The sequence below is a fragment of the Pithys albifrons genome, chromosome 8 (genome assembly GCF_047495875.1).
Source record: "Pithys albifrons albifrons isolate INPA30051 chromosome 8, PitAlb_v1, whole genome shotgun sequence".
NCBI lineage: Eukaryota > Metazoa > Chordata > Aves > Passeriformes > Thamnophilidae > Pithys > Pithys albifrons.
The window spans coordinates 36,207,123-36,270,792 of NC_092465.1; the positions used below are offsets into that span (position 1 = coordinate 36,207,123).

At 51.1% G+C, this 63,670-nt stretch overlaps 1 long non-coding RNA gene and 2 gene segments (V, D, J or C); 2 read left to right on the forward strand and 1 right to left on the reverse strand.

Moving 5' to 3' along the window:
- Window positions 1–20,467: 20,467 nt before the first annotated feature.
- Window positions 20,468–34,444, reverse strand: LOC139675313 (uncharacterized). Of its 2 annotated transcripts, none has more exons than XR_011698469.1 (4): window positions 34,356–34,444; window positions 32,596–32,705; window positions 31,388–31,484; window positions 20,468–22,887 (listed from the first exon to the last, which is right to left on the reverse strand). It is a non-coding gene; the product is annotated as an uncharacterized lncRNA (long non-coding RNA). The 2 variants fall into 2 exon arrangements; XR_011698470.1 differs by lacking the exon at window positions 34,356–34,444 and adding an exon at window positions 32,799–32,866.
- On the forward strand, window positions 29,622–60,066 carry LOC139675311 (M1-specific T cell receptor alpha chain-like). The segment is given in 7 exon segments: window positions 29,622–29,715; window positions 30,489–30,786; window positions 48,723–48,769; window positions 55,777–56,040; window positions 56,486–56,533; window positions 57,558–57,664; window positions 58,116–60,066. Coding segments are annotated over 7 exon segments (822 nt in total).
- LOC139675312 (T cell receptor alpha variable 4-like) lies at window positions 35,851–37,651 on the forward strand. The segment is given in 2 exon segments: window positions 35,851–35,968; window positions 36,425–37,651. Coding segments are annotated over 2 exon segments (573 nt in total).
- Window positions 60,067–63,670: the final 3,604 nt, after the last annotated feature.

A 63,670-nucleotide genomic window follows, 5' to 3' on the forward strand; every position in this document is an offset into this window, starting at 1 on the left:
GCCCAGGGAAAAGGCGGCAGCCTTTGGCTCTCAGGTGCCAATGATGGGGCCCTATTGACCCTAGAAAAGGAGCAATCGCTTTCTGCCCTGGCCCTTTTTTCCTGGCAGCAATCTTCGTCCGTCCGGAATTCTGGGCTGAAAAATGGCACTTTCCCGGACCTGCACGTGGCCCGCGCCGTCGAGCTTTGCGCCCAGGGAAAAGGCGGCAGCCTTTGGCTCTCAGGTGCCAATGATGGGGCCCTATTGACCCTAGAAAAGGAGCAATGGCTTTCTGTCCTGGCCCTTTTTTCCTGGCAGCAATCTTCGTCCGTCCGGAATTCTGGGCTGAAAAATGGCACTTTCCCGGACCTGCACGTGGCCCGCGCCGTCGAGCTTTGCGCCCAGGGAAAAGGCGGCAGCCTTTGGCTCTCAGGTGCCAATGATGGGGCCCTATTGACCCTAGAAAAGGAGCAATCGCTTTCTGTCCTGGCCCGTTTTTCCTGGCAGGAATCTTCGTCCGTCCGGAATTCTGGGCTGAAAAATGGCACTTTCCCGGACCTGCACGTGGCCCGCGCCGTCGAGCTTTGCGCCCAGGGAAAAGGCGGCAGCCTTTGGCTCTCAGGTGCCAATGATGGGGCCCTATTGACCCTAGAAAAGGAGCAATGGCTTTCTGTCCTGGCCCTTTTTTCCTGGCAGCAATCTTCGTCCGTCCGGAATTCTGGGCTGAAAAATGGCACTTTCCCGGACCTGCACGTGGCCCGCGCCGTCGAGCTTTGCGCCCAGGGAAAAGGCGGCAGCCTTTGGCTCTCAGGTGCCAATGATGGGGCCCTATTGACCCTAGAAAAGGAGCAATGGCTTTCCGTCCTGGCCCTTTTTTCCTGGCAGCAATCTTCGTCCGTCCGGAATTCTGGGCTGAAAAATGGCACTTTCCCGGACCTGCACGTGGCCCGCGCCGTCGAGCTTTGCGCCCAGGGAAAAGGCGGCAGCCTTTGGCTCTCAGGTGCCAATGATGGGGCCCTATTGACCCTAGAAAAGGAGCAATGGCTTTCTGTCCTGGCCCTTTTTTCCTGGCAGCAATCTTCGTCCGTCCGGAATTCTGGGCTGAAAAATGGCACTTTCCCGGACCTGCACGTGGCCCGCGCCGTCGAGCTTTGCGCCCAGGGAAAAGGCGGCAGCCTTTGGCTCTCAGGTGCCAATGATGGGGCCCTATTGACCCTAGAAAAGGAGCAATGGCTTTCTGTCCTGGCCCTTTTTTCCTGGCAGCAATCTTCGTCCGTCCGGAATTCTGGGCTGAAAAATGGCACTTTCCCGGACCTGCACGTGGCCCGCGCCGTCGAGCTTTGCGCCCAGGGAAAAGGCGGCAGCCTTTGGCTCTCAGGTGCCAATGATGGGGCCCTATTGACCCTAGAAAAGGAGCAATCGCTTTCTGTCCTGGCCCTTTTTTCCTGGCAGCAATCTTCGTCCGTCCGGAATTCTGGGCTGAAAAATGGCACTTTCCCGGACCTGCACGTGGCCCGCGCCGTCGAGCTTTGCGCCCAGGGAAAAGGCGGCAGCCTTTGGCTCTCAGGTGCCAGTGATGGGGCCCTATTGACCCTAGAAAAGGAGCAATGGCTTTCTGTCCTGGCCCTTTTTTCCTGGCAGCAATCTTCGTCCGTCCGGAATTCTGGGCTGAAAAATGGCACTCTCCCGGACCTTCACGTGGCCCGCGCCGTCGAGCTTTGCGCCCAGGGAAAAGGCGGCAGCCTTTGGCTCTCAGGTGCCAATGATGGGGCCCTATTGACCCTAGAAAAGGAGCAATCGCTTTCTGTCCTGGCCCTTTTTTCCTGGCAGCAATCTTCGTCCGTCCGGAATTCTGGGCTGAAAAATGGCACTTTCCCGGACCTGCACGTGGCCCGCGCCGTCGAGCTTTGCGCCCAGGGAAAAGGCGGCAGCCTTTGGCTCTCGGGTGCCAATGATGGGGCCCTATTGACCCTAGAAAAGGAGCAATCGCTTTCTGCCCTGGCCCGTTTTTCCTGGCAGGAATCTTCGTCCGTCCGGAATTCTGGGCTGAAAAATGGCACTTTCCCGGACCTGCACGTGGCCCGCGCCGTCGAGCTTTGCGCCCAGGGAAAAGGCGGCAGCCTTTGGCTCTCAGGTGCCAATGATGGGGCCCTATTGACCCTAGAAAAGGAGCAATGGCTTTCCGTCCTGGCCCTTTTTTCCTGGCAGCAATCTTCGTCCGTCCGGAATTCTGGGCTGAAAAATGGCACTTTCCCGGACCTGCACGTGGCCCGCGCCGTCGAGCTTTGCGCCCAGGGAAAAGGCGGCAGCCTTTGGCTCTCAGGTGCCAATGATGGGGCCCTATTGACCCTAGAAAAGGAGCAATCGCTTTCTGTCCTGGCCCGTTTTTCCTGGCAGGAATCTTCGTCCGTCCGGAATTCTGGGCTGAAAAATGGCACTTTCCCGGACCTGCACGTGGCCCGCGCCGTCGAGCTTTGCGCCCAGGGAAAAGGCGGCAGCCTTTGGCTCTCAGGTGCCAATGATGGGGCCCTATTGACCCTAGAAAAGGAGCAATGGCTTTCTGTCCTGGCCCTTTTTTCCTGGCAGCAATCTTCGTCCGTCCGGAATTCTGGGCTGAAAAATGGCACTTTCCCGGACCTGCACGTGGCCCGTGCCGTCGAGCTTTGCGCCCAGGGAAAAGGCGGCAGCCTTTGGCTCTCAGGTGCCAATGATGGGGCCCTATTGACCCTAGAAAAGGAGCAATGGCTTTCTGTCCTGGCCCTTTTTTCCTGGCAGCAATCTTCGTCCGTCCGGAATTCTGGGCTGAAAAATGGCACTTTCCCGGACCTGCACGTGGCCCGCGCCGTCGAGCTTTGCGCCCAGGGAAAAGGCGGCAGCCTTTGGCTCTCAGGTGCCAGTGATGGGGCCCTATTGACCCTAGAAAAGGAGCAATGGCTTTCTGTCCTGGCCCTTTTTTCCTGGCAGCAATCTTCGTCCGTCCGGAATTCTGGGCTGAAAAATGGCACTCTCCCGGACCTGCACGTGGCCCGCGTCGTCGAGCTTTGCGCCCAGGGAAAAGGCGGCAGCCTTTGGCTCTCAGGTGCCAATGATGGGGCCCTATTGACCCTAGAAAAGGAGCAATGGCTTTCTGTCCTGGCCCTTTTTTCCTGGCAGCAATCTTCGTCCGTCCGGAATTCTGGGCTGAAAAATGGCACTTTCCCGGACCTGCACGTGGCCCGCGCCGTCGAGCTTTGCGCCCAGGGAAAAGGCGGCAGCCTTTGGCTCTCAGGTGCCAATGATGGGGCCCTATTGACCCTAGAAAAGGAGCAATGGCTTTCCGTCCTGGCCCTTTTTTCCTGGCAGCAATCTTCGTCCGTCCGGAATTCTGGGCTGAAAAATGGCACTTTCCCGGACCTGCACGTGGCCCGCGCCGTCGAGCTTTGCGCCCAGGGAAAAGGCGGCAGCCTTTGGCTCTCAGGTGCCAATGATGGGGCCCTATTGACCCTAGAAAAGGAGCAATGGCTTTCTGTCCTGGCCCTTTTTTCCTGGCAGCAATCTTCGTCCGTCCGGAATTCTGGGCTGAAAAATGGCACTTTCCCGGACCTGCACGTGGCCCGCGCCGTCGAGCTTTGCGCCCAGGGAAAAGGCGGCAGCCTTTGGCTCTCAGGTGCCAATGATGGGGCCCTATTGACCCTAGAAAAGGAGCAAAGGCTCTCTGTCCTGGCCCTTTTTTCCTGGCAGCAATCTTCGTCCGACCGGAATTCTGGGCTGAAAAATGGCACTTTCCCGGACCTGCACGTGGCCCGCGCCGTCGAGCTTTGCGCCCAGGGAAAAGGCGGCAGCCTTTGGCTCTCAGGAGCCAATGATGGGGCCCTATTGACCCTAGAAAAGGAGCAATCGCTTTCTGTCCTGGCCCTTTTTTCCTGGCAGCAATCTTCGTCCGTCCGGAATTCTGGGCTGAAAAATGGCACTTTCCCGGACCTGCACGTGGCCCGCGCCGTCGAGCTTTGCGCCCAGGGAAAAGGCGGCAGCCTTTGGCTCTCAGGTGCCAATGATGGGGCCCTATTGACCCTAGAAAAGGAGCAATCGCTTTCTGCCCTGGCCCTTTTTTCCTGGCAGCAATCTTCGTCCGTCCGGAATTCTGGGCTGAAAAATGGCACTTTCCCGGACCTGCACGTGGCCCGCGCCGTCGAGCTTTGCGCCCAGGGAAAAGGCGGCAGCCTTTGGCTCTCGGGTGCCAATGATGGGGCCCTATTGACCCTAGAAAAGGAGCAATCGCTTTCTGTCCTGGCCCTTTTTTCCTGGCAGCAGTCTTCGTCCGTCCGGAATTCTAAGCTGAAAAATGGCACTCTCCCGGACCTGCACGTGGCCCGCGCCGTCGAGCTTTGCGCCCAGGGAAAAGGCGGCAGCCTTTGGCTCTCAGGTGCCAATGATGGGGCCCTATTGACCCTAGAAAAGGAGCAATGGCTTTCTGTCCTGGCCCTTTTTTCCTGGCAGCAATCTTCGTCCGTCCGGAATTCTGGGCTGAAAAATGGCACTCTCCCGGACCTGCACGTGGCCCGCGCCGTCGAGCTTTGCGCCCAGGGAAAAGGCGGCAGCCTTTGGCTCTCAGGTGCCAATGATGGGGCCCTATTGACCCTAGAAAAGGAGCAATCGCTTTCCGTCCTGGCCCTTTTTTCCTGGCAGCAATCTTCGTCCGTCCGGAATTCTGGGCTGAAAAATGGCACTTTCCCGGACCTGCACGTGGCCCGCGCCGTCGAGCTTTGCGCCCAGGGAAAAGGCGGCAGCCTTTGGCTCTCAGGTGCCAATGATGGGGCCCTATTGACCCTAGAAAAGGAGCAATGGCTTTCTGTCCTGGCCCTTTTTTCCTGGCAGCAATCTTCGTCCGTCCGGAATTCTGGGCTGAAAAATGGCACTTTCCCGGACCTGCACGTGGCCCGCGCCGTCGAGCTTTGCGCCCAGGGAAAAGGCGGCAGCCTTTGGCTCTCAGGTGCCAATGATGGGGCCCTATTGACCCTAGAAAAGGAGCAATCGCTTTCTGCCCTGGCCCTTTTTTCCTGGCAGCAATCTTCGTCCGTCCGGAATTCTGGGCTGAAAAATGGCACTTTCCCGGACCTGCACGTGGCCCGCGCCGTCGAGCTTTGCGCCCAGGGAAAAGGCGGCAGCCTTTGGCTCTCGGGTGCCAATGATGGGGCCCTATTGACCCTAGAAAAGGAGCAATCGCTTTCTGTCCTGGCCCTTTTTTCCTGGCAGCAGTCTTCGTCCGTCCGGAATTCTAAGCTGAAAAACGGCACTCTCCCGGACCTGCACGTGGCCCGCGCCGTCGAGCTTTGCGCCCAGGGAAAAGGCGGCAGCCTTTGGCTCTCAGGTGCCAATGATGGGGCCCTATTGACCCTAGAAAAGGAGCAATGGCTTTCTGTCCTGGCCCTTTTTTCCTGGCAGCAATCTTCGTCCGTCCGGAATTCTGGGCTGAAAAATGGCACTTTCCCGGACCTGCACGTGGCCCGCGCCGTCGAGCTTTGCGCCCAGGGAAAAGGCGGCAGCCTTTGGCTCTCAGGTGCCAATGATGGGGCCCTATTGACCCTAGAAAAGGAGCAATGGCTTTCTGTCCTGGCCCTTTTTTCCTGGCAGCAATCTTCGTCCGTCCGGAATTCTGGGCTGAAAAATGGCACTTTCCCGGACCTGCACGTGGCCCGCGCCGTCGAGCTTTGCGCCCAGGGAAAAGGCGGCAGCCTTTGGCTCTCGGGTGCCAATGATGGGGCCCTATTGACCCTAGAAAAGGAGCAATCGCTTTCTGTCCAGGCCCTTTTTTCCTGGCAGCAGTCTTCGTCCGTCCGGAATTCTAAGCTGAAAAATGGCACTCTCCCGGACCTGCACGTGGCCCGCGCCGTCGAGCTTTGCGCCCAGGGAAAAGGCGGCAGCCTTTGGCTCTCAGGTGCCAATGATGGGGCCCTATTGACCCTAGAAAAGGAGCAATCGCTTTCTGTCCTGGCCCTTTTTTCCTGGCAGCAATCTTCGTCCGTCCGGAATTCTGGGCTGAAAAATGGCACTTTCCCGGACCTGCACGTGGCCCGCGCCGTCGAGCTTTGCGCCCAGGGAAAAGGCGGCAGCCTTTGGCTCTCAGGTGCCAATGATGGGGCCCTATTGACCCTAGAAAAGGAGCAATGGCTTTCTGTCCTGGCCCTTTTTTCCTGGCAGCAATCTTCGTCCGTCCGGAATTCTGGGCTGAAAAATGGCACTTTCCCGGACCTGCACGTGGCCCGCGCCGTCGAGCTTTGCGCCCAGGGAAAAGGCGGCAGCCTTTGGCTCTCAGGTGCCAATGATGGGGCCCTATTGACCCTAGAAAAGGAGCAATCGCTTTCTGTCCTGGCCATTTTTCCTGGCAGGAATCCTCGTCCGTCCGGAATTCTGGGCTGAAAAATGGCACTCTCCCGGACCTGCACGTGGCCCGCGCCGTCGAGCTTTGCGCCCAGGGAAAAGGCGGCAGCCTTTGGCTCTCAGGTGCCAATGATGGGGCCCTATTGACCCTAGAAAAGGAGCAATGGCTTTCTGTCCTGGCCCTTTTTTCCTGGCAGCAATCTTCGTCCGTCCGGAATTCTGGGCTGAAAAATGGCACTCTCCCGGACCTGCACGTGGCCCGCGCCGTCGAGCTTTGCGCCCAGGGAAAAGGCGGCAGCCTTTGGCTCTCAGGTGCCAATGATGGGGCCCTATTGACCCTAGAAAAGGAGCAATCGCTTTCCGTCCTGGCCCTTTTTTCCTGGCAGCAATCTTCGTCCGTCCGGAATTCTGGGCTGAAAAATGGCACTTTCCCGGACCTGCACGTGGCCCGCGCCGTCGAGCTTTGCGCCCAGGGAAAAGGCGGCAGCCTTTGGCTCTCAGGTGCCAATGATGGGGCCCTATTGACCCTAGAAAAGGAGCAATGGCTTTCTGTCCTGGCCCTTTTTTCCTGGCAGCAATCTTCGTCCGTCCGGAATTCTGGGCTGAAAAATGGCACTTTCCCGGACCTGCACGTGGCCCGCGCCGTCGAGCTTTGCGCCCAGGGAAAAGGCGGCAGCCTTTGGCTCTCAGGTGCCAATGATGGGGCCCTATTGACCCTAGAAAAGGAGCAATCGCTTTCTGCCCTGGCCCTTTTTTCCTGGCAGCAATCTTCGTCCGTCCGGAATTCTGGGCTGAAAAATGGCACTTTCCCGGACCTGCACGTGACCCGCGCCGTCGAGCTTTGCGCCCAGGGAAAAGACGGCAGCCTTTGGCTCTCAGGTGCCAATGATGGGGCCCTATTGACCCTAGAAAAGGAGCAATGGCTTTCTGTCCTGGCCCTTTTTTCCTGGCAGCAATCTTCGTCCGTCCGGAATACTGGGCTGAAAAATGGCACTTTCCCGGACCTGCACGTGGCCCGCGCCGTCGAGCTTTGCGCCCAGGGAAAAGGCGGCAGCCTTTGGCTCTCAGGTGCCAATGATGGGGCCCTATTGACCCTAGAAAAGGAGCAATGGCTTTCTGTCCTGGCCCTTTTTTCCTGGCAGCAATCTTCGTCCGTCCGGAATTCTGGGCTGAAAAATGGCACTTTCCCGGACCTGCACGTGGCCCGCGCCGTCGAGCGTTGCGCCCAGGGAAAAGGCGGCAGCCTTTGGCTCTCAGGTGCCAATGATGGGGCCCTATTGACCCTAGAAAAGGAGCAATGGCTTTCTGTCCTGGCCCTTTTTTCCTGGCAGCAATCTTCGTCCGTCCGGAATTCTGGGCTGAAAAATGGCACTTTCCCGGACCTGCACGTGGCCCGCGCCGTCGAGCTTTGCGCCCAGGGAAAAGGCGGCAGCCTTTGGCTCTCAGGTGCCAATGATGGGGCCCTATTGACCCTAGAAAAGGAGCAATCGCTTTCTGCCCTGGCCCTTTTTTCCTGGCAGCAATCTTCGTCCGTCCGGAACTCTGGCCTGAAAAATGGCACTTTCCCGGACCTGCACGTGGCCCGCGCCGTCGAGCTTTGCGCCCAGGGAAAAGGCGGCAGCCTTTGGCTCTCAGGTGCCAATGATGGGGCCCTATTGACCCTAGAAAAGGAGCAATCGCTTTCTGTCCTGGCCCTTTTTTCCTGGCAGCAATCTTCGTCCGTCCGGAATTCTGGGCTGAAAAATGGCACTCTCCCGGACCTGCACGTGGCCCGCGCCGTCGAGCGTTGCGCCCAGGGAAAAGGCGGCAACCTTTGGCTCTCAGGTGCCAATGATGGGGCCCTATTGACCCTAGAAAAGGAGCAATGGCTTTCTGTCCTGGCCCTTTTTTCCTGGCAGCAATCTTCATCCGTCCGGAATTCTGGGCTGAAAAATGGCACTTTCCCGGACCTGCACGTGGCCCGCGCCGTCGAGCTTTGCGCCCAGGGAAAAGGCGGCAGCCTTTGGCTCTCAGGTGCCAATGATGGGGCCCTATTGACCCTAGAAAAGGAGCAATCGCTTTCTGTCCTGGCCCTTTTTTCCTGGCAGGAATCTTCGTCCGTCCGGAATTCTGGGCTGAAAAATGGCACTTTCCCAGACCTGCACGTGGCCCGCGCCGTCGAGCGTTGCGCCCAGGGAAAAGGCGGCAGCCTTTGGCTCTCAGGTGCCAATGATGGGGCCCTATTGACCCTAGAAAAGGAGCAATCGCTTTCTGCCCTGGCCCTTTTTTCCTGGCAGCAATCTTCGTCCGTCCGGAACTCTGGCCTGAAAAATGGCACTTTCCCGGACCTGCACGTGGCCCGCGCCGTCGAGCTTTGCGCCCAGGGAAAAGGCGGCAGCCTTTGGCTCTCAGGTGCCAATGATGGGGCCCTATTGACCCTAGAAAAGGAGCAATGGCTTTCTGTCCTGGCCCTTTTTTCCTGGCAGCAATCTTCGTCCGTCCGGAATTCTGGGCTGAAAAATGGCACTTTCCCGGACCTGCACGTGGCCCGCGCCGTCGAGCTTTGCGCCCAGGGAAAAGGCGGCAGCCTTTGGCTCTCAGGTGCCAATGATGGGGCCCTATTGACCCTAGAAAAGGAGCAATGGCTTTCTGTCCTGGCCCTTTTTTCCTGGCAGCAATCTTCGTCCGTCCGGAATTCTGGGCTGAAAAATGGCACTCTCCCGGACCTGCACGTGGCCCGCGCCGTCGAGCGTTGCGCCCAGGGAAAAGGCGGCAACCTTTGGCTCTCAGGTGCCAATGATGGGGCCCTATTGACCCTAGAAAAGGAGCAATGGCTTTCTGTCCTGGCCCTTTTTTCCTGGCAGCAATCTTCATCCGTCCGGAATTCTGGGCTGAAAAATGGCACTTTCCCGGACCTGCACGTGGCCCGCGCCGTCGAGCTTTGCGCCCAGGGAAAAGGCGGCAGCCTTTGGCTCTCAGGTGCCAATGATGGGGCCCTATTGACCCTAGAAAAGGAGCAATGGCTTTCTGTCCTGGCCCTTTTTTCCTGGCAGCAATCTTCATCCGTCCGGAATTCTGGGCTGAAAAATGGCACTTTCCCGGACCTGCACGTGGCCCGCGCCGTCGAGCTTTGCGCCCAGGGAAAAGGCGGCAGCCTTTGGCTCTCAGGTGCCAATGATGGGGCCCTATTGACCCTAGAAAAGGAGCAATCGCTTTCTGCCCTGGCCCGTTTTTCCTGGCAGCAATCTTCGTCCGTCCGGAATTCTGGGCTGAAAAATGGCACTTTCCCGGACCTGCACGTGGCCCGCGCCGTCGAGCTTTGCGCCCAGGGAAAAGGCGGCAGCCTTTGGCTCTCAGGTGCCAATGATGGGGCCCTATTGACCCTAGAAAAGGAGCAATCGCTTTCTCTCCTGGCCCTTTTTTCCTGGCAGCAATCTTCGTCCGTCCGGAATTCTGGGCTGAAAAATGGCACTTTCCCGGACCTGCACGTGGCCCGCGCCGTCGAGCTTTGCGCCCAGGGAAAAGGCGGCAGCCTTTGGCTCTCAGGTGCCAATGATGGGGCCCTATTGACCCTAGAAAAGGAGCAATGGCTTTCTGTCCTGGCCCTTTTTTCCTGGCAGCAATCTTCGTCCGTCCGGAACTCTGGGCTGAAAAATGGCACTTTCCCGGACCTGCACGTGGCCCGCGCCGTCGAGCTTTGCGCCCAGGGGAAAGGCGGCAGCCTTTGGCTCTCAGGTGCCAATGATGGGGCCCTATTGACCCTAGAAAAGGAGCAATGGCTTTCTGTCCTGGCCCTTTTTTCCTGGCGGCAATCTTCGTCCGTCCGGAATTCTGGGCTGAAAAATGGCACTTTCCCGGACCTGCATGTGGCCCGCGCCATCGAGCTTTGCGCCCAGGGAAAAGGCGGCAGCCTTTGGCTCTCAGGTGCCAATGATGGGGCCCTATTGACCCTAGAAAAGGAGCAATCGCTTTCTGTCCTGGCCCTTTTTTCCTGGCAGCAATCTTCGTCCGTCCGGAACTCTGGGCTGAAAAATGGCACTTTCCCGGACCTGCACGTGGCCCGCGCCGTCGAGCTTTGCGCCCAGGGAAAAGGCGGCAGCCTTTGGCTCTCAGGTGCCAATGATGGGGCCCTATTGACCCTAGAAAAGGAGCAATGGCTTTCTGTCCTGGCCCTTTTTTCCTGGCAGCAATCTTCGTCCGTCCGGAATTCTGGGCTGAAAAATGGCACTTTCCCGGACCTGCACGTGGCCCGCGCCGTCGAGCTTTGCGCCCAGGGAAAAGGCGGCAGCCTTTGGCTCTCAGGTGCCAATGATGGGGCCCTATTGACCCTAGAAAAGGAGCAATGGCTTTCTGTCCTGGCCCTTTTTTCCTGGCAGCAATCTTCGTCCGTCCGGAATTCTGGGCTGAAAAATGGCACTCTCCCGGACCTGCACGTGGCCCGCGCCGTCGAGCTTTGCGCCCACGGAAAAGGCGGCAGCCTTTGGCTCTCAGGTGCCAATGATGGGGCCCTATTGACCCTAGAAAAGGAGCAATGGCTTTCTGTCCTGGCCCTTTTTTCCTGGCAGCAATCTTCGTCCGTCCGGAATTCTGGGCTGAAAAATGGCACTTTCCCGGACCTGCACGTGGCCCGCGCCGTCGAGCTTTGCGCCCAGGGAAAAGGCGGCAGCCTTTGGCTCTCAGGTGCCAATGATGGGGCCCTATTGACCCTAGAAAAGGAGCAATGGCTTTCTGTCCTGGCCCTTTTTTCCTGGCAGCAATCTTCGTCCGTCCGGAATTCTGGGCTGAAAAATGGCACTTTCCCGGACCTGCACGTGGCCCGCGCCGTCGAGCTTTGCGCCCAGGGAAAAGGCGGCAGCCTTTGGCTCTCAGGTGCCAATGATGGGGCCCTATTGACCCTAGAAAAGGAGCAATCGCTTTCTGTCCTGGCCCGTTTTTCCTGGCAGGAATCTTCGTCCGTCCGGAATTCTGGGCTGAAAAATGGCACTTTCCCGGACCTGCACGTGGCCCGCGCCGTCGAGCTTTGCGCCCAGGGAAAAGGCGGCAGCCTTTGGCTCTCAGGTGCCAATGATGGGGCCCTATTGACCCTAGAAAAGGAGCAATGGCTTTCTGTCCTGGCCCTTTTTTCCTGGCAGCAATCTTCGTCCGTCCGGAATTCTGGGCTGAAAAATGGCACTTTCCCGGACCTGCACGTGGCCCGTGCCGTCGAGCTTTACGCCCAGGGAAAAGGCGGCAGCCTTTGGCTCTCAGGTGCCAATGATGGGGCCCTATTGACCCTAGAAAAGGAGCAATGGCTTTCTGTCCTGGCCCTTTTTTCCTGGCAGCAATCTTCGTCCGTCCGGAATTCTGGGCTGAAAAATGGCACTTTCCCGGACCTGCACGTGGCCCGCGCCGTCGAGCTTTGCGCCCAGGGAAAAGGCGGCAGCCTTTGGCTCTCAGGTGCCAATGATGGGGCCCTATTGACCCTAGAAAAGGAGCAATGGCTTTCCGTCCTGGCCCTTTTTTCCTGGCAGCAATCTTCGTCCGTCCGGAATTCTGGGCTGAAAAATGGCACTTTCCCGGACCTGCACGTGGCCCGCGCCGTCGAGCTTTGCGCCCAGGGAAAAGGCGGCAGCCTTTGGCTCTCAGGTGCCAATGATGGGGCCCTATTGACCCTAGAAAAGGAGCAATGGCTTTCTGTCCTGGCCCTTTTTTCCTGGCAGCAATCTTCGTCCGTCCGGAATTCTGGGCTGAAAAATGGCACTTTCCCGGACCTGCACGTGGCCCGCGCCGTCGAGCTTTGCGCCCAGGGAAAAGGCGGCAGCCTTTGGCTCTCAGGAGCCAATGATGGGGCCCTATTGACCCTAGAAAAGGAGCAATCGCTTTCTGTCCTGGCCCTTTTTTCCTGGCAGCAATCTTCGTCCGTCCGGAATTCTGGGCTGAAAAATGGCACTTTCCCGGACCTGCACGTGGCCCGCGCCGTCGAGCTTTGCGCCCAGGGAAAAGGCGGCAGCCTTTGGCTCTCAGGTGCCAATGATGGGGCCCTATTGACCCTAGAAGAGGAGCAATCGCTTTCTGCCCTGGCCCTTTTTTCCTGGCAGCAATCTTCGTCCGTCCGGAATTCTGGGCTGAAAAATGGCACTTTCCCGGACCTGCACGTGGCCCGCGCCGTCGAGCTTTGCGCCCAGGGAAAAGGCGGCAGCCTTTGGCTCTCGGGTGCCAATGATGGGGCCCTATTGACCCTAGAAAAGGAGCAATCGCTTTCTGCCCTGGCCCGTTTTTCCTGGCAGCAGTCTTCGTCCGTCCGGAATTCTAAGCTGAAAAATGGCACTCTCCCGGACCTGCACGTGGCCCGCGCCGTCGAGCTTTGCGCCCAGGGAAAAGGCGACAGCCTTTGGCTCTCAGGTGCCAATGATGGGGCCCTATTGACCCTAGAAAAGGAGCAATGGCTTTCTGTCCTGGCCCTTTTTTCCTGGCAGCAATCTTCGTCCGTCCGGAATTCTGGGCTGAAAAATGGCACTTTCCCGGACCTGCACGTGGCCCGCGCCGTCGAGCTTTGCGCCCAGGGAAAAGGCGGCAGCCTTTGGCTCTCAGGTGCCAATGATGGGGCCCTATTGACCCTAGAAAAGGAGCAATCGCTTTCTGTCCTGGACCTTTTTTCCTGGCAGCAATCTTCGTCCGTCCGGAATTCTGGGCTGAAAAATGGCACTTTCCCGGACCTGCACGTGGCCCGCGCCGTCGAGCTTTGCGCCCAGGGAAAAGGCGGCAGCCTTTGGCTCTCAGGTGCCAATGATGGGGCCCTATTGACCCTAGAAAAGGAGCAATGGCTTTCTGTCCTGGCCCTTTTTTCCTGGCAGCAATCTTCGTCCGTCCGGAATTCTGGGCTGAAAAATGGCACTCTCCCGGACCTGCACGTGGCCCGCGCCGTCGAGCTTTGCGCCCAGGGAAAAGGCGGCAGCCTTTGGCTCTCAGGTGCCAATGATGGGGCCCTATTGACCCTAGAAAAGGAGCAATGGCTTTCTGTCCTGGCCCTTTTTTCCTGGCAGCAATCTTCATCCGTCCGGAATTCTGGGCTGAAAAATGGCACTTTCCCGGACCTGCACGTGGCCCGCGCCGTCGAGCTTTGCGCCCAGGGAAAAGGCGGCAGCCTTTGGCTCTCAGGTGCCAATGATGGGGCCCTATTGACCCTAGAAAAGGAGCAATGGCTTTCTGTCCTGGCCCTTTTTTCCTGGCAGCAATCTTCGTCCGTCCGGAATTCTGGGCTGAAAAATGGCACTTTCCCGGACCTGCACGTGGCCCGCGCCGTCGAGCTTTGCGCCCAGGGAAAAGGCGGCAGCCTTTGGCTCTCAGGTGCCAATGATGGGGCCCTATTGACCCTAGAAAAGGAGCAATCGCTTTCTCTCCTGGCCCTTTTTTCCTGGCAGCAATCTTCGTCCGTCCGGAATTCTGGGCTGAAAAATGGCACTTTCCCGGACCTGCACGTGGCCCGCGCCGTCGAGCTTTGCGCCCAGGGAAAAGGCGGCAGCCTTTGGCTCTCAGGTGCCAATGATGGGGCCCTATTGACCCTAGAAAAGGAGCAATGGCTTTCTGTCCTGGCCCTTTTTTCCTGGCAGCAATCTTCGTCCGTCCGGAACTCTGGGCTGAAAAATGGCACTTTCCCGGACCTGCACGTGGCCCGCGCCGTCGAGCTTTGCGCCCAGGGGAAAGGCGGCAGCCTTTGGCTCTCAGGTGCCAATGATGGGGCCCTATTGACCCTAGAAAAGGAGCAATGGCTTTCTGTCCTGGCCCTTTTTTCCTGGCGGCAATCTTCGTCCGTCCGGAATTCTGGGCTGAAAAATGGCACTTTCCCGGACCTGCATGTGGCCCGCGCCATCGAGCTTTGCGCCCAGGGAAAAGGCGGCAGCCTTTGGCTCTCAGGTGCCAATGATGGGGCCCTATTGACCCTAGAAAAGGAGCAATGGCTTTCTGTCCTGGCCCTTTTTTCCTGGCAGCAATCTTCGTCCGTCCGGAACTCTGGGCTGAAAAATGGCACTTTCCCGGACCTGCACGTGGCCCGCGCCGTCGAGCTTTGCGCCCAGGGGAAAGGCGGCAGCCTTTGGCTCTCAGGTGCCAATGATGGGGCCCTATTGACCCTAGAAAAGGAGCAATGGCTTTCTGTCCTGGCCCTTTTTTCCTGGCGGCAATCTTCGTCCGTCCGGAATTCTGGGCTGAAAAATGGCACTTTCCCGGACCTGCATGTGGCCCGCGCCATCGAGCTTTGCGCCCAGGGAAAAGGCGGCAGCCTTTGGCTCTCAGGTGCCAATGATGGGGCCCTATTGACCCTAGAAAAGGAGCAATCGCTTTCTGTCCTGGCCCTTTTTTCCTGGCAGCAATCTTCGTCCGTCCGGAACTCTGGGCTGAAAAATGGCACTTTCCCGGACCTGCACGTGGCCCGCGCCGTCGAGCTTTGCGCCCAGGGAAAAGGCGGCAGCCTTTGGCTCTCAGGTGCCAATGATGGGGCCCTATTGACCCTAGAAAAGGAGCAATGGCTTTCTGTCCTGGCCCTTTTTTCCTGGCAGCAATCTTCGTCCGTCCGGAATTCTGGGCTGAAAAATGGCACTTTCCCGGACCTGCACGTGGCCCGCGCCGTCGAGCTTTGCGCCCAGGGAAAAGGCGGCAGCCTTTGGCTCTCAGGTGCCAATGATGGGGCCCTATTGACCCTAGAAAAGGAGCAATGGCTTTCTGTCCTGGCCCTTTTTTCCTGGCAGCAATCTTCGTCCGTCCGGAATTCTGGGCTGAAAAATGGCACTCTCCCGGACCTGCACGTGGCCCGCGCCGTCGAGCTTTGCGCCCACGGAAAAGGCGGCAGCCTTTGGCTCTCAGGTGCCAATGATGGGGCCCTATTGACCCTAGAAAAGGAGCAATGGCTTTCTGTCCTGGCCCTTTTTTCCTGGCAGCAATCTTCGTCCGTCCGGAATTCTGGGCTGAAAAATGGCACTTTCCCGGAACTGCACGTGGCCCGCGCCGTCGAGCTTTGCGCCCAGGGAAAAGGCGGCAGCCTTTGGCTCTCAGGTGCCAATGATGGGGCCCTATTGACCCTAGAAAAGGAGCAATGGCTTTCTGTCCTGGCCCTTTTTTCCTGGCAGCAATCTTCGTCCGTCCGGAATTCTGGGCTGAAAAATGGCACTTTCCCGGACCTGCACGTGGCCCGCGCCGTCGAGCTTTGCGCCCAGGGAAAAGGCGGCAGCCTTTGGCTCTCAGGTGCCAATGATGGGGCCCTATTGACCCTAGAAAAGGAGCAATCGCTTTCTGCCCTGGCCCTTTTTTCCTGGCAGCAATCTTCGTCCGTCTGGAATTCTGGGCTGAAAAATGGCACTTTCCCGGACCTGCACGTGGCCCGCGCCGTCGAGCTTTGCGCCCAGGGAAAAGGCGGCAGCCTTTGGCTCTCAGGTGCCAATGATGGGGCCCTATTGACCCTAGAAAAGGAGCAATCGCTTTCTGTCCTGGCCCTTTTTTCCTGGCAGCAATCTTCGTCCGTCCGGAACTCTGGGCTGAAAAATGGCACTTTCCCGGACCTGCACGTGGCCCGCGCCGTCGAGCTTTGCGCCCAGGGAAAAGGCGGCAGCCTTTGGCTCTCAGGTGCCAATGATGGGGCCCTATTGACCCTAGAAAAGGAGCAATCGCTTTCTGTCCTGGCCCTTTTTTCCTGGCAGCAATCTTCGTCCGTCCGGAATTCTGGGCTGAAAAATGGCACTTTCCCAGACCTGCACGTGGCCCGCGCCGTCGAGCTTTGCGCCCAGGGAAAAGGCGGCAGCCTTTGGCTCTCAGGTGCCAATGATGGGGCCCTATTGACCCTAGAAAAGGAGCAATGGCTTCTGTCCTGGCCCTCTTTTCCTTGCAGGAATCTTGGTCCGTCCGGAATTCTGGGCTGAAAAAGGGCACTTTCCCGGACCTGCACGTGGCCCGCGCCGTCGAGCTTTGCGCCCAGGGAAAAGGCGGCAGCCTTTGGCTCTCGGGTGCCAATGATGGGGCCCTATTGACCCTAGAAAAGGAGCAATGGCTTTCTGTCCTGGCCCTTTTTTCCTGGCAGCAATCTTCGTCCGTCTGGAATTCTGGGCTGAAAAATGGCACTTTCCCGGACCTGCACGTGGCCCGCACCGTCGAGCTTTGCGCCCAGGGAAAAGGTGGCAGCCTTTGGCTCTCAGGTGCCAATGATGGGGCCCTATTGACCCTAGAAAAGGAGCAATGGCTTTCTGTCCTGGCCCTTTTTTCCTGGCAGCAATCTTCGTCCGTCCGGAATTCTGGGCTGAAAAATGGCACTTTCCCGGACCTGCACGTGGCCCGCGCCGTCGAGCTTTGCGCCCAGGGAAAAGGCGGCAACCTTTGGCTCTCAGGTGCCAATGATGGGGCCCTATTGACCCTAGAAAAGGAGCAATCGCTTTCTGTCCTGGCCCTTTTTTCCTGGCAGCAATCTTCGTCCGTCCGGAATTCTGGGCTGAAAAATGGCACTTTTTCGGACCTGCACGTGGCCCGCGCCGTCGAGCTTTGCGCCCAGGGAAAAGGCGGCAGCCTTTGGCTCTCAGGTGCCAATGATGGGGCCCTATTGACCCTAGAAAAGGAGCAATGGCTTTCTGTCCTGGCCCTTTTTTCCTGGCAGCAATCTTCGTCCGTCCGGAATTCTGGGCTGAAAAATGGCACTTTCCCGGAACTGCACGTGGCCTGCGCCGTCGAGCTTTGCGCCCAGGGAAAAGTCGGCAGCCTTTGGCTCTCAGGTGCCAATGATAGGGCCCTATTGACCCTAGAAAAGGAGCAATCGCTTTCTGCCCTGGCCCGTTTTTCCTGGCAGCAATCTTCGTCCGTCCGGAATTCTGGGCTGAAAAATGGCACTTTCCCGGACCTGCACGTGGCCCGCGCCGTCGAGCTTTGCGCCCAGGGAAAAGGCGGCAGCCTTTGGCTCTCAGGTGCCAATGATGGGGCCCTATTGACCCTAGAAAAGGAGCAATTGCTTTCTGTTCTGGCACTTTTTCCCTGGCAGGAATCTTCGTCCGTCTGGAATTCTGGGCTGAAAAATGTCTCTTTCCCGGACCTGCACGTGGTACGCCCCATCGAGCTTTGCGCCCAGGGAAAAGGTGTGGTTGCCCAATGGCGACACCTCGGGCGCCGGGCTGTCCCCACGGGAGGTTCCCGAGGGATGACATTTCGGGCACCCAGGGGGTCCCAACGGGGAGTTCCCGAGGGACGACCTTTTGGGCACTGGGGGGGGCCCAAGGGGGGTTGTGTGAGGGACGACATTTCGTTCACCTGGTGTCCCTATGGGGTTCTCTGGGGTGTCTCTGAGGGGTCTCTGGTCGTCTCTGAGGTTCTCTGGAGGTCCCTGTCAGATCTATGGGGGTCTCTTGGGGATCTTTGGGGGTCCTTGGGCAGTCTCAATGGGTCCCTGGGGGGATCTTTGGGGGTCTCTAGAGGTCTCTGGGGGATCTATGGGGGTCTCTGGTGGATCTATGGGGGGTTCCTGGGGGTCCCTGGGGTTCTCTGGGGGTCCCAGGGTGAGTCCCTGGGGGTCTCTCGAGGTCCCTGGGGGTCTCAGAGTGGTCTCTAGGGATCTCTGGAGTGGTCTTTGGGGGTCCCTGGGGGGGTCTCTCGTGATCTCTGAGGGGTCTATGGGGGTCCCTGCGAGATCTCGGAGGCGTCTCTGGGAGGTCTCTGGGGGTCCATGGGGGTCTCTGAGGGTCCCTGGGGGGGTCTCTGGGATTCCCTGGAGGGTCGCTGAGGGTCTCTGGGAGTCTCTGGGGGTGTCTGGGGGTCTCTGGGGGGTCTCTGGGAGTCTCTGAGGGTTCTCTGGGAGTCTCGGGGGCTGTCTGAGGGGTTTCTGGGGTGTTCCAGGGGTCCTCAGGGGGGTTCTTTGGGTGTCACAGGGGGGTCTCTGGGGGTCCGTGAGGGCCCCTGGGGAGTCCTTGGGGGTCTCTGGGGAGTCCCTGGGGCTTCTCTGGGGGTCTCTGGGTGTCCATGGAGGGTCTCTGAGAGTCTCTGGGGTCTCTGGGTGGCCCCTGGGGGTCTCTGGGTGTCTCTGGGGGTCTCTGAGGGTGTCTGGGGGTCTCTGGGGGTCTCTGGGGGTCTCTGAGTGTCTCTGGTAGGTCTCTGGGGGTCTCTGGGGGGTCTCTGGGGCTTCCTGGAGGTCACTGGGGAGTCCCTGGGGGTCTCTGGGGGTCTCGGGGGGTCTCTGAGAGTCCCTGGGAGCATCTGAGCGTCCCTGGGGGGTGTCTGGGGGTCTCTGGTTGTCCCTGGGGGGTCTCGGGGGGTGTCTGGGGGTGTCTTGGGGTCCCTGGGGCTCTCTGAGAGTCTCTGGGGGGTCTCTGCGGGTCTCTGGGGGCTCTCTGGGGGGTCTCTGGGGCTTCCTGGAGGTCACTGGGGGGTCCCTGGGGGTCCCTGGGAGTCTCTGGGGGTCCCTGGAGGGGTCTCTGGGGAATCCCTGGGGAAACCCTCTGGGTCTCTGGGGGTCTCTGGGGTGTGTCTGGGGGGGTCTTTGTGGGTCTCTAGAGGGTCCCCGGGGGTCTCTGGGGGGTTCTCTAGGGGGTCTCTGGGGCTTCCTGGAGGTCACTGGAGGGGTCTCTGGGGGTCTCTGGGAGTCTCTGGGGGTCCCTGGGGGGTCTCTGGGGGGTCCCTGGGGGGACTCTGTGGGTCTCTGGGGGTCTCTGGAGGTCTCTGGGGGATCTATGGGGGTCTCTGGGGGATCTATGGGGGGTTCCTGGGGGTCCCTGGGGTTCTCTGGTGGTCCCAGGGTGGGTCCATGGGGGTCTCTGGAGGTCCCTGGGGGTCTCGGAGGGGTCTTTGGGGATCTCTGGAGGGGTCTCTAGGGGTCCCTGGGGGGGTCTATCGTGATCTCTGGGGTGTCTATGGGGGTTGCTGGGGGGTCTCTGAGGGGTCCCTGGGGGTCTCTGTTGGTCCCTTGGGGGGTCTCTGGGAGTCCCTTGGGGGGTCTCTGGGAGTCCCTTGGGGGTTCCTGAGGGTCTCTAGGGTTCTCTGGGAGTCTCTGGGGGTGTCTGAGGGTCCCTGGGGGGTCTCTGGGGGGGTCTCTGGGAGTCTCGGGGGGTGTCTGGGGGTTTCTGCGGGGTCCCAGGGGATCCCCAGGGGAGTTCTTGGGGGGTCACAGGGGGGTTTTTGGGGTCTGTGGGGGTCCCTGGAGGGTCCCGGGGGGGTCCTTGGGGGTCCCTGGGGGGTCCCTGGGGGATCTCTGAGAGTCTCTGGGGGTCTCTGGAGTGGTCTCTGGGGGGTCCCTGGGGGGTGTCTGCAGGTGTCTGGGGGTCCCTGGAGGTCTCTGAGAGTCTCTGGGAGGTCTCTTGGAGTCTCTGGGGTCTCGGGGGTCTCTGGGGCTTCGTGGTGGTTCCTGGGGGGACTGTGGGGGTCGCTGGGGGTCTCTTGGAGTTTCTGGGGTCTCTAGGGGTCACTGGGGAGGTCCCTGGGGGGGTTCTGAGGGTTTCTAGGAGTCTCTGGAGTGTCTGGTAGTCTCTGGGGGTCCCTGAGGGGTCTCTTCGAGACGGACGAAGATTTCTCTCTGGGAAAAGGTGCCAGGGCAGAAAGCGACTGACCCTTTTCTAGGGATAATGGGGCCCCATCATTGGCACCTGAGAGCCAAAGGCTGCCGCCTTTTCCCTGGGCGCAAAGCCCGACGGCGCGGGCCACGTGCAGGTCCGGGAAAGTGCCATTTTTCAGCCCAGAATTCCGGACGGATGTTCATCAATTAGAGTAGGGGCAATAGACAAGCAACCAAAGCATGGAGAAATGCATTCGAGCAATAGACTAAGAGGAATAAAGTGGAAACAGTTTTTAATGAAGGTTGTGGAATCTCCATCTTGTGATGTGTTCAAAGCCTTGAGGCTCCTGTTGTAATGGAATCTGTTCTGAGCAGGGAGTTGATCCAGATGACCTCTGGAGATTGCTTTTCTCCTGCATTCTGCCTCTAAGGTTCGACCTCCTCAGCTGCCCCTCTAACCCTCTCCACCTATGTCCCATTTGTCCCCACACTACTGCTACCAAAGAGCAACTTTCAGGGATTGTGCTGGGACTGCAGAGGGGCAGCTGAAGTGAGGCTCTCAGTTCCTTACTGCCGTTGGCAGGAGACACCTTGCTACTCTTTCCAGAGGCAAAGCTCAGGCACAGCTCCAGGAAGCTGCTCCATCTGCTGGGCCAGCGCCTTGTTGCTGTCCAAGGCTGCAGCTGGTGCAGTGCAGGCTGATTCTTGCTGGGCTGTCCTTGCTGCAGGAGAGGAAGAGTCCATCTGCTAGGAGATCAAGTTGTGCCCGTGCAGAGCCCCACAACGCTCTGAGCCTGGGCGAGAACCCAAGCAGAACCAGCGCAGGGCTCAGGCCTGGGGTCTCCGGGGCTCTGGAGATGAAGAGCAGAGGAGTGGATAGAGGGGAGGCTGCACATCCGGAGCAGAGAGTCAGGGCTGGTGAGGGCAGCGTGGCAGATGCGGCGATGGTGGGCGCAGGGCTGGCAGCACTGGCTGTGGTACTGCTTGGTGTGTGGGGATGGCGGTGGAGGATGATGGGGATGGGGCATTTGTGGGATGGGGCCAGGGCCCAAGATTTGTGTCTGACCCTCTAGTTTCTTCTCGATCCTTATTTCCTGTATGTCTCTACGTTTGTCATCCTACTGTCTTCCGCCCATCAATCATTCCCTCCCAGCTCTTCCATCTTTCTCACTCCATCCATCCATCCATCCATCCATCCATCCATCCATCCATCCATCCCTGCCAATCTCTTTCATCATTTCCTCCTCCTTTTATTAACTCTGACTTTCCTTCGAAACATCTCCCACATTCTTGCCCCCAACAATCACTCTCAGAGAAATAGTCTCTCCATGCTTTTTTCTCAGTTCATATCCCCATGATCTCTGTCATGTTTTTTTCTGCTGTAGAAAAGGAATTCTTCTTTTTCTCCCTGGCCTTGGCAGCTACCGGGGAAGAGTTCAAGGGGCCTTTTTCTGGCCATGAACTGACTGGATACTCAGGATAGAAGAGATGATGTACATGGAGGAGAGCAGGGTGACCACACAGGAGGCCACCACAACAATTATGGAGTCAAGGAAGGTTGTCAGCTCCACGGGCCATGTATCACTGCAGGACAGGGCAAGGCAGGAATCTATATCACAGAGAAAATGAATGATGATATCTGGCCCACAGAACATCAACCTGGATGTCAGAAAGGCCAGCAAGCAGATGGGCAAAAAACCTCCCAGCCAGGAGCTGAGTGCCAGCTGAGTGGAGAGGACACTGTTCATGAGGGAGTGTCTTGGGTTGAGCTGGCAAAACGCCAACTATCCAAGACAGAGTGAAAAGGGAAAAAGAAGAGGGAGAGGAAAAAACCCTTTAAACTAGGTTTATGCTGAAACTAACTATATGTATTTATACAGAGAAGAGAAAATTAAGAGAAAACTACAATATAACACACACTTACACAAGTTATATATATATAAAAAGAAATAACCTCCCACTCCCCAGTTAATATAAAGTCTATTACTCTAGATTCATAAGCACTCTAAAAGACACTTTGCAAGAAAGAGAAAATATAACAACTAAATATTTCTACTTCCCTGAACTAAAATGGAATACGATGTAGCAGCAGCAGCAGCAGGGCCTAACAGAGCAGAAGAATGGCAGCACGTCTTCTCTGTACCTCTGCCATGGGGGAACTGACTTAACACCTTTGACTGCTACACACATATCTCAGGTTTGCGTCATCTGGTATGAAATATTTCCTTGGTTACCCAGTCAGGTGATAGCTGTCTCCCAATCCACATAGATTCTCTGAGCACGCTAATTTGAGGCCTAGCTAAAACCACTACAGGGAGCTGTATCTCAAAGGGCAGCATATGGCTAAGTAGTGATCATAGCCCATGACAGACAGGAGAAAACACTCAGTGGAGCCAAGACAGAGAAGAAAGAACAACTGGAGGATGCAAACACTCAAACAGATGGTCTAGCTTGTGGAGAGAAAGATTTCTGAGTTGAGAAAAAGGGTTTTTAGAATAACAGACAGAGTTTTGAGGTGCGAGTTTAATTCTGTGAGAAAGAGACCAATAACTAGCAAAACCAAAGGAGATAAGAAGGCTCTGGGTTATTCTACTTATGAGAATGGAATGTTGAGAGATAACGTGGTCATAGCAATGGTGAACATTTGTCTAAAAGTGTCATCCAATTAAAGCTGTGATGAGTTTTATAGACACTGTAATTCAACCTATGGGATGAAGCTATGGGTGGGAAAAGGTAAGGGATATATTCAGTAATGAAAAGTTAGAGCTTAGTTTTTACCTATCTGTTTTATCTCCACACTGGCTAGTCCCCAACATGACTCCTATGGCTTTGGGAACCACACCTGTAGTGTAGGAGATCTCCAGAAAGGAGAGATTGCAGAGGAAAAAGTACTTTGGGCTGTGTAGGTTGCTGCTCCCCCACACAAGGGCTGTGATGGATGCATTGCCTATTACTGTCAGGGAGTACATCAGTGCAAACACCACCACAAGGGAGATGAAAGAATCCCATGTGCCTGAAAAGCCAAGAAGGATGAATTCTTCCCCAATTGTCCCATTTGCCATGTCCTTCCAAATGTTGAGGTCCATCTGCAAAGAAAGAAAAGTTTCTGTGAGAATTTGCATGCCTGTGCTGGTCTTTCAGATGCTATTGGTAGTGAAAAAACACCACCTTTACTGAAAATGCACAGCGTGGGAAAACAGCACTGATCCCAAGTTAAAATTGTCAGGGAAATCCTCCCCTGCCAAAAAATGTTTGATCCTTCACATTTGTCACTTCTCAGACATCCTGCAAAGCAGATGCCAGGATTTAGCCATGGTGCAGGTGTTTGAGGGAGATACTTCAAAGAGTGAGCTCCACATGAGGGTGTCAGGGGAGATCTCATCCAGGTGTAAAAGCAGCTGATGGGGGACTATGGAGAAGATGGACCCAAGATCTTCTCTTTTTTTGCCCACTGATAGGACAAGAGGCATTTGGAACAAAGCAATAGAGCAGAGCTTCTTTGTGACAGTAGGAATGAATGTCTGACTGTGAGAGTGAGGAAGCACTGACACAGCATGTGCACAGTGGTAGTGGATTCTCCAGCCTTGGAGACAGTCAAAAGCCGTTTCACATGATCTGGGTAATCAGCTCTATATAAGCCTTTCTGAGCAGGGGATGGGACCAGGTGACTCGCAGAGGTCCTTTCTGAATGAAACAATGCTCTTTTTCCATATTGGCAGGCATGAGGAAAGGCTGAGAGAAATTATGCTTCTCAGTCTTTGAATAAGAACCTAAAAGTTCAGCTGTTTAATCTTGGAACACTTGACTAAAAGATAAAGTGAGGAGGAAGTCAGAGGAAACAAAATTCTTCCTGAATACAGTGACAGAAAAAAATGTCAATGGACATAGTGTGTAACAAAGGAAATTTTTGCTGAAAATAAGGAATTTCTTTTAATTTTATTTTTATTTCTATGTTTTGCATATGATGTCAGAGCATGGATGTACATGGATCCCAGTACGAATGACACTCTGGTTGAAAAAACTGTTGATTAAAATGCAGCTCATTGATGGTGACACTGGAAATAAAAGGGGGATAGAACAGATATTGTTATGACCCTTCAGTCACTGAAAAATTCTATTTTGGATCATGAAGTGGACCTTGAGTTGGGGTTTGTCACATGGTGCAAATTCCACGTGTGCTGACATTCACTGACATGCCATATTCAGAGTTTTCAGGGGATTTTCTTAGAAATAGGCAACTTTATTCATTGTTTATATGTTGAGCAAAGTAAATTCTCTATTAAAAAAGGGTGTTTGCAGGCACAGAGATTGGCAGTTCATGAGGTGCTATGGTTGGGCAAGAGGAGAATTTTGCCCCTGCCTGGAGTGTTGAAAAGACAATGTCAGGGTCTGCAGGGTTTCGAGTGTGACTCATGAAAGAGAAAAGAGACCAAAAACCCCCAGTTTTGTGAAATTTCTATTTCTGCTCTGAAAAATGTTGCTTTCACAGCAAGGTCGCTGAACAGCATGAAGTGCTGGAGCCACTTTGTTCAGGTACAAATTGTCTAGTAGTTATAGAGACCAGTGTACCATGGTTAGAAGTCATACATTAAACTAAGCCAGACATTTCAATAGGATGAAATGGTAAAGAGCCAAGATTTTGTAGAGTTAGAGCCAAGGTTTTGCAAGTTTTTCATGTCATTGAACAAAGAAAAGGCAAAAGTCCAGCAGGGATGAAGACACTTCAAGACCACCCCGAGGGATGAAGTCAGGAGACCACTACCCAAATTCAAAGCCAAAAAGAAAGCTCTGCCCAAGATTCCACCTAGTCATTAATATGGAAATTAGAAGGTGTTAACTATGCACTTAAGACTATAACATAGCTTATTTTCCAGAAACAAGTTAGGCAAGTTTTTGCCTTGTATGAACTGGCTTACCTCCAACGTTGTCAATAAATACCTTTGCTATTAGAATAAAAATCTTCTCTTAGCAGTTATTTTTGTGACGTTTTTGCTTATCACTCATCAGAGATCTGAGTACTGCATCTCAGAGCTGAGCTGAAGCCCAAGGACCCTCCACTTCTCTAAGGCTCAGATCAATCCCTTTATCTTTCCAAGAGAAGAAAAAAGGGAAGTGGTAAAAAAAGAACACACTGACACCACTCTGGGAGTGAGTGATAAAGGAGACCAGGAGGGAGCTCTGCATTCCTCAGCCTCTGTTCACAGGTCCTGCCAGAAAATCTGCTGCAGAATGTGGTCCTGGCAGGACTGTTCTCCAGTGTAGGCTCTCCACAGGGGTCTCACTTTCCTTAGAGGGCATGTTCATTGTCTGTGGCTTGGAATCTTCAAAGAAAGGTGAATATCTGTCCTCCATGCACCTCCACAGGCTCTAGAGGACAACCTGCCTCACCATGGACTTCACCACATATATGAGCTTTGGCACCTGGAGCAGCTCCACTCCCTCCTTCATCACTGACATTCCTGACTGCACAGTTGTTTCTCTCACGTATTTCCCTTTTTCTCTTTCTGCATATATTGCACAGCATTTTTTCCCATTTTAAATCTCTGTCAGCACGGATGGTTCTTCTGACAGGCAATGAGCCCAGAGTGCTGAGGCCAGCAAGACCTTTGCCTGTCGTGCCCCTTGGCCATTCTTGCAACCATGTGCCTTGAAGGACAATTCTGGAGTGCCCACATGCCAGTGAAGGGGAGATGTGAAGGAACAGATGATAGGGTCGAAGAGAGAAAACCGTGTCTCAGTCCTGCGAAAGGCGCTGCAAACCACTCCCGCTCCGGCCACCCGGCCCCGCAGCCTCGGCGGTGCAGAGCCCCGACCACCGCCCCGCTCCCGCTGCTCTCGCCTCCGCTCCGCAACTAGCCCGAGCGGCGCCGGCACAGAACAGAGCCCCGGGGCGGAGCTGGCACCGTGGCAGGAGAGGAGGGGAAGAGGGGAAGAGGAGGCGGCGCGTCTGCAGCAGAAAGCAGGGGCTGGCGGGGGCAGCGAGGCGCGGGCGGCGGAGCGGCGGGATGCGGCGGTGGCGGTGCGCGGGGCTGGCGGCGCTGGCCGCGGTGCTGCTCGGTGAGCGGGGCTGGCGGCCGGGGAGGGTCGGTGTCGGGACTGGGGCTAGGATGGCCACGCAAGCCCTAGAGACTGCCGTCCTACTTGACTTCTTCACAGATCTCTGTCCCCGAACTATTCTCCTGTGCGTCCTTCGCTCTGTTCCGTAAAACATTCCCTCAGAAAACTTATCAGTCCTCTATTTGTCAAAACGTTCCTGTTTCTTTCTTTACTCTCTTTCACAGAAATCATGCAGTCAGTCCTTCCCCCTTCCTACTTTTCTCTGTCCTTCCGTGCTTTGTCCCGCAGCCTTCCATTCTTCAGTGACTCCACCACTTAAACTGTCATTCACGCACTCATCTCTCCACCAAATACCAATGGACACTTCCACTGCTACACATGTTGATATCCTCTTACAGTTCTCTGTATGGTCCTGACGATATCCACGTCTCTGGATGGTCGTGACTTCTTCTGTGGGATTTGTTCTGGGAAACAACATAGAGTGCAAAAAGCAATTTGGTCTGTTTTTCCTCTTTATCTCCCCAGCAGTGCCTGCAGGCAGAGCTCAGGTGCAGCAGGAGCCATTGGTAGAGACCACTGAGGCGACCAGAATCTCCATCAAGTGCTCACACCCCAATAAACGAATTGGAGACTTCATCCACTTCTACCGTCAGCTCCCCAGCCGAAGCCCTGAACTCCTCGCACGGGCTGCTAAAGGGTCCAAAGAGGTGCGGGACCCACCGGGGCTGATGTCAGTCTCGGCTGACCGTAGTTGGACCATCCTATGGCTCTCTGAGCCCCGTGTTAGGGACACGGCAGTGTATTACTGCGCGCTGGGACACACGGGCAGAGGAGCCTGGGCTGAGGCCAGGCACGAACGGCCGCGGACGGGGCGGGGGGGGGGGGGGGGGGGGGGGGGGGCGGGGACACAGCGCCGGCCGGGCCTGCACGGGGTTGGCCACATAGTGCAAATCTCACCTGTGCTGGCATTGATTGACACCATCGCCTCTGGAGCTTTCAGATGGTTTGCTTAAAAACAGACGACTGTTCACCATTTCTACAGCTGAGCAAAGTACCGTCTCTACAAAAAGAGGGTGGGTGATTCAGTCAGAGTTAAAACACAGGCTTATGACAGCATTGCTGAGTGTCGAGTGACACACACAACACAACAGAGGTCTGGGCATAATCAAGTCAGCTGCACTGTGTACTGCTCCTGACCTCTGTGATCCATTTCAGGAAGGTACAGATATCCACTGGTTCATGAGGTGCTTTTCTTTGGGCAAGAGGAGAATTCTGCACCTGCCTGGAGTGTTGAAAAGGGTCAGTCAGGGTCTGCAGGGTGTTGAGTGCCACTCATCTGGGATCTGAGCACTGCATCTCAGAGGTATGCTGAAGAACGTGTGAAGGCAGACACTGAGATGGAAGCAGGCGTAGCCAATACAGCCAAAGTGTAAGTGATGATGAGAGAGGAGGCAAAAGCATCGAGGACAGACTTTCAGCAATGGGCTCAGCAAGGATGGTTGTACGATTCTCCTCTCGGTACAAATGCAGAATCCCCATTTCCAAGAAATGTCTTATTTCTGTTCGGAAGCTTAAAAAGAAAGAACCATGTCAGGAGCCCATAGGTAAGCTAGATCCTTCTCTTACAGCTGTGAAGAATGTGACAATCTCCTCCTTTTACACCATGAGGAGGTGCAGCACGTCCACAAGAATGCTCTTATAACCACCATTATCATTACTTGCATCGGTAGTCACCTCATTGTAGATGTTTTGTAGTGAAAAAAACATTTTAGAGGTAACCAAAATAAACAGTATGTTTTCTGTGTTGTCATGGGTGGGTGCCTGGAATCATTCTGGAGCTGATCTAGAGAAAGATGTGGGAGGAAGGGTCTTCTTCTGCCAAGACATCACCCCTTCATCCTCCCTTTCAGGTCAGTGTGGCAAGGCTGTCCCAGCCACCCAGCACTCTGCTGGGTGACCTGTGTGCTCCCTGACTGTGTATAGGGGTTACCTACTGATCTCTCATCCTGTTCCCTGCTAATTCTTCAGCTCTTTCCCTATGGAATATGTTGCCCTTGCCACCTCTGGGTTTGAGACATCCAGCAGCTCTGCTGGAGTCCCGTTCCTCTCTCACATTGTGCATTTTTCCACAAGAGCAAGACACAGCCAGAGACCCTGGGCCACTGCCCACCATGGCTCATCTCTGAGTTCCTGGGCAGCCAGGAGACAGGTGTTTGTCCCAGGCAGATGAAGAATGACAGAGAAGTGACAGAGACAGAGGAGTCTTCTAATCACCAATAAAATAACAATTTGCCCAGAGAGTTAAAGGCACCATACAAAGATGGGAAACCTCACTGGGGAAGAAGCCCCTGAGCTCCCAAAAGCCCAGCAGTGGGCGTGCAGCAGAGCAGGTGATTCCATCTGTGGAGGTGAGGACTCGACTGCCGGCTGACCGGGAACAGACCATGAGTGAGGCCTTGGAGTCAGGGAACGTTCACAATACCTTTGGCTGAGGCAGGCACAGGTGCTGCTGCTGTGAGATGGAAAAGTCCAGAAAGAATATGTCAGACACAAAACCCAAGTCCTTTCCCTGCCCCACTTCTTGCTTTGTTACCCCAAGAGAGTAATTTTCAACAGCTCTGTTTTCTCTGGGCTAGGAGGTGTTTTCTGACTCTTGCTCATGACATAGCCAGCTTGGTCTCTCATGCAGCTTGAATATCTTGTCCTAACTATCTTCCTGGGCCAGCTGCTGGGTAAGTCCTGGATTTTCATCAATGCACCCTTCTTCCTAACAGAAAATCCTCAACAGCCTTTTCAGACCCATGTGAGGAAATACCATTGAATAGAAGGAAAATGCTGTGAATTTTCTGCTCATATTTACAGATTTCCAAGGGTTCACTCAGAAGCTCTGACTTCTCTAAAGGAAAAGGGAGGAGAGAAAAACAAGCCTCTGAGCAGGATGAGCACCTCACTGTCTGCAGGTCTTAGGGCTTAGCGACAGGGCAGGCAGCCTTCTCCACCACAGGTTCGTATCCCATTCAGTTTTACTTCCCACAGTATTTTGCTGTGGAGCTGCTGACCTTCACTTTCTTCCAGGCACCATGGGGCAGACCACTGTCAGCCAGGAAGATGGACAAGTCATGGTGAAGCAGAGAGACCCCTTCCGGACCACCTGTACCTTCCAGACCAATAACTTTAATGCCTTACTCTGGTACCAGCAGAGGCAAGGACGAGCCCCACAGCTGCTCTTGTATCAGGCAGGGACTGGCCCCAGGCAGAGTGGCCGTATCACCACGTTGCTGAACACGACGGGGAAATACAGTGTCCTGCAGGTGGAGGAAGTGGAGATCTCTGACAGTGCCTTGTACCTCTGTGCTGTGCAAGACACGCTGGTACAGGAGGCTTCCTGGGCTGTGCAAGAAGCCAGGGGAGGGAGGGAATGTGTCCCCGCAAGGCTGAGCTTGGGGAAAGGGACCCTCATCTGTCCTCTGGCAGCGCTGTTTCCCTTGTACACCCAGAGATCTACAAGCTGAGATCCTCTTCCAGGAGATGGCAGTGTCAGTGATTGAGAGGACGGAGAAGGTGGTGAAACCGTCTCAGGTTCGCTCAGGTGCTGCCAGTTCCTGAGTGGATCTCCTTTTGATGCCCTGTCGGTGGTGTCTGGGATGGGACAGAGCTGTCCCTTGTCCCTGGTAATACAAAGGACTTAGCCCGCCATGGGGCGGAGCTGGCGGCGGCGAAGAGGAGAGGGGAGGGGAGGAAAGAGGTATCAGTGGAGAGGAGTGGTCCGGAGCAGAGAGCCAGGGCTGGCGGCGTGAGCGGCAGGATGCGGCGGTGGCGGGGCTTGGAGCTGGCAGCTCTGGCCGCGGTGCTGCTCGGTGCGCGGGGCTGGCGGCGAGAGAGGATGGGGACCGGGGCCGGGTGTTCCCCAGCCACTTCTGCGGCAATCCTTCTTTCTCCTTCTTCAACGTCTCTTTCTCCCCCTTCCCCATCCCTGGCCCTCTCTCATCACTTGTCCCTCCGAAGCTCCACCCTCTGTTAGTATGAGCCTGCTTGCACGTATACCTGTTTTTCATGCATCCTTCTCTCTTCCTCCTCTAGTTTATTTTACTGCCCTGATCAGAGCCCTCTGCTCTTCATTGTAAAAACTCTTCTCCCTGTCTACTTCTCGTCCATCCAACCACATATCTAGACCCTTTTCTTCATGTATCTAGCATTCCTCACCTCTCTTTCTTCTCTGAGAGCCCTCTCTCATCTCTTCCTCTGATTGTTTCATATCTGTACTCACAAGTACATGCCCTGCGTGTCTCCATTATTTCATACATCTATACATTTCCCTGTGATTCAGTAGTTATTGTTCCTATCAATTCTTCCCTCCATCCTTCACTGTAACACAACCAATCCTCCTGTCCCCTTTCCCTCTTGCTGTTCAACCCTCCATCGCTTGCCATGTCTAATCCTTCATGTATCAGTTTCAAATTCCCAGCCTCACCAGATTCCCAGTTCATCCTTGATAACAGGCATTCCTCCCCATTTATTTCACTCTGGCTCTGTCTCACTGCCCCTGTTACTGACTGTCTCTGTGGGAAAAGAGACATCAGAGCTTGGCAATCACTGTTGACTTTTGGCTTTGTTTCTCCTTTCTCGGCAGTGGCTGCAAACCGAGCCCAGGTGCAGCAGGAGCCCTCAGCAGAGACCACCGAGGGCACGAGCATCACTATCAACTGCTCCCACCCCAACATAGGCAGGACCGAATTGATCCTTTGGTACCGTCAGCTCCCGGGCCGAGGTCCCAAATTCCTCGTGAGCGTTCACAAAGAATCCAAAGAGCTGCCGGACAAGTCGGGACAGGTGTCGGTGCCACCAGACCGTCGCTGGAGCTCGCTGCGGCTGTACGGGCCCCGCTTTCGGGACGCGGCAGTGTATTTCTGTGCCCTGGGAGACACGGGCAGAGGAGCCGGGGCTGCGGCCGGGCACGAACCGCCGCGGGCGGGGCCGGGCGGGGGCACAGCGCCGGCCGGGCCAGCAGGGGGCGCTGCCGCCCCGCCCGCCGGGCCCGTTCAGGCCCCGCACCTCGTTCCGCGGCACGACCAGCGCAGACACCGCGGCCACCGAGTCCTCCCGCTGCAGCTCCCGCAGCGCTGGCACAGCGCGCCTCGCAGCGCCACAGAGGCGTCCCGCACGGCCCGGGGCTCCCCGGGTCCCGCTGCCTTCTCTGCCTCACACGGAACTGCTGCTGCCTGCCCTTGTGCCATCGGCTTTGGCCCTCCGGCCGCGTGTATTGCTGCTCTCGGGCTGGCTGCCAAAGCAAAGAGCTGGTGCTTGAGAGCATCGCTGGTGGGAGCTGTCAAAGCATTTGCAGTGACCGGCCAGCATGGTCTACTGAATGGAGAGCTGTCAGCTCATGAGCAGTTTGCAGTGAGGCTTTAAGAGGTGATAAAGGAATCTCCATCTCTGTCCCTGCAGAAATGTATCTGCCACGTCCTGAAACGTGGATGAGAAGGCCCACTCTCACCTGCACAGGTAAAGGGTGTATGGTTTGGATCCCACCTGGGGCTGGAATTCTGTTCTCTGAATTCTGTCCTCATCCTCGGCTCTTCACAAACACCCCCGACAGATTCAGCAACTTGCAGGAGCAGTAGCACATCTGGTAAGGTGAATAATAAATATGTTGGAATACAGGAGCCTCTGAAATGACATCAGTGCTTTTCACACCCACCATCCATCTGAAACTACTTGGTCCCTTTTCCTTCATGTTTGTCACTTCTCAGACATCCTGCAAAGCAGATACCAGGATTAAGCCATGGTGGCAGGAGGGAGACACGTCAAAAGCTGAGCTCCACATGAGGTTTCCCTCCAGAACCTTAACTCTAGAGACGCGAATTTCTCTCGGGACATGAGAGTTTCAGCATCTTCAGGAATTCACTCACCTGGACAAGCTCAGCGCAGGCCACTTTCAAGGCATGTGAAAGGAGAGAGTGGCTGGTTGTCTGAGGCTCAGAGTACGTCCCTTTTCCTTTCAGAGGGAAGAGTAAGGAAAAGGGAAAGTTATAAAGAAAGCGCACCATGACACCAGTGTGGGAGTAAGTGATGAGGGACACAAGAAGGGAGCTCGGAGCTCCTCACTCTCTACTATTGATGGGCCATTAGGAAGCTGCAGGAGCGGCTGTGAAGTGGCTGAGGCTGAGCTTTGAAAATGAACAGAAGTAACAAGAGAAAGGAGAGGAAAAAAATTGAAGAGGATCATGGGAAATCGGAGAACACTTCTCCAGGAATGCTGGGGGGAGAGGTGGGGGGGATGGAAATGAGATGGGGTTGCGGGTGGGGGAGTGATGGGGAGAAAAGAAGTGACTGGGGAGGAGGAAGGGGAGGCAACACAGGGGAGGAAGGAAATAAGGGGAGGAAGGAAATACACCAAGAGAAGGGCTGGTCAGTGCACTTGTTGGGATGAGACCTGTGCCTGAGCACTGCAGACCCCTCCCCTTGCAATCTTACAAAATCCTTTCTTAATCATCCTTTTTAAACTATTCTTCCTTAATAATTTTTCTTATCCATCCTTTCTTAACCATATGTCCCTGGAGAAGTGTCTCTGCCATGGAATGGAAGGTGGGTGAGAAGCCTCATTCCCACCTGACTGGATCAGGACTTCTTGGTTTCAATCCCACCTGGGGTTGGAATTCAACTGTAGAACACCTGTGAGAGAGGATTCAGTGCCTTGCAGGAGTACTAGAAGCTCTTGGAGATAGAATAATAAATACCTTGGAATACAGGAACATGTCCAATGACCTGAGTGCTTTTTCGCATCCACTTTCTCTCCGAAAGTGGTTGGTCCTTTGGCTAGTCTTTTCCTTTTCCTTCCAGTTTGTCACTGAAATGCAGACATCTTCTATTAAAAAAGGATGTTTCACTTCTAGATAAAGCACAAACATCTGACAGCCTTGCAGTGTGCCAAGTGACATACACAGAAGAGCACAGCAGCTCCTCTGCCTCCTTCCTTCCAGACCTCCCTGACTGCAGAGCTGTTCCTCTGATGTATTCCCCTCTCTCTCTTTCTGACAGTATTGCACAGCGGTTTTCCCCTGTTTTTAAATTGCTGCCAGCACAGATGGTCTCAATGACAAGCAATGAGGCCAGAGTGTCCAGCCAAGTGAGTCCTCTGCCTGTCGTGCCCCTTGTCCATTCTTGCAACCATGTGCCCTGAAGGACAATTCTGAAGTAAGGACGTGCCAGTGAAGGGAAAGCACGAGAGAGCAGATGATGGGGAGGAAGAGAGAAAACTGTGTGTCAGTCCTGCGAAAGGCGCAGCAAACCACTCCCACTCCGGCCACCCGGCATCTCCATCAACTGCTCACACCCCAAAGTGGAGACCAGGGATTTCATCTGTTTCTACCGTCAGCTCCCGGGTCGAAACCTCGAACTCCTCGCACGGGCTGCTAAAGGGTCCAGAGAGGTGCGGGACCCAGAGGGGCTGATGTCGGTCTCGGCTGACCGTCGCTGGACCGTCCTATGGCTCTCTGAGCCCCGTGTTGGGGACGCGGCAGTGTATTACTGTGCCGTGAGAGACACGGGCAGAGGAGCCTGGGCTGAGGCCGGGCACGAACCACCGCGGGCAGGGCCGGGCGGGGGACGGGGACACAGCGCCGGCCAGTCCAGCACGGCGTTTGTCACATGGTGCAAATCCCACCCCTGCTGGCATTCACTGTCACCATCGCCTCTGGAGCTTTCAGAGGATTTCCTTAGAAACAGACAGCTCTGTTCACCGTTTCTACAGCTGAGCAAAGTAACGCCTCCGCGAAAAGAGGGTGGGTGTTTCATTCCTAGATATGAAGCACAGGCTTGTGACAGCATTGCTGAGTGTCGAGTGACACACACAACACAACAGAGGTCTGGGCATAATCAAGTCAGCTGCACTGTGTATCCCTTACTGCTCCTGAGCTCTCTGATCCAGGTCAGGAAGGAACAGAGATACACTGGTTCATGAGGTGCTTTTCTTTGGGCAAGAGGAGAATTCTACACTTGTCTGAAGTGACCAGAAGGGACAGTCAGAGTCTGCAGGGTGTTGAGTGCTACTCATCTGGGATCTGAGCAATGCATCTCAGAGGTGTTCTGAAGACAGTGGGAAGGCAGACACTTCCCACTGAGATGGAACCAGGTGCAGCCAATACAGCCAAAGTGTAAGTGATGGTGAGAGAGGAGATAAAAGCCCAAGGAAAGGAGAGACTGCAAAGGATGTGGCCCTGGAGTCAGTAGGAATGGTTTCAAGTTTCTCCTCTCAGTGCAAATTCAAAATCCCCATCTTCCTGTAAATGTCTTACGTGTTCTGAAGCCTAAGAAGAAAGGACCATGTCCGGAGCCCATAGGAGGGTTAGCTAGATCCTGCTCTTCCACCTGGGAAGACTCCAACGGACTGAGAACCCTCTACTTCCCTAAAAACTTACTTTTACACAATGAGTATATGTAGCACTTCAATGAGAATGCTCATATAAGAACCATTAGCATTACCTGTGTCAGTACTCACCTCATTGTAGATGTTGTGTAGAGCAGGAGACATTTCAGAAATAATTAAAAAAATGAAAACAAATAAACAAATAAACCCCCCCAACAAAGCAGATTAGTATGTTTTATGTGCTCTGTTGGGTGCCTGGAATCATTGTGGATCTGATCTAGAGAAGAGGGTGGGAGGAAAGGTCTCCACCTGCCAAGACCCCACCCCTTCATTTGCTCTTTCAGGTCGGTGGGGCAGGGCTGTCCCATCCACACCCCTCACAGGCAAGACTCTGCTGGCTGCCCTGTGTGCTCCCTGGATGTCTGTGCTGTGACCTACCGACACTGCTTTCTGCTCCATGCTCATTCCTCAGCCCTTTCACTATGGAATATGTTGGGCTTTCCACCTCTGGGTTTGTGACATTCAACAGCCCTGCTGGAGCCCCGTTTCTCTCTCACATTGTGCATTTTCCCATAAAAACAAGACACAGCCAGAGACCCTAGGCTGCTGCCCAGCGTGGCTCATCTCTGTGTTCCTGGGGAGCCGGGAGACAGGTGTTTGTCCCAGGCAGATGAAGAATGACAGAGGAAAAGCGATAGAGACAGAGGAGTCTTCTGTTCACCGACAAACTAGCAATGAGCCCAGAGAGCTGAGGACATCACAGAAAGAAGTGAATCCTCGGTGGAGAAAATTGCACTGAGCTCCCAAAGCCTAACAGTGGGTGTGCAGCAGAGAAGGTAATTTCAGCTGTGGAGGTGAGGACTCCACTGTGAGCTAACTGGGAACAGCCCCTTCCCATGAGTGAGGCCCCAGAGTCAGGGAATGTTCAGAACACCATTGGCTTAGGGAGATACAGGTGCTGCTGTTGAGGAAGGAGGAAAAGCAAAAGGAACATTTCAGGCTCTGAACATACAAGCAATTTCCCTGCCCCACTTCTTCCTTTGCTCCCACAAGAGAGTAATTTTCAACAGCTCTGTATTGCGGGGCTGGGAGATGATTTCTGACTTTCTTCCAGCAAAGAGTCAGGTTGGTCTCTCATGCAGCTCGATTATTTCGTCCTCACTGTCTTCCTAGGCCAACAGCTGGGTAAGTGTGGGGTTTTCATCAGTGTATCTTTGTTGTTCCACCCAGCAATCCTCAACGGCATTATCAGGCCCATGTAAAGAAAGTCCATTTAGTAGAGGAAAATTGCTCTGACTTATCTGCTAATATTGGTGCTTTTGCTTGTGTTCACTCAAGAAGATCTTAAGTTTTAAAAAGTGAAGGAAAGAAAGTGAAGAGAAACCTTGGATCGCTTCTCTGTCTCTTTTTTCTCCTTCAACACACCTCCATCTCCCTCTTTCTTCTGATTACTTTGCTGTCACCACAGGACATCTCAGCTGTCTTTGAAACCCAACATTCCTTGAACTTGTGCCTCTTCTTGTGCTCTGGGTTTGTGTCGTGACGACAGAGCCCGCCTCGCGACCGAGCTGGTGGCAGTAGAGAGGGAAAGAGAGAGGAAAGGAGGGGAGGAGGGGCCGGAGAGGAGGCGGCGCGCCCGCAGCAGAGAGCAGGGGCTGGCGGGGGCAGGAGGCGCGGGCGGCGGAGCGGCGGGATGCGGCGGTGGCGGGGCGCGGGGCTGGCGGCGCTGGCCGCGGTGCTGCTCGGTGAGCGGGGCTGACAGTGGGAAGGAGGATGGCGGTCGCGGTCTTTGTGGAACGGGGACTGGGTCCAAGACTCCTGTCTGACCCTCCCTCTCGATCTTTACTTTTCGTTTGTCTCCACCTTTGCTATCGTAATTTCTTCGCGCCATGAAATCATTCCCTCCCAGCTCTCCTGTCTTGGTTACTCCATTTGTTTCCGAATGCATGCCTCTATCCATCCATCCATCCACTCCTCACAGCCAGTCCCTTTTCTGCACTCTTTTTGCTCAGCTGAACTCTGATTTTCCTTCGAAAGATTCTTCGTATTCTTGTCCACAATGAACCACTCGCCAAGAAAAATGTCATTCCATACTTTATTCTCAGAATATATCCCCATCATCTCTGGTCTGTTCTCTTCTCCTCTCTCCTCTTACATGGACCTTTCTGCAATAGAACAGTAATTCTTTTTCTCCCTGGCAGTGGCTGCGAGCAGAGCCCGGGTGCAGCAGGAACCATTAGCACAGACTACCGAGGGGACTGATATCACCATCAACTGCTCACATCCAGAAATCCAGTCCGGAAATTGGATCATGTGGTACCGTCAGCACCCGGGCAGAAGCCCCGAACTCCTCGTCCAAACACATTCAGGGTCCAAAGAGCTGCCGGACAAGTCGGGACAGGTGTCGGTGCCACCAGACCGTCGCTGGAGCTCGCTGTGGCTGTACGGGCCCCGCTTTCGGGACGCGGCAGTGTATTTCTGTGCCCTGGGAGACACGGGCAGAGGAGCCGGGGCTGCGGCCGGGCACGAACCGCCGCGGGCGGGGCCGGGCGGGGGCACAGCTCCGGCCGGGCCAGCAGGGGGCGCTGCCGCCCCGCCCGCCGGGCCCGTTCAGGCCCCGCAGCCCCCGCGGCTCCGCCCGTTCCCTCGCCCTGTCCCTGCTCCCCAACAAACACCCCATGTTTTTCACAGTCCCCAAATACTTCTTCACGTCATTCAGTAAGGAGTCTGGTCCACCTACAGGCAGGAAAACTGATGAGTTTATCACACAGTCACCTTACAATTCTGGCACCTGTCATTCCCGGACAAGGGGTCAATCATCACACCCAAATTCCTAGTGAGGAGATTGTAGCAAAGAGTGTTGTGCTGGGAGTCCTCCTGTCTGACTCTGGCCATGGGTGTTTGCAGGAGGTGCTGTTCCCAGAGGTGTTTCCCTTGAAGGGCTTCGTGTGGTATGAGAAGTGTGGGAGAACACTCAACTTGCAAGGACTGGAAAAAACACTTTAGAAAATGTACCTACAAGGACGATGTTGCTGAGGACCAACCCAGACCAGACCAGCCACACAGATTAGAGACTTTCACAGCTGAAGTTCAAAAGTTATGTTTTTTATTGTACAGGTTTTTGTTGAGAAAGCTTTCTTGTTATTCCCTCACAGTTGCTACCACTCGTGTTTTTTCCCTTATGGCTTTGTTCTTGGTTAATCACCAAGTCTTCTCCCCTTCATACCCTTTTCATCCTCTGCCCTAAACCCTGGTTTCCTATTGGTTATTTTTTCTGCTGTTGATGAATTTTTCCCCATTGGCTATCTGGTTGCCCTGTTACTCACTCTGCCCCTCCTTTCCCAATCCCATCCAAGCTCCAGAACCTTTCCTCAGAACCCTGTAAATATCCATGTTGTCCCTCAATAAAGGCTTTCTGTGCCTTTTTCCATCCAGTGCTGAGTGTGCTCTGGATCATTTTCCCTTGGTCAACAGCTCGACAGAGAAGGGAGAGAAAGCCCTTGTGGGGAATCGAGAGTCAAACACCCAGATCTCGGTGCATTTGCCTGCAAAGCAGGCCTGCCTCCTAGCCAGACAGTAGAAGGTGCAGGACTCACTCTCTGTCTGGGCACTGCATGGGAGGTGAAGTTCTCCATGGAAACTCCTCCCATGCTGGGCGCTGGTTGTGTACTTCAGGAGGAGCAAAAGGCAGGAAAGCTGCCTGCAGCCTCCTATTGCAAGATAATTATGGGGCTTGTTACAAGCAGGGAGTTATTGTTAAGTGTTAGAACAGCTTTCCAACTACCAATTGTTGGTGGATGTGTCACCTTTCAGATAAAGAATAAGTGACTATTCATCTCGAAATTGTCAGACTTGTGAGTCCAGTTTACTCTCTTTCATACAAAACATTCAAGGTCAAAACTGCCAGCCCAGGGGGATTTTTCTTCCATTTTCATCAGTGCTTTTTGGAGAGTTTTTTCATTTTGGGGTTTGTTTTGTTGTTGTTGTTGTTTTAGCTAATATCTTCAAGATGAGAATGTGCTTGAAAAATGCCCATGTTTTACTATTGGTTATAAGGAACACTGTAACATCCGTAGTAAGTTTGGAAAACTCATGTGTGTAGGATGTGTTCCTGGCATTGTAAGACATCTCATTTTCATTTTCCTGAACATGTAGTTCAGAGTGTCAGTTTCTTTTCAGATTAAGGTTTTTATGAGCTTTACATTTAGAAATGAAAGAGAATTTAATATGTAGAGAGAAGGTCTGCCATGAATCAGAACTTTCTAAGGCCAAGATTTTTGTAAAACTATGACAAAGGTGAAAATCAAGATCCTAAATGGAAATGAGGAATGCACATAAAATTAAGCCATGACAGCCTAAAAGAATTGCAAAAGGCCCTAGGAAGCAAGTGCCTGTGGTTCCAAGGATTGCATGCAGTTAGTTTTGGGCAATAGGTGTCTGACATCAGTTCCCCACAGAGTTTAACTGATGATTTGGTCAATTTTTTATTCTAAGTTTCCAGAATAGAACTGGGTATTGGCATGTGAGTGCTTACATTTCAACAGTCCAAGAAATTTCACTTTTAATTTATAAATGACTTAGGCTTCAAAAGCACTGGGATATCAGAGGCTGTGAAGAATTTATGCATGCCCTTGCCTGACCCTGATCACTGAAATCTATTGACAAAAACTGTTCCTGAGTCTCTTTATCCTCCAACAATTTTTCTTAGTGTTTTGGCAACCAGCATTTTTAGTGTTCAGAAAATACCATTGTGCATGGATTTGTGTCCCAAGGCAGATCACCAGACTGTACACAGGTGCAGGTAAGAACTTCTTGTTTCCCAGAAGTACCCACTTGCATTTCTCTCCAGGTGACTTTCCAAATCAGGTTTGATTTTAACTACAGTAACTCAATATTTTGAATGAGATTATTCCTGCCTGTGTGACTGGATGTAGCACAATATTTGCACGGAAGGGAAAGCATTTTGCTGCAGCATCTTTTGGCAAAGTTCACAGACAGCAACTTCCTTTAAATATTAAGCCAGAGCTGATTGTGTATTTTACAGCAAAGGAGATACCAGTAGAAACTGAGTTCATTAAAGATTTTGATACTGTAAATACCATTTGTCTGACTTCTCCTTGGCACTGGTAACTCCCCCTCAGGAATGTGAATAAACTAATGGTGAAAACAGGTACTTTTTCCTAGTGAGGAATTGCCTTATAAGTGTTTTTATGGCTGAAAGAAGATATATGGCTAAGATGGAGTGGTAATTACTTAGTGGTGAAAGAAATCAGGTTCCGATTTAAAGGGGAAGGAAAAGAAAGGGATACATACAATTATGTGTAACAGGTTGATGGTGATGTCTTTAGTTAAGCTACGAGTCTCATTCCATCATAATCTGTGGCTATCACAATTTCCTACTCCTATCTGCAGTTCTTTAGCTTGTCCTCTAGGAAAGGAAGAGTTAAAAAATTCAAATCTTTAACTGGATGGTTTTGTAAAGCACTTTCTGGGTGTGTGAATACAGGAAGCTTTGGGAAATTAACTTTTGGACAAGGAACAAGAATTATTGTAAAGCCAAGTAAGTGAGAGGGAGTAATTTAATAATTACACCTTTATGTGCCTATTTTCTAAGCATTTAATTTGTTTGAAGATTTAGGAAATCTTATCTCTGTTCTAGTGAGAGTGCGAAAGACTGAAAAACCTTTCAATATTGATTTTTCTTATGACAAACCTTCCCAAATGTAGCATGTTACAAGGGCAGTGTCATGGAAAGATTCAGATAAATGGTTTTTGTTCTCTTTTACTTCATACATTGACACAATAATGGTGTTCAAGTAAAGGGTCAATGCTAAATAGTGTTGGTTTGTATCCATTTGTATCCATTTGCCCTTTGGTATCTGAAATAACTTAAATGGAAAACGTGAAATATAAAGCTTGTTTGCTTTTACAGACCCAAAATAAATAGTTATGTGGACACTAAAGTATTAATTAATGCCATTAATGATAAGATTTAGTTTAAAAAATTTAACTGATGAAAGTAAATTTCTGTGGCTAGAAAGCACAGAAAGCACAGAAAGACATTTTGTTTCATACTGGCTTCTCCAGGTTTTGGAAAGACAATAGTGGACTTTGTCATTCAGCAGTGATGGCAAATCTGTTCAGTTCATCCTGCAATGGTTTATGCAAAGCACTTTCTCTTGGTGTGTTTCGTGGTTATGGGAAGTTCACTTTCGGTGGAGGAACTCGTCTGTTTGTGCTTCTAAGTAAGTCTTCCAGGAAAAGAAGTGTTTCAGCAGCAGTGTATCAGCATTGGTTTTCAGTCCAAAACAGTGTTTGGGCACTTCCCAGATCCAGCAGAGTCCATTCTGTACAACTTCTGAGCACTCAGCAGAACTGGAAGCAGAAATGTTCTTGTGCTCTGGGCCTAGAAATCTTCTCCCAGAGATTCAGCTGGAATGATGAATTCAGATTCACCGCCCAGGTTTTCAGCAGTATAAACACACAGGGCAACAGCAGGTGTCTGATAAATTCTGTCCTGCCTTTGAGATTTCAGAAGGTACTCTAGAAAGGGGAGTGTATTCAAGCCTTCAGCACCATGTTTCCATTTCCAGGCTAATATCTTACAGAGTGAATAAACTTTTTCAGAGGCTGTGAGACAAGTAGGGGGATGCTGGTAACAAAAATAGATATGTGGAAAAGGATAGGAAGAAACCTAAGATGTTCTTATTAAGGGGGCACCACTATGTGTAGGGTACTTCAGCTACAGACTTGATTGGATTCAGATCCTATCCAGCATCTAGTGAGTGATTTATGCCCTGATTGGCTGCAGAAAGGAGAACTAGGTGGAGTTATATTCTTGACATCTTCATTTGTGCATGTCTAAAAACCTCCCATGAGCAAGCCATCCACTTCAGTGAAAGAGATGGGATATGCAGTGAGTAACTGAAATGTCCATATCCATCATAGAAGCTTGTTAGAAGCATGGCTAATTATCTGACTGCAAGGTCAAGTTCTCTTTCTCTCTCTCCATTATATTTCAGTCACCAGACATGACCTGAACTCTTAGGGAGGAACAAGGAATAAAGGGTTGTAGCTAAGGTGAGAGTGTTTTCCTGTCCAGGTAGCTTGGACAATGGAAACATTTTATTGAGATGCCAAATATATGCCGAGGTATTCTTTGCTCAGTTATCTTAGTTTGTTCCTGTCCAGAAATCATCACATATTAGGAGTTTCCCTATTTAGCTGCAGAACAGTAAAGGTTTTTGCAAAGAAATTAAACAATGTGTGAATTCAGGAAACAGCTATGGCAAGCTGCAGTTTGGCAAAGGAACATGGCTCAGTGTTAAACCCAGTAAGTGCATGATCTGAACAAAAGTATTTTGAGAAGTATTGAAGAAGCTGATGTTTTGAATTGGTTTTATGCAGTTATCCTGGGAGAGGTATCTGCTGCTTCCGTATCTGCTGCTTCCATGTCTTCTGTCTGCAGGGTTGAAATGATAGAGTGGCTGGACCCTTTTAGTGTAAACTTTGCAACCAGAAGAAATCTAGGGTATTTTTGTAAGGTCTGAAAAGTGACCTTTTCAAGTGGGACACAACTCACAGTGAAACCAGGTAGGCAGAAAGCCTGAAGGAGTTAAGGATAGGAAATCCTAGTTCCTCTTTCCAGCACTGAAATCTCCCAGACCCGGGAACCTCTTACTGTCCCTTTATTTCCATGGCCCAGAACGCAAGCAATGTCCCCATTAATTCCCAGAAGCTGAAGTTCCTTCTCAGCTGAGAAAACTGCCTTATCCTTTGCTCCACTGCTCCTACTTCTGAATACAGATATGTTTCCACCAAGGTTTTCACTCCTTGACAAAAAAAACCCCAAAACAAATATTGAGTTGTCGTGGAAAGAGATTGGAACAGGCAGGGCATTGTTTGTTTGGGGAATGAAGAAATACATTTTGAAGCTGTGCAGGAAGGTCCAGGGGGAGACTTTTAACGTTGTTCTAATGCTGAAGGGGGAGTTTTGCTGCAGCATTTCTTTGTATGAAAAAAGGACAAAAATGGCAGTGAGTGGCCATCTCTGTCCAAACAGAAAGAGGCTATCCATGAGGAAAAAATCCTTAAAGGAAATGGAATTTACTCAGGTAGACTAAGTTAAAAAATGTTAAGGAGAGCCTAAAAATGTACTGGAGGAATAAAAAAGGATATTTGTTTTGAAGGCAAATACTGTATGAATAGCTACACAATCAAATTCACCTTTGGAAGTGGAATGAACTGAGGGTAAAACGGGTATGGTTTAAACCATTTTTTGCTCAATGTTGTATATATAAAAAGAAAGTTACAAAAAGTCATACTAGTGATATGTGAGCTGAGGACAGGTCTAAGATACATCCTCAGTTACTCTGTCAGTAACCTGCATCCTCCCTCTCACATTTGCAGTATGGGGTTGAAAACTCATTTGCTCAGAACATTTTGTGCCATGGCCAGGCCGAGGGGTTGCTCTTTGCTCTCAGGGTGTGGATGAGCTTGTGTTCTTGTTAAGCTGAAAAGAGCTGTGTAAACTGGGACACAATCTCTCAACTGGCAAAGGGACATGACTTCAAGATTTTCATAGTAAGTGGAACTGCTTTCTTGTAGTCTCCCTCCAAGTCAGGAGAAACTGTCTCCTCACTACTGAGATCTCCAGAATACCCTTTCTGGGCTTGTGGTCCTTCAGCTACAGGGTTAAATGCCACCTTCTCTTCTCCAAGACAGGCTTTGTCTTTGGGCAGAAGCAGCAGTGCTCCAAAATAGGGTTTGTATGCACAGAACAAACTGTGCCCTTGAGTCTGCAGTCAGTCTCGGCGAGTTCTTCAACTAAGGCTGTCACTCCTAATGATATTCAGCACTGTCTGGTGGAGATGTGGGTGACCAGCATTGCCAAGTGGTGAGGAAGGTTTTTGTTAAGGGACAAAATGCTGTGTGAACACAGGATTTGCTGTTAATAAGCTTGTCTTTGGCTCTGGAACGAGACTCACGGTTTGGCCACGTAAGTCCAAAGCTGCTCCTGTGATTTCTTTTCTCTTTCAGGCTGCTTTTTGGAGGCTTGGGAGCAGCAACGTGGCTGGGTGTTTGGTCATCTCTGTGTGTCCATATCCAGGGATGGGCTTTGCAGTTAGGGAATGCCCAAGACCACCCCTCTTGCTCCCAGTTTGCCTGGGATGAACAAAGTGGCCACACTTTACCTGCTCCCCAATGTCCCAGGTGTCCCGTGGGAAGGTTGTGCTGTGCCACTGCACCCCAGGGAGGTATGTGATGCAGTGTAAAGCACTGTCTTCCTTTGCTGTCCCTGTGAGCATGGGCATGGATGGGCAATGGCTGGGGGAGAGGTACTGCTTTGCAGTGGCTTGCTGGGCTTTTTGTTAGAGAGGGAAATGCTTTGTGATGGATAGAGAAAAGTGACTTTGACTCAGGGACTAGACTGTCTGTCCAGCCCAGTGAGTGTACACCTTGCTATTGGTCTTCCCAATTCCTCTCTTGCAATGGGACTGGTTTTATATTCATTCTTTAATTTTACCTTTCCATGCCTGAAGTGCCTTCCCTGCTATCCCATGACCTCAGAGTTCTCTGGGTAGTCTTTAATGGGGCTGTGTTTGACAAAGTAAATCTCAACTTGAGGTCTGTGTGATTATGGGAAAAATCCCATGCCTTGCTGGGAAGTTTCTTGTCAGCCACAGCCACAGCTGCCATGCTTCAGGGAGATGAGAGCACTACCATCATGGCTTTTGTTCTCTGCTTTGGATGGGCTCAGGTCCACCATTTGAGCTGGGACAAAGCGAGATGTGATACCTTGTGAGTTGCCTCAAAGGTTTGTTACAGCCCTGAAGGACAATGCAGAAATGTCCAAGGCAATAAGGTGCTGAGGTGTAAATTTTGGGAAGCATTTGTGTAAACACAGAATCCTGTGTCCTCCCTCTGGGAATGGAAAAGCTGTGAGCTGCTAGGGGAGGAGCAGGGCAGGAAGAAAGTTTGTATTTGGGAAGAGAGAGAAAAAACTCTTTGCAAAGGGAAATCAATCCATGAGATTGAGAGAAGTGTTTGTGCCTCACTAGCTCTGCCCTAGGCAGCCCTTGCTGCTCCTGAAGAGGCTCCAGCAGCACTGCAGCCCCTCTGGGCAAGAGCCTTTATCAGAGGGAGAGCAGCTCTCTCTCAGCCTGAGGGATGGGGGGCATGTTGTTGTACCTCAGAAATTAGGGATTTCCCTTGTTTTTCACTGTTTTTTCCAACCTCTGCTGGGAAAGCCAAATGTCAGTGTCTTCTGGGTGTTTCTTTTCTGATAGCTTTGAGGTTTTGGTGAAGTTGTCTCTGCTGTGGTGCTTTGCAGGGGCAGGTGTTGTCAGGCTCTCCTTTGGGCCCAGCAGTAGACTTTATGTGAAAAGCAGTGAGTAGATCCCCGTTAAATGTCCTTTTGGCTAAAAAATGGATCAGGAAGAGGGACCTTGTCACCCTGTCAGAGGAGTTGACTCTTTCTCATCTGCCTGCCCACCTGGGCATGGGGTAGGAATTCCCTCTGCATGCATTTCTTGATCGTTTTACCTGGAGAGGTCAGAGGAATGGGAGTGGAAAGATATCCCTATGTAGGGGTCAGAAGCACCTGACAAGGGTCCTATCAGTTTTTTCCCACCTTGATCTCTGTGGGAAGTCTTGTACTGTTTTGTGGAGTAAAAATCCTGTGTGGTTTCTGTTCACAGAAGAGTCAGAGTGTGAATTCAGCATCAGCTGGAAAGTTGACCCTGGGAGTGGGACACAACTGAAGGTGATACATGGTAGGGAGAAATGCAGTTTAGAGAAGTGAGATAGGAAGGTCACATTCCTTCCTTGGAGTAAAGTACTTGGGTTGTGTTGGAAACTGGTCCGCACAGGGATGCAGTTTGTGCATGGGAAGGGAGCAAGAGGCAGAGAGCAGCCCTGAGCCAGAAAGACATTTTGATTGTGCACACTGTGTGCAGGTAGCCACAAGAAAAGATCATTCCATTTTAGGGCCAGTTTCCTGGGCTGAGTGAGGAGCTGTCATCATAATTCTACATCTTTTCCCTACATGGGACAAAGATACCCTTTGGAGTCTTCTCTGCCAGAGCTGAAAGGGATGAAGCAGTTATGAGGATGGAAGAGAAGCCCCCAGACAACAAAGCACAGCTTTCCAGGAAATAAGCCCATAGAGAGAGAGACTGACAGGGTTGTTGTTGTGAAGACAAACACTATGTGACTAACTATGGCAGCAAGGTCATCTTTGGAGGTGGAACTCAGCTAAGAATATATCCCAGTAAGTTTTCAAGCTTTTTCCTGCTCCACCCTCTGGAACAGTTTTAGGGTCATAAGTTAGTGTTGGGGTAGCGGAGGGAGACAGATTCAATCTCTGAGGAATTTTTGCTCTGCTTTCCGTAGAAGCAGAAGGGACCTTGCTTCAACAAGATCATGTACTTAATCCTTCTACTTACCCCTGCCAGCTCCTGTTCTCTCCTTTCACATGAGCAGACAGAGGTTCTGAGCCCTCTTGCTCAGGGGTGGCCGGTTCATCCCATCCACACCTGTGAAAATGAGGGTGGGATGCTGTTGGCTCTGTCTTGCAAAACCCTGGCTGCTTCTCTTTTGCTCTACTGAGGAAGGGATGAATGAACAGTGCTCTTGTCTGCAGCACAATCCCAGCTGTCATCTCTCCTGTGGATGGGATTGCCAAGGGATTTCTTCCCAAGGCTGCAGTTATTCCTGGCTTCATAATCTCTGTTGGTTGGAAGGAGCTGATCTGCTGAAAGTTTCTGGAAGAGTAACTGACAAGAGAGCTGCTGGTTTTTGTCAGGGCATGAAGGACTGTGTGAACGCAGGGAGCTACAAAGTGATACTGGGCACAGGGACCTGCCTGGTTGTGAAGCCCAGTGAGTACAACTGCTGTCCAGCTGGTGGGAATCCCTGTCTTCCCTTTCCACCTTCCTGAGCATTATATTTATCAGATTGGAACAGGCATCCCTTGGATATTAATGGAATCTACTGATTGGTCCCTTATTTCTCAACCTGCTCTCTCTGCTTCCGCAAATGGATCTTGGTCTGGGGTGCCAGAAATGTGCCCAATTCCATGGGCAACGACTGGTCTTGCTGTCAGCTTTGAAACACACCAACACCCAAACCCGGGGAATTTCCATGAAGTCCCTACACAGGAGTAGGTCCCCTTGACTTGGGAAAAGCCTTGCCATGGGTAGGAGTTGTGTCTCATGGGTCCTAAAAATTAGGAAAGGCAAAGGGAAATGCTTTTCAGAAAAGTGCAGGGGAGTTGGGGTATAGATGTTGCCTTATTCCAGGGAATGTCACAGGACTGGTGCCTGTTGTGTGAGGGAGCTGTGCTGCTGCCTGGGTGCAGGTGCTTGTGCTTGAGATCCTGTGCAGGGCTGACAGAGCCGTTTTTGTAATGAAATGTGTCAGGGTGTAAATGTCGCAGGCAAAGTCACTTTGGGTAAAGGGACGGTGCTTTCAGTCCTTCCAGGTAAGCAACATCTAACTGTAGATGGCGTAGAGGAGTCTCTGCGATGGTGAACTTGCGTGACATCTCCCCTCATTCATTCCAGAGCATGAGCAGCAGCTGCTCAGGGTGGGGTTTGTATTTGCTAAGTCCAACAGTGTCCTTGATCCTGCACTCAGATTGTGAGGGGTGAGGTGTATCTTCACTTCATCCTTCTTGCTCTCAGTTGGGCTGGAATGGACAGAGCAGCCACATGCCTGCTCACAAAGATCCTGTGGGCACTCTGTCCCTTTGCCACTGCATCTTGGTGTTCTTCTGTTGCAGTGGGAACACTGTCACCCAACTGCCCCTGTGAGCGTGGGCATGGCTGGGCAAAGGCTGGGGGAGAGGTGCTGCTCTGCCTTGCTGGGCTTTTTGTTAGGGAAGGAAATGCTGTGTGACAGCTACACCAAGGTGACCTTTGGCTCAGGGACCAGACTCTCTGTCCAGCCCAGTGAGTGTGCAGCTTTCTTATGTCTCATGATTGGAAACCCTTGGGTGTCGACTGGAAAGCACTGTGGAATTTCTTTGTGTTACTGGGTCACATTGCAGATGGGAAGGAGGCCTTGGGTTGTATTTCAAAATACTCTTGTGTCTACAAGTTTTTCCAGGTGGAGGACTTGCTGTTTAGAGAAATGTGCTATGGACATGGCATTGATATGATGATAGTCCAGTAGTCCACAGGAACATGGGAGAGGTTTAGGGCATACAGATTGATCAACTCATGCTCGGTTTCTAAGCAGGGGTGTGGACAGCAATGCAGGAGATGCAAAGTAGCTCAATTCTCTTGTTTACCTTAGGACTTTCCATTGACTCACTTAGGTCTCAGATCATGCTTCGTGCACCTTTGCTGATAGTGCTGTAAAACATCTGTACATAGGTAGTTTGTTTTACTGAGCATAACCAGAGAGACAAAAGCTGCAGATCACTGTAATGCTTGGTTCCAGCCTGGTTGAGGTGTGAACAGTGAAAGGATGACATTAATCTGACTGAGCAGACAGACAGAAGAGGAAAGACCCCAAAAAGACAAACAAGTGAGACTGCCCATCACCAACCCGCTCTGCAGGAGTGCAGAACCTCCCAGAGAGCTTCCTGATTGCCCAGGGTGTAAGTGAGGAGGCTGCCAGGGCAGCCTCCCTGAGGGAGGTGTGGTTTCCAGCTGGGAGCCAACTCTGAGTTTCTGTCAAGTGCTCTGCTGTTGTGGCAACAGCCTCCAATTCACCTTTGGCTGAGGGATTCAAGTCACCCTCTTGTCAAGTAGGTGGGTCAGTTCCTTAGTGTTGCAATCTCATTAAACTATTCTGTCCTGGGGCTGTCCTGTGGCTTGGCAATAAAAGGACTTTCTTAGTTGAAAAGCAGAGCAATCATTTAAATCGTGGAACCACCTCTGGCGTTGTAGAGATGCCTCCTGTATTGGAAGTCTGGACTGCTGGGGAGGTGAACTGCATCAGTGACCCTGAGCCTAGGCTGGTTTCAGGTTCTTATTCCTATCCTTTTATCCATTCCAATGCAACCAGCCTTTGTGGCAGGGATCATAAAATGTTCCCTGATAACTGAAGGGTAGGGGTTTTCCATCTTAGGTGACTGTAAACAAAACTAGTTATTTCCACTCAGTTAAACATGGAGAAAGGTATTTGGCAAAGAGAGCTTAGAGGAGATGTATGGAAATATGTTTGAGTGTTTATAGCCTCGTTCAGAAGCAGATCCAGGATGGAATATATCCCAGCCCTCCAATGACCCCTGAGAGGGCTGCATGAAGAGGCCCATTTTGTAATGAGCTGATGGAGGGGAGCACCAAGGAGCAGGCGTTTGGGAGTGCGAAAGACACAAAATGGCACACGGAAAGAAAGGCAGTGAGAAGAAAAGTCCTGGTTAAATGTATCTGTGTAATCAGAGATAAAGAGGATTTCTTTAGGTGTGGTGTTTCTTTGTTGAAGGCTCAATTCAATACTGCTCTGGATATTGTAGTGGCCTGTGCTAGTGTGTGACTATGGCAGTAATTACAAACTGACATTTGGATCTGGGACAAGACTTCTGGTTTTGCCAGGTACATTTATCCTGATTTTTTGACTGATTTGCAAGTTTGTTTTGGATAGACACAAAGATCTGGGGAATGGCAGCTGTCAGAAGCATTGCAGCCCACCTTAACCCGTGGATTTAGCTCAGGCAGGTGTCCAAGCAGCCCTTCCTGGAGGCGGCTGCAGGCAGGACGTGCTTTCAGTGCTCCTCCATCCATTTCAGTCCTGGGATCAGCTAAGGCAAAGCCTGTTTCTGCTCTTCTGCCAAGTCAGTCATGTGGATTTGTTCTCCCCTAAGGATCTATCCATGCCACTTCCACTGGCCTCAAGAAAAGTCAGAGATTATATGTCAGATGGAGATCCATTGAAACACAAGAAAGTTTATAATATTTACATTGCCTGACATGAGACAGAGCTGTGAACTCACAGCCCAGAAAGCCAACTCTGTCCTGGGCTGCATCCCCAGCAGCGTGTCCAGAAGGATGAGGGAAGTGATTCTCCTCTGCTTCCCTCTGGTGTGACCCCACCTGCAGTGCTGCCTGCAACTCTGGGGTCCCCAACACAGGACAGACACAGACCAGTGTGAGTGGATGCAGGGCCACACAAATGATCAGAGAGATGGAGCAGCTGTCCTGTGAGGACAGGCTGAGAGAGACAGGGCTGTTTAGCCTGGAGGAGGGTCCAGAGATCTTATTTTTTTCAGCCTTTCAGTACAAATAAGTACTTTCAGGCTTATAGAAAAGATGGGGGCAAACTTTTTATTGAAACCTGCAGTGAGAGAATGGGGAGTAATGGTTTTAAACTAAATGTGGGTAGATCCAGACTAGAGTTAAAGAAGAAATTTTTTGCTGAGAGTGATGAAACACCAGCACAGGTTGCTGAAAGAGGTGGTAGATGCCCCATTCCTGGAAACATTCAAAGTCAGGTTGGATGGGGCTCTGAGAAATCTAGTTGGAGATGTTCCTGGTCATTGCAAAAGAGTTGGACCAGATGACCTTTAAAGGTCACTTCCAACCCAAGCCACTCTATGGTTCTTTGATTTAGAAAATATCCTCTCTCAGTGATTATCACCATTTTAGTCACTGCTCGTATCAGAATCACACTAAGGAACCTTGCACTGTAACATTTTTAATATTACTGTTGGAATGGGAACTGGATTGCCCTTTAGCTGGCCTGTCTAATGTACAGACACTGGATTATCCACAAACATTGCAAGTAGACTCTGTTTGTGACTGGGACTTGAATCCTGGTTTGCTGAGCTGTCGCAGATGCAGGGCCAAGTGTAAATATTTGCTCTGGCTGCTGCACAGCTCAGTGACGGTACGTGAATCCCCAACTAGCAGAGTTAAACGGCTCAGTTTGCCTTTGCAAACACCTATGAAGCTCTAAGACTTGGACAGGGTCACAGTGTGCCACTGAAATTTGTAAAGAGAGAGCTATAACCAAGGTCAAAAGGAGTCCTTGCAAAGATTTCCAGAATCATGTGAATTATGGGGATGGAGAAGGACCTTATTTTTGGATTTTAAGACTGAAAGACCATGACATATTCTCTTAGGCTAAGACTCAGAAGATCCAGTCTCCAAGCCCTTAGTAAGAATAACCTCTCCTCACCCTGCCACGGCTATTAAAAAAAAGAAGCTGACATTACAGAAAAGAACTTTGTTGGTGATCAAGGGTAGTAAATGTTCAGGTGAAAACATGAACTGAAAGGCTGTGGCCTTTAACTGCATGGCTTAGGGAACTGGAGTTTTAGGTGACGTTACAGATGGAAAAGCAGATTGTTCTTTGAATCCCCCCAAAACACGTAACACACAATTGTAACCAGTGAAGGAATGAACATCTTTCATTTGATCTCTGTGTTTCTGATCCTGATAGTTTTCTAGTACATTGCTTTGGTACTTTGATGGTGTCTTAAATCAGCATGTTTCATCATTGTTCCCTTAAGTTATCCCTGCTATGGATTGTCTGCTACCCTGGGTGTCAGTAGGAATTGAGAACACCTGTCCACATTTTTGTAGAGGTTGACACCAGTGTTCCAGCCAGGGATACCTGAAACTCACATTTGGAACTGGGACCCGACTGGCTGTTACTCTGAGTAAGTTTGAGCTTTCTATTCCATGTGAACACCAGGACTGGCAAATCACTTTTTTATTGGGTGGATGGAGTAGGGACTATTATGGAAACATATTCCAACTTATTTTCAGTTTCCCTTGACAAAAGCCAGTTGGAATAGAGATGCTGTCTTGGAATGCAAGGAGTGCTTGGCTGTGGTGTGGCAGTGACCCACTGCAGGACAGAACAGTGAGAAAAAGGGTGATGTTCACACCGGTTTAACGGCCACGCAGGGTGAGCGAGGGCTCTTCTGACTAAGGGCTTGGAGACTGGATCTTCTGAGTCTTAGCCCAAGAGAATATGTTATGATCTTTCAGTTTTAAAATCCCAAACTAAAGTCCTCTTTTATATTTGTAAAAACTGCTGTTACAGACTGTGAGCTGTCAGGAAGCACAAAGATTGCATTTGGAAGGGAAACTAAAATTTTATCCTGCCTGGTTACTCTCATGATGACTGGGGCTTCCTGTTGAGTGGGAAACTGAAAAAATACAGCAAATTTGTGTTTGGAAGGGGAGACTAGATTTAAAGACAAGCCAAGTGTGTGAGATTTGGAGAAGGACAGTCTATGAAGGTGTAAAGGCAGGAGCAGTGTCCTGTGGTCAGTGTCTCTGAATAGCTCTGCCTTCGTGGAGAATGCGCATAAATCTAAAGAGTGAAGAGGGAAGGCTGAAAGAAAATGAACCCAGGATTAGTTCTAAGCAGGATGCTCTTGAAGGTGGAGCAGGGACACTGGGAATAGTAGGAAGAAACAGCATCCTCAGTGTCTCAGGTTCATGATGTTGGCATATCATTAATTTCTGTGCCCTGTCAGACAGAAACAGTCTGCCTTACATTGAGAGGGAAGAAAGTCAGAGATTCCTCTGGGTTCATATTTAAGTCTTAGTTTCACACAGCATTGTGAAGAAATGCCCTGGGTGACTTAGACTACAGTACCTGCAATGATTCAAACTGGGGTGCATGGGATACTGGAACTGGGAGAGTAACTGTTGGAAACAACAAAAAAGTATGACTTCAAATAAGTCAGCTAATTAAATGCACCCATTAAATTGACTGATTGGGAAAGGATGTAATTTTTGAGTGAACTGGACATGTCTGAGACAATTCCACAAGCGTGAGATCCAAAGTTCCTCTGACTTTTTGATGTCAACATAAAAATTAACTTTAACCTACAAAGGGATTTTAGGTTGATTCCTTTTAGTGTTTTGAGGTTTTTACCTGTCTGGGGCTACATTAATGGTTGCTCCCTAATTCAGAAAGTTTCTTTTGTTTTTAGTTGAATTTTTTGAATTTAAGATTGAGCTAGAAGACATTTAAAGCTCCCTTCAAACTCAAACCATTCTAGGATTCTAAGAATTTTTTTCCTAGAAACTAAATCTCTGGAATATCAAATTGAAAACTTGATCTGGCAGTTAAAACCCAGTCTGATTTTGGAAGAAAAAGCATGGAAAAGTATTTTGTGAAAATGACAGAGCTTCTCAGGAGGTTCATCAGCAGACACTTATTCTTTTTGTTTCCAGGCAACTGTCCCACAGAGGGGTTAAGCCACCTCAGTCACCTGTGAGAAGAAATCATACTAAATCTCTCCTGCGGTTTGGGTGACGCATGAGTAGATCTGCACAGGAACAGAACTAGGCTATTTCTTACGAACATGAAATCTAAGAAAAATGCATTTCAATTTCTTCCTAATGTGAACATAAGCTAAAAGCCCAGGATTCATCTTCGTTTGAAGCTAGAGAACTATTTAGTCCTTTGAACACTTGATTTCTCCTCACATACTGGGTATCTTCCTCTATCAATTCACTGTTAGTTTTGGTTTAGCTAGAAATCTTCCTCTTAAATGGTTTCTGAGGAAGGTTCTGGGTGGTTTTGGTAGTTTGACTTTCCCAAGAATAATTACGGAGGCAAGAACAAGCACATTTTTTGAGTGGAGACTAGAATTATACCTGAAGTTTGCCTGTGAAGCAGCATACTCGCATTTGCAAACACTGAATCTCTGCAGGGTATCTCTGCTCTGGATGGCTTGGCTAATGCTAGACTAGGACATGGCTTCTGTTACCTGAGTGTCTGCAGACAAGAGCTTTGAAAGTCCAGAGAAGAGTTCAGATCCTAAATATGTTCCTTTAGTCTTGCTGTGTCGATCCCAGCAGTCATGCAGGGCTGGCACATCTCACAGACGACCTTTTGGAACCTGCATTGGAGAACAGACAAGGGTACATCACTAATGTGCTTGTTCATTCTTTGGAGTTGCTCCTCTGGGGTCAAGGTTAGTCTCCATGAGTGTGTGAGGGGGTATAGATGTCCCTGCAATCAGACGATAGTTTCAGGTTGACTGTGGAATATCATATCTCAGGCTAAGGAAAGCATCAAAGACATGTCACAGCGTCACAGCGATTCCAGAGTGACCAGAGATTCAGAGAGTTTGCCTTGGAGGGAATGGAGAATGAGATCGTTCTCTGTGCAATACAAAATTGGTATTAAACCAGTTCAGGATTTCCACTGCAGCATGTTTAGGGGTGGGGAAAAAGGCAGAGGTCAATGTCTGATAGTGGAACAGGGTTCTGCTGCTCTCTCCGAGACATCAGCCTCATGAGTTGTCTTTCTCTGTAGACTGAGCAGGAGTAGCATTCCAACAGCTCCTGTTCCTTTGCCTGGAAAACATTCTTCAGAAAAGATGAAATTAGGCAGTGTGGACACTGAGAGTAACACGAGTTACTTTTCAATCTTTCCTGTAAATAGGTATTATAAATATGGAATATCTCCAGCACATCCGCCAGCCCATTAAGACAGAATAACAGGTCACGGTGCTGTGGTTATAATGACCGGTATTTACCAAAACTCTCTGCAAACTTTCCTGACAGTGTGAAGATACACAGAGGAACTTATTGGGACTATCCACAGCACCAGAGCAAGGGCAGCACCACTCTAAGAATGAGAAATTATAATATTTTGCAGAGCAGGTGCTGCCAGAGCTTCCTGTGAAAAACAGAGTATTTTTTCATCTGCTTGAGATCAAAGAATTGCACAGGCTGAAAGGGAGAAATACACCCTAATTTGGAGAAGTGTAGCTCTTCAGAAAGCAGAGTGCTCGTGATGAGAGAAAAAAAGAACGGGCCGAGCAATTCCTCCTCTTCTCTTTCGCTTCCATGTACCCCATGGCAGTGTTGTACCCCGGTTTGTCACGTAACCTGATGTACTCTGGTTCATCTGTTATTCATACAAGGACCTATCACCTCTCCCTAAGAATCAACCACTGAAAACCTATTTCCTAAACTAAACTGGGAGTATGGGAGATGGAAAATGGGGGTTGAGGGAGTCAGAACATACCTTGGACTGTATTTCTGCAGAGTTTGGAAAGAGTCTCATGAGGTTCTTCAAAACCAGGCCAAAGCTGGGGCAGATGAACAGTAATTTAGAAGAAGGGCTGGAGAGTGAACCACTGGGATTTTTGGATTAGTTTTTTCTGAGATGATGCTAATAGAGAACTGTTTCTCTGTGGTGTTGACAGCTGGCAACCGAACGGACAAAGAGCATTTATTTCAGTGACAGATACGATTTTGAGACAGTTTCTAGAAGCCAAGAGTTTTCCCAAACTCCTCCCGTGGGAATAAAATAAAAGTTCTTCATCTGGGAGCTAAGCTGTCTTCAGCATTTCTGAAGTATTTGTCAGGGAGGTGTGTGAACAGGGAGAAAGCAAAGATTAATCTAAACTCTCAGTCCTACGCAATAACACTGCATCAGTTTATATAGGAGAGCTGAAGCTCTGATTTAAACTTGTGAAGGCCAATGGAAGATACAGCCAGAGGGGTGCTGAGAGCCCCAAATCTTGGCTGTAGTGCGTTTTGAATAGTTCATTTAGTCATCGGAAGAGCACTCAACACCCATAACATTTTAGTGTTAGCCATGAACAAAGGTTTAGGGAAGTACCTTCTCACAGAATCAGATTAACTGCTTAGAGTCCTGGGTTACAAAGCTAACCACAGGTTGTATTTTGATGTGTATGGAAAATCCCAGTCTGACTGGCTAGCAGAGTTTGAAGTAAGAAAACAGTAATGAACCCCAGGTGTCTTACGTCTGCAGCCTTTAGCTCCTGAAACCTCTCTTGTGCAGGGTAAAATTTAGCAAAAAACGTTTGGCACTGCACTGTCAGGTGATGGAACATGATGAAACATTTGTTGGCTTCATCCATCTCTCCCTGCATACAGCCGTGCGTTCCTGCTTTGCAGTGGCTTCTCTACCTTCCTGCTGTAGGAGCACCATTAGAGAGACTGGTGGTACATGATTTAAATTTATTTAGATTCAGTGGCTTGTCCACTGTCCCTCAGGACCTGCGGTGGAAGTGGGATTTCAATTGGGGATTTGACTAAACCTTTGCAAACAGGCAGAATGGCCCTGGGATGCTCAGCTCTCTCCGGATACATTCCATGTCATAGCAGTGAAGAAAGCATCACAGAATCATGGAACAGTTTGAGTTTGGAGGGATTTTAAAGACCGTGTTCCAGCCATGGGCAGGGGCATCTTCCACTAGCCCAGGTTGCTCAGGTGCTCTCTCCACCTGTTGTACACATTCCTGAGTGCACCCAGGCTGCAGAGCAGAGTTGAGCAAGCTGTCCCAGAGAGGAATGGCCAGGGTAGCTGTGAACATCCAGGGTGTGGGTGTCCACAAGTGCATTTTGAGATGCTCCAGGGGTCCTGCCTGATCACTGTCTCTGTCTCTCACACAACCTAACTGATAGAAGTAGCTCCTACATCATCTGCGGTAGAAGTTTTGGTTCTCTGAAGGGATCCTAGCACAAGATCCCTACGATCAGGCAACTTCCCACTGGAATAATTGAAAACCTTTCATTTCTAAGGGTCTGTATGTTGCAATTGAAGGAACCATGAATGTGTACTCTCGGCTAATGACACTTATTTTCTCCACTTCCAGAAGTTACTCCATCTCCTTCAGCCTACAGGCTGACCTCTAAAGATGATGAAGATTTGGAAATGTGCCTTATCACAGATTACTCCCCTGACAGTGTCACTTTTTACTCTGCTGAGAAGCCCACATCTGCCATTGTGGAGGTGCCAACAGCTGAGAACACTGTGGAACCGAGCTACCTATCAACCTACTGGGCCAGGAGAGATGAAATGCAGTGTGGTGCCAGTCACAAGGGCTTTGGAGATCTGGAGGGCGAGGACCCTGAAAGTGGTAATGGCATTGCTGAGGGTGTGTGCAGGGTCAGAGGTGCTCGGGGCTCTGTGCAGTTTATGTGAGCAGGACTGGGTCACATCTCCCAGCCATGCAAACTGCTCCATTACCACCCACAATCCAGAGGAACGTTGCCTTGTTGCCTGTTTTCTTTCTTCTTCCTCCTTGGTGGAAACAAGATGAAGGGTCACAGCAGAGAGACCTTTAAAAACACACGGGGGGTAAAAAAAAAAAAAAAGAAAGCTTGACATTCCTTTGCCAGTGGGACACTGAAGTTAAATTAGATTGCACTTCATGCTTACCCTGAAAACAGCAGAAAAGAGTGTTTATGGCAGGGTTTGATGGCCAGAAACTCTAATTTAGGCCTTCTAAGCAGAGATACCTTTATGAGCTTCTGAAGAAGTCCGTTTTTGTTATTGATTACATTTTTCTTTACTCTCTGCAGGTGCCAGCACTGTCTGTGTTACAGGGCTGTCCTCACACTTCAGGACAGGTACGTACACAGGCATTTTAGCAGTAAAGACTGGCCTGATTCAAAGAAATGTCTTCCCAGCTTTTTGCTGATGTTCTCTGCTTGCAGAATTGTTGTTGGATCAAAAAAGCTCAGACTGGAAGTGTTCAAAAGGGCCCCACAGGCTTTAACCGTGAAGGCTGGGAGTCATGGGGTTAAGGTTGCCTTCCAGAACCAAGGTGGCAATTTCATGCAACCAGTGTAACCATTGCCCACATGCTCCTGCAATGACTCAACAACCAGCTACTGCCCATCTCTGAGGGACTTGAGGTTTTGATATGAGTCAGCCTCACTGTCTTCTGCCTTTCAGACTTCAGAGGAGTGGGGTTTACTTTTGGGTGCACAAACACCTAATGAAGCAATAGCTAAGCAGGCAGTTTCTGCTGTGTGTGCTGCAGTGCCTCTGAGCAAGCTGTGCTCCAGCTCAGTGCTGCAGCCCAAAGAACTGCTGTTCCTGTCGGTTCAATAGAGCTGAGCCTTCTCCTGAGCTTGTCCAGCTCACAGAACAGCTGTGCTTTTGCAAATCTTTCCAAAACACCATTTCAGGCAAATACTCATCAGTAAATGTGCTGATTTGATCAGGTTTTCAGAGAGAGGTTTTCAATGATAAACATAAAAGTTTTTTGATGATACCTCTTGACTTCTCCAGAACAGAACAATGTATTTTCAAACTTCAGATTAATAGAAAATGCAAATACAATTTTGTTCCATGAATTAAATTTAGATTTGTTTCCCTGCTGCCCAACTTTAACAAATTTTAGAGAGAGGAAGGAGGGATGTCTACAGCATCCTGGGTTCACAATACACATTATTTAAAACCAGCTAGATGCTTGGCAGATTTGCATATTGGTTAATTAAGTGGTTATTGAATGGAAGAAATTAGAGTCTCTCAGTCTTGATCCCTGTCCTACGCAACTGAGCAGCTTCATTACAATGTCTTTTTAATCTGTCTTGAACAAGGATGTCTCAGTGCTCTTGTGACTGTCATTTTCTGTTACTTTTCCAGATGAACACCTGAACACACTCTCTTTATCACAGCTGGGCCTGAAAACAATTTTGATGAAAGGACTAATTTTTAATGTGCTGATGACTATGCTCTTATGGAAAAAAAAAGTGAGTATGGATGGGGGTGTCTGAAATAATCTGTCAGAAAATGTCTGGATCAGTTCATCAGCTGTGCACCTGCTTCTCTCTGGAACAGCTGTTTGTGCAGTCTATCCATACACCTTTTGTTTACCAACAGTGGACTCCTTCACTCCTCTGGCCAGACCATTTTCACCCACCCCCCAAGTACTTTCCCTTATGCATATGCAGTAGTTTTTCTTTCAAGACGTCTCTCCCTTTTGTTTCTAATCATCCCTTTCCTTGCCTTCATTCATCCATCAGATCTATCCCCTGACCAGTCCACAGCTGGGAAAGTTTGATGCTCATGTGACTTCAATATAAGACCTAATACGTTGGTGTTGGCCCAGTGCCTCTTTCTTGTCTTTCTGTTGCCTGGACACTTCAGCAGCTGTAACTGTAACCAAAACATTGATTTAACACACCTTTATTTTTGTGACAGGATTGAGAGTAAACAGATAGTGCAGTCCAGAACTACCAAAACAACCTGCTGAAGAATCTTTGAGAGACCATCATGAACAAGAGTGGACACAAGGATATTCCTGGTCCAAGGGATATCCCTTGCTGTTCTTATTCATCACACCAGCTCTTCTATTGTAAATTGCTTTATTTACATTGATATAAAGCTACTCAAAACTACGCTTAACATTTGCAGCTTTCTGCCTCCCAGAATGGCTCTTTCAGCTCTTTTGCATGCAGCAGACTTTGCTATAACTACACATTGCCAAACATAACTGTTAATTGCCTTAAAGTTACAATTTCTGCCCAGAGCAGGGCTGTTTATTGAAAACTGCAAGCTAAATATCACCTGGATGTGAATTTTTCCTATTTTGGTAGCTTTAGGGCATGCATGTCTGTTGGGGTGCGACACCCCCACCCCACACCCCACACCCCCCACGCGCACACACACACACACACACACACACACACGCAAACACACACACAAACACACACACACACACACACCCTCCATGCACACACACACACACACACACACACAAACACACACACACACACACACCCTCCATGCACACGCAAACACACACACACACACTCACACTCACACACACACACACACACCCTCCACGCACATGCAAACACACACACACACCCCCCCACACACACACCCTCCATGCACACACACACACACACACACACACCCTCCACGCACATGCAAACACACACACACACACCCACACACACACCCTCCATGCACACACACACACACACACACACACACACACACACAGACACACACACACAAACACACACACACACAGACACACACACACACACACACACACACACACACACTCCATGCACGCACACACACACACACACCCTCACACACACACACACCCCCTCACACACACTCACACACACACACACACACACACCCTACACACACACACACACACACACCCTACACACACACACACACACACACACACACACACACTCACACACACACACCCACACACACCCACACCCACACACACACACACCCTCCATGCACACGCAAACACACACACACACTCACACACACACACACACACACACACATGCACGCACACACACACACTCACACACACACAGACACACACACACTCACACACGCACGCACACACACACAGACACACACACACACTCACACTCACACACGCACACGCAACACACACACACACACCCCCTCCATGCACACACACACACACACACACACTCTCACACACACACGCAAACACACACACAGACACACACACACACACACACACACGCACTCACACACACACACACACTCTCAGACACACACGCAAACACACACACACACAGACACACACACACACGCAAACACACACACACACACACACACACACACACACACACACAAGACGCCTTTCCATGTGCAAATAAAACACTTTGAAAAGCAAAGGGAGACTTTCTCAGGATGCTGTGCACCCCATCCTGCTATCCTTTGCTGGATCAGAGCAAGATAAGCACTAAAGGCAAATAGATGTTGCAGAAGTCCTAAATTCAGTGAAATTGCCACTTTATTACCAGAGGGGGGAAAAAACCTTATTGCTTTTTAAACTTTATCTGTCCTTAACATTTTCTGAATTTAAAGGAGCTTAAGATTTGGTTTTGGAGTTAGTAAAAATACAAACCACTTTTGTTCTTTTTGTTTGGATCTAAAAACCTGAGATTTCCCAACTTCTTTTTATTATCATTGCATGAACATATAATGCAATATTTACCTGTCCATGTGTGCTCACCTTGGAACAGTGCATGCCCGTGACATCCACACACTGCTAATTCATCAACTGTGCTGGCATCCAGACCATGTCTTGGCATTTTTTTTGGCCTCTTGCTTTTTATTAAACAATTCTTACCAAAACAAGAAACTTGTTTGACTTTTGTGTTTGTTGTTTGAGGAATTGCTTCAGCCTTCATCTGGTCTTTAGGAATGAGCCTGGCCTTTGGGGTGAAGGAGGGGAGGGATTGGATCCACCATGGAGCATGGGAACAGGTACAAATTCCCTCTCCAGGATGTCCGTGCCGTGTGTCCTGTGATGTGACCATGTGAGAACCAGAGCAGCTGGGGAGAGTGGGGAGCAGGACAGCTCTTCTCCAAGAGCAGACTCTGCTGATAAAACATGCTTGGTCAGTGAGAGGCCTAGTCCTGGGTCCACATACCTGGAGGCAGGTGCCTGCGGTTGCGAGGGACACAGGAGCCTGAAGTGTCCTGCCTCTGTGTTTCCCCTACTCCTGAGTGTCACTGCAGGACAAGGCAGCTGCTTTGCAGGGATGACACCAACTGACAGCCCTCTGCCTCCAGGTTCTGTCTGTCCATGGCAAGACTGGAAAGGAGGTTCTCTCCTTTTGTGACATCAATTTCTGCACCTTCTTCTGAAGCCCCAGAGATTCCTCTGGAGGGAGAAATGAGAAGTGTGCTCTTACAGAAATACACTCTCCCTGCAAAGCTTGAGGCTTGCTCATACCTCACACCAGCGCCCAAAGAGAGTGGAGGTAAAAGCCTCTCTGGACTCACGGGCTTGATCCCCCCTCACAGGATATTTCTCACCCAGCTGGATTCACAGCCTTCACAAGAAGCTGATTTCAGAAAGGCTCAAATGGTGCTCCATGTGGGAGGACCATGCCAGAATCTGACCCTGCAGTGCTGAGCAGCACCACAACCAAGTCTCCCTGGTCCCCTGCCACGGTGACCATGGATCATGTTGGCCATCCCTGACCATTTAGCAGGTGGCCTATCACAGGGTGAGAGAGTTACTGACCCTCCTTGCCACGGAACAACTTCAAACTTCCGTGTCTGTTGCCCTGATTATTTTATAGTAGAGGTGTTCAGAGATTGGTCTGTCATCTCTCCCTTGTCACAACAGTCTCTCTCGTATCTCTCCAGCTATAAGAAGCCCGTGGCTCCTTAAGTACTGAATTCTAGGTAGCTCATCAAGCTTACATTCTGCTCGTGATGAGATCTGCCAAGTCCCTTGAAGAAGCTGCCTAAACCATATTTGAACTGTGAAGAAAGTCATTGCATTTCACAAATTTCCAACTGATTAACCTCGTCCCAAAAGCTTTCAGGGATGTGGAAGAAAACTTTCCATACTCATTTACCTTTAGCATCACTTTTAAAAATTAATATCCATTTTAATTTTTATGTCACACTTCAAGCCCATTCCCACCTATAAGGGCAAGGGTTAAGGTCTGTGCTGCCTCTGTTTCCACATCCCAGGCTTTTCTCTTCCAGGTTAAATGACAGGATTTGCCAAGTGGAGGTGAGTTAAATACTTTGATTAAAGTGGCTCTTGGTGTGTTACCTGCAAAACAGTGAATTTGCAGGTCTAGTTCAAAGACGCTTTCAGATATCAGGCTTCCAATTCCCACCAGCACAGAGTGTCCCTGCCCCTCTTTGTGCTTTCTGGTTTATTTTGAGAAATAAAAACCGCAGAGCAAAGCAAAGGCAGGAAATAACACAGCGGGACAGGAGGTAGAAAGGGGCTCATGGCCCAGGTGGGGCAGGAAGCGGCCACAGCACCAGTTTCATGATGCCACAATCGAGATCTGGGTCACCTTTTGATGCTCGTCTACACTCAACTACAGAAACCACTTCCTCTGGAAAGTGGAGCACAGTAGTGGTGGAGGTGCATGACTGGTGTGGCACATGGAGGGAAGGGGAGAAGCTGTGGAAAAGAACAGCAGACGTTAGAGCACAAGGCAAGGTGAAATGAGGTTAACACATCCTCCCCTCCCACCCCCTCACCGCAGCCTGCCCTTGGGGAGGAGGGGGCAGGGGAGTTGTTTTGGGTACAGCAGGAAGGACTGAGCTATAAATAGACTGGACAGGAAAAGGAGGGGAGAAAACGCATTAAAAAGCGTAGTGGGTGATGGGCAGAAATGAGTGGTAAACCCCAATACCCAATAAAGTCCAAGCTCCAGAACCTTCCCTCAGAACCCTATAAATACCCGTGTTTTCCCTCAGTAAAGGGTTTGTGTGCCTTTGTTTCCAAACGTTGCAGAGTGCGCTGTTGTCTCATATTGAACGGGCTGTCAACCACCACCCTCAGGTGTCTTTTCTGCAGATCAGCTCTCAAGCACCTCTCCCCTCAGCCTGTAATGTCCCATGAGGTTGTTGTGACCCAAATGCAGGACCCAACACTTCGCTTTACTGAGCCTCAAGGCATTGTCCTTTGCCATTGACCAAGTCTGTCCAGGTCTGTCTGTAGAGGTTCTGTCCTTGCACTAATCCTTCTTTGTGCTTGTCTGTTTTTCTTTGCGGTTGACACACAGGAGAGGTAAAATGTGCCTTGAGGCTCCATGGCACAGAAACGTTTGTGTGCTGAACGCAGGAGATGGAACTTTAGGTCTCTGACAGCTTCAACCTCCCAGAATTTCTTTCCGGTTCTTGTTTACCACCTTTTTCAGCATTTCCAGCAGTGCTGCAGGCGTTAAACCTGTAAAAGTGTGAAACTTGGGGCTGCCAAGTCTCTTGCCTAACAGGGGTTGTGAGCTGTGAGGGAGCAGGGTCTCCACTGTCCAAAGAGTGAGAAGTCTGGGTTTGTTTTAGGAACAGACAATTCCTGCCATGAACTTGGACAGCACCACCTCTTGCCTGGAAGGGCAGGCAGGGACTGACGTGGTGGAATGATGGTATATGATCCAGCCAGCTCTTCTTTCCCGTGGGAATTGCCTCCTGAGCTCGGCACGGGCAGCCAGAGCATCAGGACCATGGGGGAGGCTCAGCTCAGGCTCTGCCTCTGTCCGGAGCTACTGCGGTTCACGAGCCCCGGGCTGGAGCCATCTCGCGGCCGCTACTTGGAACTGCATAGGGGCCAGAACCAAAGGAAAACACGAGCGTTTACTGGGGGTGTGGGGTTTTTTCTCTTTTTTTCCCGCTTTTTTCTCTCTTGGAATGCCTCTTGAACAGGGCTTGGAGCAACCCGATCTACTGCAAGGTGTCCTTGCCCATGGCAGGGAGTTAGAACAAAATGAGTTTCAAGGAGAAGGACAAGAAGAGAGGCTGGTTTGTGCACAGGATCATGTTTGATGAGAGGTGACAAATGTCAGGCAGGGTATTATGTCAAAGAAAACTGTTGGAAAAGATGCAAATTCATCTTCTACCATAGGCAGGTTTTTGGGACAGGAGCTGCTATAGAGGAGAGGGTGCTAGAAATGGACCATGCAACATCTCCTTCTCTCCCAGTGTGACAGTACTCCAACCTGGCCTTTCATCCTCCCTTCTCATCTGGGTCAGGAGAAGTGTAAGGATTTTTCTGCACTGATTCAGTCTGTATAAAGGGTGCAGAGTTCTATTAGCAAATTCAGAAATCTGACACAATTCTAAGATTTCTGCCCACCACCCACTACGCTTTTAATGCGTTTTCTCCCCTCCTTTTCCTGTCCAGTCTATTTATAGCTCAGTCCTTCCTGCTGTACCCAAAGCAACTCCCCTGCCCCCTCCTCCCCAAGGGCAGGCTGCGGTGA